The sequence below is a fragment of the Ruditapes philippinarum genome, unplaced genomic scaffold, assembly GCF_026571515.1.
Source record: "Ruditapes philippinarum isolate M1 unplaced genomic scaffold, ASM2657151v2 ctg4328_1_1_1_1, whole genome shotgun sequence".
Classification (NCBI taxonomy): Eukaryota; Metazoa; Mollusca; class Bivalvia; order Venerida; family Veneridae; genus Ruditapes; species Ruditapes philippinarum.
The window spans coordinates 61,883-133,971 of NW_026864443.1; the positions used below are offsets into that span (position 1 = coordinate 61,883).

A 72,089-nucleotide genomic window follows, 5' to 3' on the forward strand; every position below is an offset into this window, starting at 1 on the left:
CAGAGGCATGGTCTGGGGAACAGGATTATGTGTGATGATGGTAACATCTAAGTCGTTAAAAGATCGGTTACAATGTGTGTCTTACGAGCGGGTGCATAGCCATGAAAGGAGCTCCTCTGGGTTGAAAAAGTCTAAAACATAAAAATTTGAAATTCTTACACATATCAAGTAAAGTATTAAAAAAGGAAAAATATGCTAACTGGGGAAATGAAATCAGAATTAAATTGGATATGATTATTTGTGCGAATTATAGTCAGATTTGAGTGAAAAGGGCTGCAACGCTTTGGCAGAAATCATTTGAAATTTGTGTTACAAACAAAAGAAATTGTTTACGCCTTGCCGCCAACCCGATGATATTAACAAAATCTAATAAGAATTTTTCAGAAAACCTTGTGAAACATCTTTGGTTAGAAATGGCATATTTTTAACGAAATTTAGTAAGCTGTGTTTCATACATTGTATCCCAAATAGATAAAGTAATTAAGAACTGATGTCATGTAAAATATACCTATGATTTTCAAAAGTAGGAAATGTGACCTATTTTTAATCTCCGGGGCATCATTTGAGATAGAATATCATTTACTTAATAAGTTATACAATAATATGCAACACCATACACCGTAAATTGTAGATTAATTAACGTCTTAGTATCTTTTTGAATAATTGCACACAGCCCTTTTACTCGTGTAACCTTCAAATACCCTCGCTATTTCTTGTCTATCAAATTAAAACAAATAATGAAGTACGTGCCAGCCTCTGAAAAAATAAGTTTTGTTGCTGCAATTTGATTTATTTGATAACTGATAAAAAGAGTAACTGTTGCGTTTTCGTGTATCTGTACCTATTGTTGTTAAGTATACCACAATGCAAACCCTTAATATGGTTTTAAGAATTATCGTGTGGTTTGGATTTTTTTCTTTGTTCTTCAAAAACTCATTAAATTTAGTATACTTTTAATGAGAATTTAATTTTTTTCCCCTTTGATCCATAAAGGACAAAACTTATATATAACAGTTAATTTTTTGCACTGATATATATCAGTTAAGCATATTATGCGTTTTTAAACGTTTTAATCACTTTCCCTGTTATTTAATGCTATGGGGCACAGTCTGTATACATTTTTTTCTGTAAATCAATCGTTTACATTAGAATAAAATTCAAAACTATCTTTTGCCGTGTGATTAAAAATCTTAATCAAACAACTGTTAGGGAAATACTAGCGCATTCAAAACTTCTTTACAGCAACGTCTGTGGTCATTTAAGCAATCGAAGTCACGCTTTGGGTTTACAATAAGAAAAATCAAAATTCATTCATGTCCCTCAAAGAGTTACCGAGGCTCCAAGTGGGGTATTTTGTTTAAAGAATAAAAACTTATAATTATATTAAAATTTTATGTCTAATAAAAATTCTTATTTCTATACATCATGCCATAAAGCATTTATAGTATATCGAACTCGACTGTTATATGGAAATATCATGGCTTAAAGCTGCATTTTGGTTTCCTCTACAGGAAATGTTCTCGGCCTTACTGCCCGATCATTCTCTGTAGACAAAAACACCCTCGATGTCGCCCCAGGACATGATATATTTCACATAACAGTCTGGTCGCTATACTATAATAATATATCATAGCATTTTATCACGAAAAATATCACTTATTACTAACATTTGATACCATATAAAACAAGACAAATGATGAGTCTATCTATCAATATTTCTTTCAAAGATCACTTGCTTGAGGAACAAGGTGGCGTATGTTAAACGTCATAGCTTCATTACACTGTATAAAATCTTCGTAAAGGCTTTTTACAAGATCCTCCTGATACTTTGAAACATCAATTAGTTTAAGGGATGTGTAGTCAAAAATATTTCCTAAAACAATACAATAATGACCAAATAATCCGTAAATTTTTCTTTGCAAGTAAGCTTTATAAAGAGATGTTAGCAATGTTTAGTTAGGATTTGTATGCATTCTGTAAAAGGATTTTAATGCACTTGTTCGCAAGATTAATTCATGGAATATTAGTATGCACGGACCTGATTCTCAAAGGAACCTATTCGGGAAGGATTAAAATATCATAATTAATTAAGTAATAGATTCGTGTTGCAATAGTATTTCAATCATCTCAGATTGTAAATAACAGCTCTTCTGTCTTCCAAGACATGTAACACTGAACAAATAGATATGTTGAAGATAACGGTTAAAGAATAATGCCATTGGTTTGGTTTTCATGCCTCATTTTTCATATACAAACAAAAAGGATAACACAAAGTAAAATATTAAAATGTTAATTATGAGTTTGTATCTCAAGATTTCACGAATTGACCATTCTAGAATATTCAGGAAAACAAAGATCAACACGGAAGGGTGGCATACAACGAACGCATCCCCCAACACAACCAGGAACACAGGGCTATCGGCAAGGGGCTAAGAAGGACATGAAGCAAAAACAGTAGGAGGCACAGTGGCAAAGAACAGAAGGGTAAATATTATAATAAATACTTCAAAAAGGAAACCATAGAAACCTGCAAAGATATCGTAGACAACCAACCAAAAAAGACAACAGAAAGGGGAAAGGACCAGAGAAGGAGGAGGGGGATAAAAAGAGGTAAAGGGATGAAACTTACCGTTGACGACAAAAAGAAAAAGTGACAAAAAATATGTCACTACAATAAGCATGTAGCAATTACCAAGACATATGCCCAAAGAACATATGCGTTCGCACTGGAACGGCGTGCAGACATAAGCAATGCTGGGAAGCACTGTTGGGACTCGGTTTGATAAAGCTTGTTCATGGACGGTAGTGGTAATTGCAAGCTACAGTCCACACTTTTTAGCACCAGCTTAAGCAGAATTCAACATTTAACATAAACTGGTAAAATTTTGAAACATTCCTATTGTCAGTTCAGGTCCAATGGGTTTTAAGAAATGTCCATCATGGATGTTCCCACCACTTGGACCACTTGGTCAGATGTAATCAAAAGAGGAAAGCGTAGTGTTTTATTGTAAAATGGTTGATGGTATGTCCTAAAAATTAGGGTCATAAACTCTTAAACGTTTGATGATTCTGGAAAGGAAAGCAGAAGTATCATCCCAATATCTTACGAAGTCTGTAGATCACCATAGATCACATTTCTATTTAAATCAGGCTTGCTTATCCCTTGTTGCAGAAGAGTTTTCAAATCGCTGTTAAATTAAGACATTAAATTGAAATGACGATTATAAAATTTGGTAAAATATTTCCGTAATTTATGATAGCGGTAGGCCTGTTTGAGAGGCTATATTACTTTGGCTAGTAGCCCTATAGCTAATCTGATTTACTTAGATACATACATCCCGTAAGATCTTGAATGGGTTGTATCTGCAATCAACTTTACCAAAATCAAAGTAATCTCTTATATTAAAGATGTTCGTGTGAATGGTTTTGTTAAAAAAAAAGCTTACATATAATTATTCAATGAATCTCCGAAACAAAAACCAACCTGTTACATGTCATATGATAAGAAATATTCACCAGAAAACATATATATTTAATACAAAATGTTTCATAGTTTTACCTTCCACGATTAAAGTGTTTATATATGGAGATATATGAAAGAGACGAATATCAAACAAAAACTAAGATGAAGTCGGTGTTACCGATATGTAAGGTAACAGAGAGGCCATGCGTTCTGTTGTGTAAACAATATCTACAAAGATAACCATCCACATATTTATTTCTATTTGAAGAGATACATAGAAGGTTTGTGAAGAAATCTTTTATTTGAATGGGCTTTTTAATTAGTTAATGAATAAAGAAATAAGAGGGAAGCGCTTGCCTGTCGTTATTATTAAACAAATATTTTTTTTCGAGATTTGTCTTGTGAAAAAAAACTTATTTAAATTATGTTTTTCAAAAATAATTTTGTACAAAATAATCTAAAAACGAAAAGCGTTTAAAGCGTTTAAATCAGGCAAAAAATCGCACAAAAAAAGGGGGAAAATAAGATCTAATTTTGAGTGTAATGTTCTCTGTAAGAATTTTAAAGATTTGGGATATCAATAAAGTTTCTTTAAAAGTTAATAAACGCATTTACTTTGAGGTATATAACCGCTACAATTAACACTATAGTTTTGGTACAGATGACCTTCCATAATTATGTCGTATCTATTTATAGAGATATGCGATTTTTGGAAAATGAAAGTTTTAACGTTCTGTAATGAGTATTCAATACTGAATATCAATCACTTCATACCCTGAATTGTGATTTAAAACATAGACGAAATGCAATGAATGGTTTACCGATGAAATATCTTTAATTAAATTGAAACGAAAATAGAATTACGTCACAAACAAAATTTCTTCCTTAAGAATATGATACACCGATTTTGTTCCAGGACGCATCATTCATTTGTAACAAAGTTTTTACCATATCACGAAGCGAGGGGCGGTGATAAAATGAATTTTGGCTACAGTTTTATAGAGACAACAATATTGACGATACATTCACACAATATAGCTGAACAAGAGTACATCAGCCTCTAGTTTTAGTACAATTCTGTGTTTAAAAGGGCCAAACTTTCGGCCCTATTTTCCAATCTAAAAAGTATGATATACATCCACTATTACTATTTCTGACAGTATTTTGTCTTCTTTTGCGATTCTTTTAATAACAAAAATGGGACAGAGACATAGAGAGACATTGTAGTTTAACTTAATTTTGCATAATGGTATTAATACATGTAAATAATAACTGTAGTGCACAGGGTCCTTTCAATAATCACACATTCAAATTAGTTTACGTTGCACACATTATGTACAGTGGTCATTTATTTGTAGGACACATCCTCTACATAGAGCAGACTAAGTGGTTTGTACTTTTTGTTTAAATTCTATTTGTATTATTTTTACAGTTCATAGTCATGAACATGTATATTGATTTTAATTATATCTGTGTTAAAATTATCATATATATAATCATTTCTTCATTCAAATATCAAAGTATATACAATAATCGGAAGAAGATCTTGAATCGTTTAAAAGCGAAAGTAGAAAATATGACTGACGATAAGTTTGACCTAAAAACAGCAATTATAGTCTATGACAACTGACGTTCTACATGCGTTTAGCTCAAATTCAGTTATCTTAAAGGGACAATAATCCCTTTGGAGGATAATCACATTAGGAAAGTAGAACTGGATGTGTAATAATTTGTCATAAAAGTAGTCAAATGTTAATAAAGTGGTGTTTTGACTTCCATTCGCTAAAACTGTATTAAATAAAAAAAATAATACAAAAGATTGGTCAGCTATTTGGTCAATGAATACATTCTTTAAACTGTAACAGTACACGAAGAAAACAGATTGTTTAGAAATATATTTTTTTATATTTAGGGGTTAATAGCTTAAAGATCCTGTAACACATTTTTATGGTTTTATATAATAAATATGATGCTCAAATTAAGATTTATGAATACTTTTTGTTCCAAAAAGCATCATTTATAAAGATATTACCGAATTTAACATTTCATGTAAATAAAGGGAGGTAATTAGAAATGTTACCTTGTACCATTTTACAAGCCAAAACTATTAAATTCTGCTGTTATACGTTCTGAAACACTTTGGTTAAATCAAATTTGCTCTTTTGAAGATTATCGACTTCTGACTTAAAATAACAATGAAAATATAAATAGAGAAAGAGAGAGAGAGAGAGAGAGAGAGAATTCTTCGACTTAAAATGACTGTATCAATATCAGAAAACTAACAATTGTAAACAAATAAAGTAAAATGAAGAGGTAAATATGCGTCTAACTATATAACAATTTGAATTACGTTGATGTTGACATTGTTGTCATCTTTACACTTACTTAATGAATCAGAATGATTTCAAAAGTTTTCAAATCAAATTTTATATAAAAGTTAAACCGTTTTAGTAACAAAGGTTACTAAATATCCGGGTAAACAAAATTTGTGATAGAGCCCAAGGCATTGAATTCATAAACACAAAATTTTGAGAGGGAAAAAAAGGAAGGAAAGGAAAAGCAACAAAACAAAAAGAAATCTATATCATTATATGTAAAATAGATGTGTATATATTATATCAATCTCTCGACAAATGCAGTATTGAAAGAACATAATATGACATGCTTACTTAACAAACCAAATTTTTGATAATATAAAATAAATGACTTGTGGTAATTAATTAATTGTGGTAATTAATGAACAGAACGCTCATTTCAGTCTACACATTGTACCAAAATGGACGGGAAGTTAACAGATAATGATATGGACCAGCTGGAGCAATGGATAGGTACAGGTCCTAAAACATTTAAACTTCTCTACGCCATTACAAGAGATGGATGTATCCCGACAACGTTCCACCAGAAATGTGACAATCAGGGACCTACAGTCACAGTGTTGTATAACCCACAAGGATCAGTGTATGGTGGTTATGTACAAGTAAGCTGGAATAGTAATGAGCAATGGATGAACGACACTTCCGCTTTCCTTTATCAGTTACGATTTAATGGGAATGAAAAACCTAATAAATTTCCGATAAAATCTGGAAATTCTCAGAATGCTTTATTCTGTAATTCATCTTACGGCCCATTATTTGGTTATGGTAATGACCTCAGGACCTTCCAAAACACAGTTAACAGCTCAGGTATCTACTTTGCTCTCAATGGTCATATGAACATTGGGTATTCCTACGACAATAAAGGTGTTACTGCAGACCAAATTAATAATGGTCACATGAACGTCACCGAGTTAGAGGTTTATAAAGTCGAAGGTAAGCTGTGTTTTATCTATTTTAAACATGCAAATTGTTGATATCGTGCGAAACAGAAATTACAGGTTGCTTGGTATATTCAAATTTTAAACAATTTCGATTACTTATATGTTGTTCCTTTGCAAAACAATTATTCAAGCTGTCTATTTTTCATAAATGATATATAAACTGACAAACATCAAATACTAGACACTTTATTGATAATATTCCTAATTTACGGAAATTCGCCTAAACTCGATTAAAATTCATAATGAATAATAATAAAACATATATACTTAAGGTTAAGTATCTTTGTGGTAGTATTAGCATGCTAACGGTGATTTTGATGATGATTATATCGTGTGTCATTAATATAGTAAGTTTCAAATATTTCGTATGTTTCTCTCCGTTTAATTACATATCAAGATGGGAAGAGGTCAAAACCTATAAAGAAAGAGCATTTGAAACCATGGCGAAAGATAAAAAGCTGGAATGAACAGGTTATCTTAATATTTTATAAGTTTATTCTTATATTAAGCTTATTAATATATTAGGAACTTGTAAAGTCATGCGTGTTTTTTAAAATAAAATCAGTTTTGTATAACGATCTTGTATCAGGTATCATTGCGTATACTCGCTGTTTTCGTATTTGAAATGTATAAAGAAAGTGACGAGTTAAAATAAGCATAAAGTTTTGTTATATCTGATCATATTGAACAAAATAAACAAAGAAAATACATTTGGGTTATCCATGATTGATAAAAAGTATGAAGAATTGTACTTTATTCGAAAAAGAAAACCTACTAAACTCTATAATAGACATCATTTCATGTGACAAAATTGCTAATTTGCTAACAAACCAAATACTGTACAGCATGATTTGACATATCTCAAAACCGTTTCTTTATGAGTTTTTGTAGGTATAATAATATTTTCGACACCACAATTTTCTTTCAGTTTTTAAATGAGCTTACGGAGGATATTGTATCATTCAAACCAATCCCTGACTTGAAAGTGACAGATGCCCGGATTTTGATCATTGGGCCAGTTGGTGCAGGAAAGTCGAGTTTTTTCAACACTATCAATTCGATATTTCGAGGTCGAATTACTCAGAAGGCGCGGAGTGGTAGCGCAGAGCAAAGCCTTACGACTGCTGTGAGTATTAAAGATATTTGGACCACGAATTTGTTAACGCAATCGTTAGACAAATGAAATAATAAGTAGATTAAGTGCTTTAAAAACGAAGTATCATTCTTTCTTTTTATACCAATAAATAAGGTGAAAGTCTTGTACAACCGCTTACTTTACGAATTGCATAAAGGATGTTTAATTGAATCTGGTAAGAACATATAACAGTATCATCGGACTTGTACTTTTACATACATTATAACTTTTCATATCCAAACTTTTGACCCATTTCATCTTTAGTTTACTATTAAGAACATATGTACACTTTGTGAATATTATAAATGTACATTCTATCATTCTACTAAAATAATTATACCCTAAAATATTACTCCCTGGTCTAGCAAAAATGCATTTTCTTTTGCTCATGATGGTCACAATGTTGTTGTTTTCTGTTCAAATTTCAAGCGGTGTAAAATATGCAACTCCAACTCTCTTGAAAGGTTGGAGACCCATAACAAAGTCAAGGTTATAAGACCTTGAAGAGTTTCTCTCTGTTGTCTTAAGCTATTATTGTCTAATTTATTACACCAAACCGAACCGTTTCCGATCAATAACTTACGAACGCCTGGGACTAGGAACTTTGAATTTGGAATTAATATCGATCATGACCAGTAGAAACCTATTGTTTTTGTGGTGACTGGGTCAAGGTCAAATTGAGAATCCTATTGTTTTGGGGTCACCAGGTCAATGTAATATTGACGTTTATTTCAAAACCGTTTCCGACCAATAACTCGAAAAACGTAAGGGACCCTTAGCACGGATGCTTTGGTTTTGGCAAGTAGATGACCCCTTTTGGTTGTTTGGGTCAAGTGTTCAAAGGTCAACGTAACATTGATCGTTTATCTCTAAACGGTTTCCAACCAATAACTCTATTACCCATAAGCCCTTCGCCCTCAAACTAAATGACAGATCAATTAGTCTTGGCCATATATACCTTGTATATAAAAGCCGTTTCCGACATCTCATGTGCCCTTGGCCCTCAAACTGCACATGTGTATTGATAATGGCTAGAAGATGACCCTACTGATTTAAGGTGCAGGGAACCAAAGGTCAAGGTCGATTTCACATTGACCTTGAATCACATTTCACTAGAAATGACTGAGTGTTACCATTGTTGTAAACCTGCTAAAAGATAATTGTGTTTTCTATTCTTATTCATAAACACATACTACTGTATTAAATAATCAGTTTAACTGTGATTTTATGGTTACTTATTCTTACTACCAATTAAAGGTAATCTTGTGGGATGGGACAAATGTGTCATTTTGACATTTCTTGTTTAATTAAGACTTAATTAGTATACAGGATTCTGTTTTTCTCTATTTAAGGAAACAGTATGAATTAAAGGTTGTGTGCATTCGGAAATGTTTGATTGATCTGAAATTGTAGATCAAAGGCAAAATGATAAAGAATAACAATTTCCCCGTCTTTACATATTAATTTTTCTCTTCACGCTTCATCTTCCCGCCAGGCTATTAATAAGTAAAGTTCTTAAACACCACATTTATATATTAAAGTATATATTTGTTTAATTGCTTATTTAAAGTCCGATGAATATTTCAAAATAATTATGCTTCAGTACACACAATACAAGGTAAAGGTGAAGTCTGGGGCGCCACTGAACTTCCGGTTATGTGACACACGTGGTTTAGAAGAATCCCAGGGTCTGGATGTATTCGAGTGTAACTATTTGCTGGATGGGAACATACCAAATTATTATCAGGTATTTAAAAAATTGGATAAGATACTGTTCTTATTGATATTTTTACGAAAGCTCCTTCCATTATTCTGGCAAATGATAAAGCAATATTAAGTAATTTATTAAGTAAAAGCAGGACACTTAATTGGCGGTCAGATTATAAATTAGGGAGGAAGGTGTTTGAATTTGACTAGTTTTTAATCTGCAGCCATCGGTATGATTTCTTGACAATATTTAGTAGGAATCACTTCAAATGATCAAATATTCTAATAAAAATGAAGTATATGTAGCATGGTTTCAAAAATAGTATATGCATGTTGCGATTACTGACATATTTGGTGTTCTGTTTTAAGTTCAATCCAACCACTCAGATAACACCAAAAACGCCTGGTTTCATTGCATGTCCTACCGCGGATGACGTCATACACTGTGCAGTTTTTGTTTTGGACGCCAGCACATTGGAGATATTAACATCTAAAATCATAGAAAAAATGAAAGCATTTCAAAATATAATGAATCAGAAAGGTAATGTAATTTCTTGTTGGGTTTGAGGCTTTTTCCTGAAACAAATTAGACTATTGGAACTAGTTTTATGGTAAAATTCCGTGATATATCGATAGATAAAAAGTTTTTTAAACATGACCAGTTATAGTCTATAAGATATATAATAAAAATAGAAATAACCTTTTAGTCATAAATAAACTCGAACTGTGTCCAAAGGACACAGATGCCCCCGCTGTGCAGATGTGCTCGTCAACAAGAGCATGCATATCTGCATGTAAGATTGTTATGTGGAACTTTTTATTCTGGACAAAATCAATAAAGGGCCATAATTCTCTTAAATTTGGTCGCAGCCAAAATACCTTCCTTTACTACCATCTACACATTAAGGTTATTCATCCCTGGAAGTTTAAGCTAAATCTGCCATCCGGTTTAAGAGAAGTTGCGTTCACCAGAACGTACGGGACGTACGGACGGACAGACGTACGGACGGACGGACAAGCGCAACGCTATATGCTCCCCAGTTTGTGGGGGCATAAAAAACAGGTGATTAACAGCGAACTAGAAAGACAGTAATACTTTAACAAACCAAGAAGTCCTGAAGTTTTAATATCTTGAGTTTTTCTATGAAATGTAGGCCAAGCTGGAGCATATAAATCTAAAATGATATATTCGTGTCGAAAACAGTACTTTTTTTCCTACGTAAATTAAATCAGCAATCCTTTTTTTCATGATATCTACATACGTTATTCATGTTAACCGTCAGATATATGATTATTTTTTTCATATTTTGTTGTTTATCTATTTTATCATAATCAGCTTTTTTTCAGGAATACCACAAATTATTCTTCTTACGAAGGTAGATAAACTCAGTAAAGAAGTCGAACAAGATGTGTCTTTGGTCTTTAAGAGTCCGGAAGTGGAGGAACACGTGGGTAAAGCTTCACAACTTCTCGGACTTCCGCGCGCCAATGTTCTTCCGATAAAGAATTACGAGAACGAAGAAGAGCTCGATGAAAATATAAGCATCCTGGCTTTGTTGGCTTTGCGCAAAATTTTGAATTTTGCAGAAGATTTTATGGACCATATGATGGATAAAAAAGAAGAAGAACAAAGGGGAACGGAAAAACTTAAATCGGAAAATTGAGAGACGGTTGACATGTATAGCTAGCTAACATACATGTTTAAATCAAGAGAGATTGTGAGTACAATAATCTGGGAACTTAAAACACTCAAGCTGATACAATATACTCTCAGAGCATCTACTACTTAATCTACCATTCAGAGTTTTGTGAACAAATTGAACTGATATGAACCATTTTAAGGAGACAAAAATCTTGCATTGAATATGCCCTTTGCATGTTATTGTTATGAAATCTGTTAATAGTAACAAATTACTGATAAGAGATACAGGTAACTTTCGGATGGTTGGCAAAATATGGTGGCTGATAAAATGCAAAATATAGTAATTTCACGAGTATATTTATAATAACAAACTTATTTTTCATGAAACAGCTTAGTATTTTATATCATTAGAATGGTCATTTTACTCATATTTTATTATTTATACATTAAAAAATAAATTAACAAATAAATTTTCATTTTTTCTTGGTAAAGAAATAAACTTAGTGCTAGAAAACTATTGAAATAACAGTTGAAAAATAGCTGAGCTTTCCTTTTTTAAAGCAAAAAATGATAAACCGCTTTTATTTAAAAATATGAATGTAAAGAACTTTCAAATGGTATAAGAATCTAAAAAATCGATCCACAAATAAAAAAGTTATTAGAATTTAAAAATTCTGCTGCTATATAATGTTTATCAACATTGGTTCTTCTTGGCAACCGGTAAATCTGCTAAATTCTGGTAGCAGGTGCTTGTGATGTCATCGTGCAATGGGCCTATACGAACATTAAGATTTTTTAACCACTCCTAGCACATAATTAAGGTTCTTAATAAACGACCATAACTTATTTTTTTTAAGAACTTGCTTCATTTACTACTTTCATCATGATTTGTAATTTAATGGTACTCTATATAACATATTCATGTACAAGCTATTTACAGACATTGTGTAATAAGTACATGTATTTTAGCCTACTATATTCTTCTTTCTGACCTTGTATATCTAAAAATAGTTATATTAGTTTAATAGTATAATTAAATAGATGTCAGACCTTCCCATATGTATATTAAAGCTGTATTTCGTTTAATGCTGTTTTATTTTAAATCCTCAAATCTTGCTAAAGTTATGTCGTCGTCTTTCTTTGCATTGGGTTGTCAAGTTATTGGTTGGAAACCGTTTGGACAAACAAGGTGAATGGGTATCTTGGCCTCGGAATAAATAAGTCATCTACTGTCCCAGACCAATGTACCCGTGACATTTGAGAGCCATTAATTGGTCGGAAAATGTTTTGATATAAAATATCAATGTAACATTGACCTTGAACCCAAAAATCAATAGAGGTCAGGTACTGGAATGACCAATGCGCCCATGAAATTTGTCCAGTGAAAGCTCTATAAGCTGCGGAGTAATTGATTTGAAACAGTTTTGGTATAAAATGCCAATGTGACCTTGACCCAAAAGGGGTCATCTACTCAAAATAGAGGCCTTACCCTGCCCGCCATGTCATAGGTAAATTATTGCACTGCTAAAACTCAGCGTTAAATCACGATACAGAAATATCATTAGCAACTGCTTATTAATTCAGATATACTTAATTCTTTTATCGTTTATTGCCTTGTAGCATGTCCACAGAGGTCCAAAATAAGTTACCAATTTTTCAATAGAAACTTCATTTACCAAGTCTTTGAGAAAGGAATACTGCAAGATGTGTAGTTTTACATGATTTTATTTATAGGAATTCATACGTGCACTATAAATAACAAAAGATTCTGTCACATAAAAATTACTTTGATTCAATCACTCATCTATGTTATAATCTGAGCTGACAAACAGAAATTATTACATACATGTAACAAGTCAAAATGCTAGATATATTTGTAAAATGCAAGAGAAACTGGGCCAATGTTTAACATAAAGATCCAATGCTAGATACTTGACATATACATGTGTTGGTCCAATGCTAAATACATTGTCCAATGATTTCAATATTGGTCCAATAGCACGAGTATTGATTAAATGCTAGAAATATTGGTCCAATGCTTAATATACATGTAAAGAAAATATTGTCTTATCATATCAGACATATTGGTCCAATGCTAGAAATATTGGTCCAATACCATATTGGTTCAATGCTTGTCAAATATGTTCAATTCTCGAAAATTCTGTCCAATACTATAAATACTGGTCCTAAATGTACAGGATAAAATTACTATTATTCATTTCAGTTGCACCTGGTAATTAATTTCTAACAATTCCATTAATTTATAAATAGTGACTCAAATAAAGTGTTGAATAAATTTGTTGTGATTTTAATTTTAATATGTCCAGTAAAATTACAATGTTATTATTAAAATGCTAAACCAATACAACTAAGCAGGCCAACTGCAGAGGGTGACACAAGATTATAAAGCCATATGATAATCGTGTGACAGTCTAGTTAATAGTCTGAAAAGAATATAAGGGCAGTGTTGTTGTTTCTTACTGTTAGGGGAATGGTGGTAGAGGCGGGAAATATAATACCAATTTTTTATGTCCTACAAAAAAAAACCCTTTCTTTTTTTAAAACTTTTGGACCGGATTTTTTTTTAGAAACGGAAATTTTTATTTTCTATAAGGGCTGCCATAGATGGAAAATTTTGTATCAATATATCGAGAGACAAACTAACAGAAAGTTTGTTGTTTCTGATATTTTTGTCACTAACATTTGAAAATGGAGTTTGACATTCAAGTTAGCCAAGAAACTGTAAAAAAGTGACTTCTTTTATCAGGCAAATTATTAAGGTATATTCCCAAAGAGAAATAAATAAATTTAAGCTTGAATTGATACTTTTAAAGTGTGAATCGATAATGTAACCAATGATGAATATTGATGATATATCGATATTGCCATATTCAATGACAGCCCTACTTTCTATTGACCCTAAAAAATTAAAGAAGGCACAAAACATAAAAAAATATAATTTCAAACTATTCATAAAATAAGTAGGCTTTAAATATAACTCAAACATCTATTGACAAAGGCAAGTAATGAAATGCAAAAAAAAAATCATGCAAACAAACTAACTTCTTCCTAATTAATCCCTATTTGCAACAATAATTTGTATTACATATAAACAATGTTTAAATTATCATCTATTTTCATAAAGTTAAATCTTTTATTTTATCAAGTCAAAAATTTATAAATCAAAGTCATGTATGGTAAATTTTTAAAAATAATTTCACACAATACAATCTGTAACCAATTTTACAGAATTACAACAAATATCAAACAATTTAAGAATTCATAATACAAGAGCTGTCAGAAGGACAGCGCGCTCGACTTTTTTAGTGCTTGCCTATAAAACAAAACTTTGACAGTTAAGGGCACACAAGACTTTAACTAGGAATTTTTTCTAAGTACAAATCAAGAACTTTTCACGGAGTTATCTTCTCCTTGCTTACAGGATTATTGTTCATGTGGCACATAAGAACTCAACTTCAAAGTATTATCTCAAATGGTTAATGTCAACAACGTGGACAAGAATGAAAATTTTACTGGTTTCTAAGTCAAAAGGGCATAATTCAAATAAATCCTTTACGAATTACCTTCTCCTTTGCCTGTTCTGGGCCTATGATGGTAAAACAGTATTCCAACTTCAATTTAATATCTCACCAGTTCAGTCAAAAAGTTGACTGGTACAAAAAGTTACCCAGATTTTAAGTCCGATAAAATGGGCTCTTATTTTTTAAAACAAATCCTTAGACAGAGTTCCTTCTCTTGCGCTACAGATGGATGGGGTAATGATGTGAATGCAATTAAAGTTTCAAGCAATATTCTCAAAGGGTTAAGGCAATAAGTGGATTTTACCCATATTCAATGTATTTTTCTAAGTCAAAAAGGGGCATAATTCTGTCAAAAACCATTGACAGAGTTATGTCCTCTTGTCTGTTGATGAAGGTCGTGATGGTAAACAAGTATGGTCAGTTTCAAAAGCAATACCTCCAATGGTTTTGAAATAAAGTGAGGTGGCTACAAAAAACTTAACCAAGCTCAATACACTTTCTAAGTCAAAAAAGGGCCATAATTCTGTCAAAAACCTTGACAGAGTTATGTACTCTTGTCTGTAGATGGAGGTTATGATGGTGAACAAGTATGGTAAGTTTCAAAGCCATACTTGTAATACTTCTGAAATAAAGTGGGGTGGTACGAAAAACTTAACCAAGGTGTGACGCCAACGCTAACGCCGACGCCGGGGCGAGTAGGATAGCTCCCCTTTTCATAGAAAAGTCGAGCTAAAAACTCATGAATATTCAGAAATTTATCAAAGTGACCTAAATATATTGCATAATTTTAATAACACTTCTCAGTTACTGAACCAAACATAGTGCAAAAACAAATATCACAAGTTTTAAGTTCAAACTAAATACACAAGTGTTGAACACATGCAAGTAATGTCAACAATTTTGAGCAAAATGCCAAGTGTATCTTCCTTGTGTTAAAACACATACTTATAAGTATCATAGTTTACACAAAAATCCATCTTAGTAACATCTTAATCTTATTAACAAATATCAAACCAAAAAATGCAAAAAAAAAATAATTATAGATTACATTTTGTATCAATTTTCAAATTAGCACCTTCAAATATTTTTATAACAAAAGCCGCATATTTCCATGTAATTATCAGTATCTCCAAGGCCCTTATATCTCTTTGCAAAAAAAAAATTTCAAAAGATAGATCTCAGTTTAAAAAAAGAAGAAAAAAAAGATAAGAATTAGTTTTAGACAACAAATAATTCTATAAAAATGTTTCATATATGACATATACGTATACAATATTCAAACACTCTTATCACATAACACTGCCTAGCATTGGTAGCTCAACGATATCACTGTCCGCATCACTAAATTGAATATCAGTCTCTAACACACTTTCATCATTAACACTCGTTCAGTTCTGCGTTTAACTCACACCTAATATTCACCATAGATGTTTTATGGACATGTGAACTATTTATTGTGCTAAGTGACGTGAAAAGAGTTCTAATGACAGATCATTGGGACATGCTTCTTAGTTAACGCTGATTGTTTTTAACTCATTTATACAGTCTATTTCACAACATTGGTCACTGCGCATCATTTTTATTGGGAACACTTTTGTCAGGAAATGAAGTTTGTGACATAATTGGGTCCACACTCACTTCTTTATATTCCCCTAATGACACATTATTCTGCATGTGAGTGTTCTTGTATGCACTTGAGGACATTTTCTTCAAAGATCTTGGACTGCTTCTAAGCTTTGTAGCAGGATTGTTGGAGAACACAGAGTCCAAGCTTTCAGGCCTAGAACCTGACCGTATATGTTTTGTTAATAAAGTTTGTGGAGGATAATCTGCCACACTGTTCTGCTCATTGGAAGAATAGACCTTTGTAACAGACGTTGGAAGCTTATCACTGAGTTCATTCACTTTTTCTCCTAGAATATTCGAATAATCAAGACCTCTGCTTTGTGTCGATTTAATTGTGCCCTGAGCAGAGTTACCTCCCTTTGTAGCAGACTGAAGATTTGGACAAGTATTTTCACAGCCGAAATCGTGAGGCTTTGTGACAACATTCACTGATTCATTAATAAGCTGACGAGTTCCTTCAAGATGCCAAAGAACACTTGCATGTTGAGCTACATTGTCTTTTTGTTTGTTCACACACTTTGTAAATGTTTGACTCTCTTTTAAAGCATTATTTTTATTGTCAATTGCTGCTTGGTCAATACTTGCAAACGACTGACCTGTATCACTAAAGTTCATATAGTCAACTTTTGGCCGGTACTTTTTTAACCTTTCCAAATGATCAACACTGACAGATCGATCATTATCAGAATCTTCTTTCTGCACATTAATTTCTTTAGTACTATCAGCCTGATGACTCCTTTTCCTTAGATTTTTAGCTGGTGAATCAGATAAAGCAACTGGTTTATACATTTTCAACCTTTCCAAATTATCCTGACTGATCTTGGCTTCATCCACAGATTCATTAACTTTACGATCATAAGTGTCATTTATGAGAATCACTGATCCGAACTGTGAAGAATCTTTTACTTTAATTAAAGGTGAACCTCCATTGTAAGGCGACCCTTCCTCTTTCAAGCTTTTGTCTTTCTGTACTGCAAAATTAAAACAGTTTCCAGTTTGCAATGTAGGGGTGAGCTCATTTTCTTTTACATAATGTTCTGAAATGCTTCCAATTTCTTCTATTGAAATGTTTTTTCCCTTGTCTTTTTTATGACGAGGTCTCAAACTTTTAGCTGGCGAGTTTTTTATGTTAATCGGTGCTGAATTCTGATGCTTAAATTTTACAGATATCTTATCGTTAGCATGAACAGGAGTATCCATATGAATTTTACCCTGATCCTTAACCAATTTTGTCTTTGTTTTATCACCACCAGTCCGAACCCTCAAATTTTTGGCTGGGGAGTCCTCTCTTTTCATGTTCACCTGTGTATCGTGAATATCTACTCCTGAATCAGGTTTACTGCCAAAATCACGTTCATTTTTGACAGATTTCCCAAGTAATGCTTTTGTTTTAACATACATTTCAGTTTTTCTAGCTTCTCCTTCATCTTCTTCTTGTACCAATAAAGATCTTTTATCATTCGCATTTGACACTTTAGTTTCCATGCTTTCATTTCTTGCAACTTTTTTTACAGTACTACTCTTACCGCTGCTTTGTTTCCCTTTCTTTGCAGAAATTTTAGCAACTTCAATTTGATCAATATCAACCATAGTTCTTGTTACTCTCACATCACTTTCAATGTTGGAGAGAAGATCTATGTCATTCTTCCAGTCTACACTCCCCTTATCATCAGTCATATCTATTTCTAGACATTTCGGTTTCATTGTCACCACATTTCGACTTCTGCTTCTTCTCAATAAAACTCTTGGCGACCTTATCAACAACTGTTTTCCTTTCCATTCCATAATTACCGGCTTTTTACCTCCTTTAGTTGGTGTTCGATTTAAAGCTTGTTCTGTGTTTTCATCTTTTAAATTGTCTTTTGCTGCTGGAGGTTTTATTTTTGTCTCTGGTGTCTTGGGCTTTAACCAATTTGTCAACGTAGTCTGTCCCTTGTCATTTTCCAATGATTCCCTTTTCAATTTCCTTTTCTTATTTTTATCAATGCCGCTTACTGTTGATGTCCCAGCACATGGAGATATGCTATAACGTCCTTTAAACATTTTTTCTTCACTTTGTGTCCCTTTTTCTGACTTTGTAACAGCTAAAGACAAGCGTTTATTCATCATGTCTTTTCTCTGATCAGTTAGATTTGAAAAATCGCTTTTATCCCCATCGTTTGTCCAGCAATGTTCATTTTCTCCATTTTTCAGGTTTCTACCAGTATCCTCTAGCGTCAGAACCTTAGATGATTCACCCTGCCTTCTTTTTACTGCATCCGTTTTTCTTTTCCTTTCAGTTTTAATATTCTTATTCTTATCCCTTTTCTCTGCAATCTTCCTGTCTGACTCTAACTTTCTCCGTCGCATCACATCCCATGCATTCTCTAATTTCATCTTTTTCAATTTTGATTTCTTTAAACTTAATTGCAGATCATCATCACTGGACTCCTCGGATGATTGACTAGACATACTGCTGGACAATATCTCTGAATGTTTATCTTTTAAAGATGCTGATGTTACTGTTGCACTCGCTTTCGATAACCGCCGCGACTTCTTTGCTTGTGCCATACTGTGTCTCGCTTCACTGCCCGCATATCTTTTACCTTTCTTTGCGTTTGCAGTCGGGGACATTGGCAGACCTAACTTCTTCACTGCACTGGATGGTCCTGGATATGGACTAGCACCTTTTGAAGCCTCTGGCGATGAAGCGAGTTCAAGCTGCAGGAGTTCTAATGACTTTCTCTTGTTTGGTGGTGAATGTAACAGGTATTCTTCTTCCCGAGCTATATTACAGAAAAAATGTATAGGGTTTATTTTGTCCTATTGTTATGTAATTTGTAACCAAAATTTAATAATTTCAGCAATATTGCTGACAATAAACATTTTAGCCATATTGCTGATAATACACATTTTAGCCATATTGCTGATAATAAACATTTTAGCCATATTGCTGATTATACACATTTTAGCCATATTGCTGATATAAGCATTTTAGCCATATTGCTGATAATAAACATTTTAGCCATATTGCCCAAAAATGATACAAGCTTTTTGTTGAAAACATTCTTTTATTGTTTAGATTGTAGGTATTTGGTTTAATTTATGCAATAAGGAACAAACAATTGCTGTTAACATTTCTAATGACTATTGCTGATTTGTCTCAGGGGCTCAGAATTATACAAGAAAACGGTTACATTTACTTCTAAAATACAGCACTTACTTTTTTCATCAACATCCTTGCACCCTTTACATATATCATGCTTCCCAAGTTTCTCCAAATGGTTGCAAGCCACGTGCGCACCATGGGACCCACAAAATTCACACAGAATTATCTCCCATTTACTGAAATAAAGGAGAAATAGTGATTTAATAGTGAACCTGCTGGTGGCAACTGAATACCAATAATGTATATCCAAAATTCAAATCATTTCCTCTACCTTTTCTTTTCATATAATAGTCATTTTTATTGTGCATAATAACCTTAAAGTCTTTGAACTATTAACTAAAATAAGGCAAATAATTGTACTAAATATGTACAAACAAAGTTTTGTGCCATATAACATTACCTTTAACCAAGTTTTGTGCCATATTACAGATGGAATAAGACCAAGTTTTGTGCCATATAGCACATGACCTTTAACAAAGTTTTGTGCCATATTATACATGACATGAAATCAAGATTTGTGCCATAAAATACATGACATGAAATCAAGTTTTGTGCCATATTATACATCACATGAAATCAAGTTTTGTGCCATATAATACACAACCTTTAACAAAGTTTTGGGCCATATAACACATGACAATCAAAAAAGTTTTGTCTCATGTAATGCATGACATGAAATCAAGTTTTGTGCCATATAACACATGACCTTCAACCAAATTTTGTGCCATAAAATACATGACCTTCAACCAAATTTTGTGCCATAAAATACATGACCTTCAACCAAATTTTGTGCCATAAAATACATGACCTTCAACCAAATTTTGTGCCATAACATACATGACCTTCAACCAAATTTTGTGCCATAACATACATGACCTTCAACCAAATTTTGTGCCATAAAATACATGACCTTCAACAAAGTTTTGTGCCATATAACAAGGTATTAACCAAAGTTTTACGCCATATAATACATGACCTTAACAAAGTTTTAGGCCAACATACATTTGAGAATATCACATTATTCTTCAACTAAGTAAAAATAAATAGAGCTTAAATAAGCAGGGTAATAATTTTGATTTATACCTCCCATCTTTATCATATTTTCTTCCTTCTGCACATTTACAAACCGGAGCATCGCAATGTCCGTAACGTTCTAACAGTTCATGGAAAGCATGAGGTTCCTTTTCCCATGATGCATCCCTGTAAATGTCATTAATATGTTTATATACAGTATTAACCTAAATGTCAGCAAACATTTTAGCTTTGTCTGAATTTTTCTCTCCATTGTCAATCCCCCGACTATCTCCATTTAACTCATCCATCATATTATGCAATTGTACAGTCCAGGCAATTCACTTTGCAAACACTTACAAAATGGACACAATTTTTTCACTTTAAAACTAAAATTGTTTACACTTGCCATTAAGCACATGCACACAAAATACAGTCACTACAAAAATGAAAGGCTGTAATTCTTTTAACCAGTTTTTTACATATTCAGTTATTCAATGTATGATTATTTTTTAAGACTGACAAGTAACCTTCTAAGCCACTTTCCTCCTATTTTTCAATATTTCTGGCAAAAAGTTGTTAACTTACAGAAATGTAAAAATAAAAGAATTGGTGCCTATCCTTGGCACATTTTAATGGTATAAACAAGAGCATGCCCCATAACTATTCTCAGTGTTGGATATTTGAATCAAGGACCTTGCAGAAATGTTCTATTCATAAAATTGCTTCAAAATCCACTCTAGACTTGACCCACAATCATAACAAAGAAGTAATGTCTGAACTTATAAATGAACACCTTAAAATACGCAAGAGTATTTTAGTACTTCAGAGATTTTTATGCAAATGCTTAGAGTACCTTCCACTATAATCAGAAGGTAAGTGGTACTTACTGGTCAGGAATGTATATACCCATTGTAAGCATTTCATTCTGGAACTCATCCTTGTTGTTGCATAATGGACACTTGAAGAAATACAACCCAGCTGAAGTCGCATACCTCTGTAAAATAACAATTTTAAATTTGTAATTTTTTTAATCCAAACAATTATTAGTAAGATTGCATGGTTTTCATTTTTATCTGAGGCAACAGATATGGTAAGGGTCAAGGAGGATATTTTAATCTACAGGATAAAAATGCAACAGATTTTAACAGCATTTTAACCAATAATATTGATCCCTTATCAATAATGATAAACCTGGAATGAAAGAATTATCAAGCACAGTACACTTCAAATCCATAACTTTTTTATGTGTATGTTTAACGTCGTACCAACAAGTCATGCGGTGACTTTCGAGTATAAGTGGTAGAGGAAGATCTTTTTTTTGTTTTTGGGTTTTACATCACATCGACACAGTATAGGTCATATCGCGACGTTCCAGCTTTACTGGTGGAGGAAGACCTAAGGTGCCCTTCCGTGCATTATTTCAGGCATGAAAGGTCACCTGAGTAGAACCACCGTCGTTCCGTAAGCTAGCTGACTCACATGAAAGAATCCAAAGTCCCTGTCGGTATTCGAACCCACAGCGGTGAGGGGCAAGTGGTTTGAAGTCAACTACCTTAACCACTCGGCCATGGACGCTCCTAGAGGAAGACCTCAGGTACCCCTCAGTGCATTATTTCGGGCATAATATCAGGGGGTCGAACGTATAGCGGTGCGGTACTCCTTTAAGCGAGGTGAATTCATGCGATACGCCCTAATGGCGGACGGGAGCGAAAACGAAAGTGGGTATGAGCATGTTTTTTTCCAATTATTTAGTGTCTATTGTAATTTTTTTCAGAATAGCATTGTGCATGCTGATCAGAACTTATAATTGTGCATGATTGTCAAAATAAAATACTAAATTTTATAGAATTGAGGAAGTTATTGAGGTATTTGTTGCTGCAAATTCAAACTGTCAACCTGATATGCACATGCAAACGAATAATGTAACAGTCGTTTTAAAACGAGATATTCGATTAGTTTAAGTCCCAACATGTTTAATTTTGAAAACAAAACGATATACAAGAGTAGTTTTCCATATCTATCCGAAAATATATAAAATATTTCCAGTTTTCTTACTGTACGCCTAATATTTGGTCTGATAAACCAACTGTACGCACAAATGTTGGTATGTTTTTCTGTAGCAACTTCCTCATTACACTACAGTCTTATTCAAATTTTGATGAAATATCAAGTTTTGAGTTTGTATGTTAATCATATGAAAACCACAGTGTCAATTAAAACAACAGTGTCAATTAATGTATTATACTATGATATAGTTAATTTAAATGTTTTTTTCTCACAGAGGTTAATCATTAAAATGAGATAAGTTATGCACAGAAATTTGAAATTCTATCAAGTAATCAATAGTCACGATAATATTCGTTTTGTTTTTTCCATTTTTTTTTTTTTTTGCAATGGAACTTGAAATTTATATATAAAAAAAAACTGGTTTGATTTCCTCTATGGATTGGATGTTATATATTATATACAGAGCACATCATTGTATTTCAGTTATTCTGATGTTTATTAGCTCTGTCGCTTTGAATATATAACTATACTACTCCATAACCAGTGTTACCAAACAGCTTTGTGTATTTGCTTATGAAAGCATTCATACTTTTAGTGATTTAACCTATCTGCCAGTAGTTTTACTTTTAAAACTAGGCTTTCTCTGCAACATTTAATGTATAGCATCACCCCTCACTTTTTTGTAAATATTCATTTCCACTAGGAGTTACTCTTATTGTTAAAGCAAGTGTACCAAGAGATTTGTACTGTTACAGGCCAGCAGCACTTTTTAACAGTATAAAAATCTGGGCAAGTGTTTTTTATGTAAATAAAAGTATTATAGATTACAGTATCTGTTCGGGAAATAAAATAAATAACACACAAGCGTTTGTGAGAAACAGAAAAAAAATATCAACCCTCCTAAAAATACTGTTTCCCTCGGCTAACACCTTGGCTAACAGTATTTTCCTTGGGATGATATTTTAACTGTAACCCACAAACCCATGTGTTATTTATATACTACTCCATAAGCAGTGTGACTCAATCTAGTATTATATACTCAAAAGCTTTTTGTTTATTTGCACATGTGTCAGCATTTGTACTTGTGGTACTTTACCTATCTGGCAGTAGTTTTGTTTGTTAATCAATTTGTAATGTTTTAATTGCTCTGCAACATTTACAACTGTGTATTTGCACATGTGAGCATCAGCTGCTCCTAAGAAAGACACTGAGCTGTTTGGTGTCCAATGACTGACTGAATTTTGAAATTGTAGTTTTTTGTTTTTTCCTGACAGGCCACAATTATGTATACTACAAAAAATAGCCTGTTCTAAGCAACATTTTAGAAAAGAATTTTACCACCTAAAGATTTTTACCACCTGGTTCTCAGTCTCTATCTCTAGAACAGCAGTGAAATGTACTTTCACTGTATTTTATAGGTTGTTTCAAATGTTCAATTCTATTTATAATATGAAAAAATATCAGTTTGACAGCAGCATGTACAAACGATCTTAGAACCTCATGAAGTAAAACAGCCCTTATATAACATACATGTATTAACTGCTATTTTTCTGAAATGTTCTGCTTTGAAAGTGAGTTAATTTATACAAGATTTCTTAATAGGTTTCTAAAATTCATTCTTACATATTTTGGTCAAATTCCTTCTCATATAGATGGTTATACAAAACTTTAATTTCAAGTAAATCTTTAAGGAAAGAAGAAGATTTCAGAATTCCGGATACGGGCAAATATATGGTAGACATCTTAGTATAATCATAGGAAAACATGTACAGCAGATGTGATAATGAAAAATATCGAACCTTTAACAGCGTACAGTTATTTTATCGCACCAAAATCCAGCGTACACATAAATATTTTGACCAGTAAGCGTCTATGTATATCGGAGCACAAAAGTACTTGCTATGCAACTCAATTATGATTACTCTTATAGAATAAAGAAGAAAAAGAAATTAACTATATTAATATAAGCTTGCATTAAGCGATTTTATTCACCGACCCAAAATTAGTTGCCGTCAGTTTACCTTCAATAACTTTTTTAGTTATGAATTTAGGCCTCTGTAATTTTGATGAAATGTGTGTCGGTCCTATCTTCACATCCTCAATACAAAATATGCAATTGTAATCGAAGATTTATGAAATACTTAAAAAAAAAACACTCACTCTGACGTGTGTTTACACGGGTAAATCCGCCATTAGGGCGTATCGCATGAAATCACCTCGCTTAAAGGAGTATCGCACCGCTATACGTTCGACCCCCTGAATATAGCCATCTCAGTCCAGAGGCTAATATAATAGATGCTATTCTGCAAGTTGTTACTATGTGATTTTTTTCATATTTTATTGAATATATTAATTAATTTAGTTTTCTGTTAATCAATTATTCAGTGTTAGAAAAGGATCTATTGTATTTCTATAAATCTATTCTTGTTTGACAAAACACTATAAAAGAGTCCATGTTAGTATCAACATTCAAATTTTCATTCATAAAATAAACAGAAAAAAACCTGATATATTATTTCAGACGTCAAGGGGAACCCGAGTGGAACCACCAACATTCTGTAAACTAGCTGGACATCATGCTGTCTTACCTGAACACAATCCCTATGATACCAGTACTTGCTACAACAGGGAGCTCGTATTGTATCATTACTTGGCTTTGCAGTGACTGTATTCATGCATATAGAGCAGACAATATTCGGGTCATCATCGGAGGGTACATCCTGTTGGTTTCTATGAGCTGGACAAAATGAGCTGAAACGATAAGCAAGATTACATTTCTCAAATGCGGGGCACTGATTAAAGTACAAACTTGAAATGTGCCAAAAGGACACTGATGCCCTCTATCCAAAATTTCACTGAATTATCAGTCTATCAATGGCAGGACAGTGTATCAGTAGGCCTGACAATGGCAAACAGGGCATTTTTTGTCAAAATTGTGAAGGGGCCTGGGTCTGTTCATTTTGTGAAAAAAAGCGCGATGCGTCATGAAATTGTGAAAAACCTGTAAATTGAAAACAGTAATTGCATTTTTTCAGACTTGAATTGACTTCTATTTTGTTTGATTGACATGCTTTTTCAAAGTTTAATGTGTCTTTCTTTTGCATGTTTGAAAATTTCAATGATTTGATTATAGTCCTGTTCAGAGACTGAGAGTATGTATCCTTTCTACACCTTTTTATCCTATTTTATCACCATGATCTGATTCGGTCATTTGTTCCGATAGTGGCGATCCCGTTTCATGGGACGGAGGTACAGGACAAGGTTTCTCAACTGCTCTTACCATTATTTTACCATGATCGGATTCGATCATTTGTATCATGGCGGTCGAAGGTACAGGACATGATTCTGTAATAACCGAATCTGGTGGTAGCACTTCTGCCCGGTTGTCTAGTTTTTGTTTTTTATGCCGAAATTTTGTTCTTGCGTTTTCTGTTTTGCATTTTATTTCCCATTTCGTGACATATTCAGGGTTTTCATTAAGAGGCGGCCGGCGGCCAAATTGGCCGCCTAGAACACGTTTTGGGCCGGCTAGAAATCCCGTAGATACCATAAATGAATACTTGGAAACTGCTTTGGGGGCTCGAAAATTTACGATTCGCTCCTTTCGGTAATTTTATGCATTTCCGCTAATTGCGGTTCACTTCCTTGGCGGCACGTAAACATCCAATATGGCGACCAAAAAACGAAAAATAGATCGCAAAATCGACGATTTTTTTTAATTTTCAACCAAAATCAAGTAAGTTTTCTAAAGAATTATATCGATTTGTTTTTCATGTTAAAATATCTTTCGCAGTTTCAATTGTTTACCGTTGACAAATGTTTATTCTTTAGTAAAATTACATTTCGTAAAGCGTTAACTCGGCCCTGTATAAACTCGGCCCTCTAATAACAACATATCAATAATACGACGGATCCTTGTATAAAATTACAAACAAAATTATTCCCTTAAAATTTAAGTGAAGGCAACAAATATTATCATAGCATTTACCATTATCTTTATCTTAAATTGCAAGTATAATGAACCTACATCAGCAAATGTCACAAGTTTAGTTTCTTAAAATATCTCAACTGCCCATTTCAACGGAATGAATAAAAGTTAATTATAGCTGGCTAAGTCGTATTATTTTAAAAAATATTTTTCATTTTGGGTATTTCGTGCTGCCACAAGAAAAAAATTGTAAAAACCTATCTGAAATAAACAAAACGTACGTTCAGCCTTTCTGTGCCAATTCACATACTTTCATCAATAACTCAAGGCTGTGTTAGTTTGAGGGCCCAGTTGACATATTTTTTTTTGTATTTTGTATATGTTGAATTTTATTTATAAAAAAATGTTTAAACAGTTTTTTTGTTCACAATTGTTGTTAACTTTATATATTTCCATGTTACAGTTCAATCTCAACACGCATTTATATGATAGCTGGATTAAAAAGGGTGGAGTCAAAGTAGTGTAATTTTCCCTGCCGTTATAAAGTTTATTAGAGGATTATGAAAGTATACATTAACAGAACAAACATTTTACATGCAAGGCGCCTTGTGAATAAAGCATTGAATCAAACATAAATGATTGGTCATTGTATAGTCATGATATTTCAGAAATAAAAAAAACAATCCGATTCATTCTGGTAGAAGTTTTGGCAACCAAAGTAGTGACAAACTGTGAATAAGATAAGAAAATGACTTAGTATTCCTGGGTGATAAACTGCATTAAACATTTTTAGACTGTGTAATTCTAACATTAATATAAAAAAATTAAAGTCTTGTCCGTCTGCTTGCAAAAAAAAAATACCCAAACTGATTATTTTCTGCACTTGTTATATCAATTTAACATAGTCATTATACTAAATGTAAGTATATATGCTATAATATTTAAAAAAAAAAAAACTTTAAAAACTGCATACAGTTTGAATGAAATATGACAAACTGAACAAATACAAAAATTCAACACAAAGTTTATTGTTTCAAAATATATTTTTAGATTCCACTCAAGATGTTCCGCCTAGCAACCAGCTGCACTCCCAGTCAGGAAAAAGTTACAGTCCAGCCCTCTGTTGGTGATATGGCCCAAAGAAAACCTTGCAGGTATCAACTGACCAAACTGAAGCTAACTCAGGGATTTCAACCACCATTTGCTTCAGTAAAGGTACTGGTATTTTAAAACATCAATAAACTGAATTTATGGTGTCCAGCATAAAAATTTAGGTAAAAAATTCTGAAAGTCTTTTCTTGCATATCAGACTGGCGTTTCCGTTAGTTTTACCCATGCCGGAAATTTCATCTGGCATGGGGGGTTCCAGATGAGTCGCGTGCTGTACAATGGCACGATAAAGATGACGTCATTTTACCGTTATGAATGATTTTTGTAATTCATACACTGTTGAATGAAAGTAGTTACGGTTGAAATGATATAAATTTCATTGAAAATGAAGATAAAGAATTTAAAATATAATGGAATATGGTAGAATATGCAAAAAAAATATCTGACATATGTTTGCGGTTCGGATTGGAATATCCGTCCCCTCGGTCACCCGCCCATGGGCGGGTCACCTCGGGACGGATATTCCGATCCGAACCGCAAAATATGACAGATATTATTAGTCTATCTGCTTGCAAAATAATACCAAACAAATTATTTCTGCACTTGTTATACCAAAAACACATAGTCATTATACTAAATGTTAAGCTTATAATGCTATAGTATTAAAAATCTTTAAAAAATGCCCGACATTTGAAAGAAATTTTGACAAACTGAACAAAAACAAAAATTAACAAAAAGTTTCCCTTGTTTTTAAAAAAAATAATTTTTTTGATTCCACTCAAAGATGGTTTCCCCCCTAAAACAACCACTGCCAAAAAACCCAAATCAGCCCAAAAATTACAGTTTAAAATTTGTCAAGAAGTCTGCCCGGTTATGATGTCGACCCTTTGAATTGATGAAATTTTTTCCCATGAAAAATTTTAAATTTATGTTTCAAATAAAAGAAATTTTAAAAGATGTGTTGACTATGAAAAATGATGATGTTTTGTTTTTATTTAAATTGATGATGTCTTGCTGTGAAATTTGATAATGTTTTACTATGAAATTTGATGATTTTTGACTATGAAATTTGATGATGTATTACTATGAAATTTGATTAAGTTTGACTATGAAAATTGATGATGTTTTGTTAAATTGATAATGTTTTCCTATGAAATTTGATGAAGTTTGGCTATGAAATTGGATATGTTTTACTATGAAAAATGATGATGTTTTGCTTTGAAAATTGATGATGTTTAACTATGTGAAAGTTGTAGTGATGAAGTTTTGCTATGAAAATTGATGATACTTTGCTTTAAAGATTTATGATAAAAAATTATGATGCATACTATTTGAAGTGATGATGCTTTACTATTTGAAGTGATGATGTTTGACTATGAAATTTGATGATATTTAACAATATGAAGTTTGAAATGATGCTGCTTGACTTTGAATAATGTTAAAATGTGATCATGTGAGAGTATGTAAAATGATGATTGTTGGCTATGAAAAGTGTTTATGTTTGGCTTTGAAAATTGATGATGTTGATTATAAATAATGATGATCAAGTATATCTTGGCTTGTTGTTTATTAACTTTCTACAGTTATAATTTGCAAATAGGTGTGACGGTTTAGCTCAAATGAAAAACATTATTGTTAAAAGCTGTGTATAGTGAGTGACACAACTAACAATTATGAAGTGCATATTTCAGTGCACCTGTTTTAAGCTTTTCCAGAAGTTTCCATAGTGTTTTTTTCAAAAAATGATGCTAAACCAGAGTGGCTAAAGTAGCCCTGAAAGTGCTCAGAATGCAGGATTTTGCTTCCTGGATTTCAAAATTTTCCGGACCCCCCTATCAGGCCTCCTTCAATCACATTCTGGCCTCTTACACAAAATCTTAATGAAAACCCTGATATTGAAACCGGAAATGTCACGCAATGAACGCTTGATTATATTTTCTGACTAGTCTAAAATCTGCTTTGAGCCGGTATTTTCAACCCGGTAAACATGCGCAAATACATTTAACTCGATTAAAACGTGTTTGCAATTGGCAAAAATCAAGTGTTACCGAAAGTAAACAATGAATTGAGAAGGAGTACAGATTCGAAGTCGAAGTCCTGATATTTTGTGAAATCTCTTTTGAGATTGTGAATTTTTTCCCGCCGCATTGTGAAAAAAAGTGCAATTTCGAATTGTGAAGGGGCCGAACATCGGCCCCTGTTATAGAAGGAAAAAATGCCATGGCAAATGTATATGCCTCTTGCCTCCCCTAAGTAGTAGGGCATAATTAAGTTAAACATCATTAAAATGAAACAAACATTTACTGTTTTTGTGGTGGTTTTTTTCGCCATTGGCTTATATATGGTGGAAGCACCAGCTGTGAAATGTGTGCTCATTTGGCTAGATTTATAATAAAGTGCTATAGTTCTGGTATCTAAGAGTTTCCATTGAATATATGTTAAGCTTATACAAAGTTACAGAAGCAATCAATTGAAAACTTTTGCAAAACAATTCATATCTAAAAGGCATCTTTCTTTGCTATTTATTGCTTGTAGATAGATTTTCAATTTCGCTAATAATAAAACGTACACATGTAGCCTCAATTGATTAGTTTCCCTTTTATAATCAATGCATATCGTTCTCAGCACATAAACCAGACGCAAAAGTGCCGTCTTTGATTTTGGGACCAACTTACTGTTTGTCTCTTCCAAATGTTGACAGACAGTTGTCTCCGAATTTTTGACACTGCTGTGTTGAAGACCATCGATAATTTCTATTTATTAAGTTCTGTTTATATTGAACTAGAAATGTGTCATCATGCCACGGATGCCCCCGCATGCAGCCAAAATATCAGATGGTGCATTAATTATTTTTTTCATTTTAAGTTCAAAGCCCTTAAAACTTTTCAATGTTAACACAAACCATTTCCATACAATGTTCAAGGCACTGAAATTATTCAGTCTTAACCTTTTAGAAATAGCATATTGCCTATTTGTAGCCAAAATAATGGCTAAAAGAATGAGTGCTGAAACTGAAAGTTCAAAATTTTTCCAACATTCAGGAAAGATAAGTTTGTCTAAAATCATTGAACCATGACCAAATCCAAAATTAAACTGCTTATTCCTAAGATGTATCTATATTATTGAAAGTGAAAGGGACATAACTCTGCCAAAAAATCATCAAACCATGACCAAATTCCAACTTGACCTGCCCATTCCTTTGACATATCCATATGTCAAATTAAAGTTGAATATGTAACACTGTTGGGTAGATAATGAACAGAAACTGTAAATTTCATATTATTTTCAAAGTGAAAGGGGCATTACTCTGCCAAAAATCATTGAACCATGACCAAATTCGAACTTGGCCTGGGCATTCCAAAAACATATCCATATGTCAAATTTGAGTTGAATGTGTTGTACCGTTGGGGAGATAATAAACGGAAACTGAAAATTTCATATTACTTTCAAAGTGAAAGGGGCATAACTCTGCCAAAAATCATTGAACCATGACCAAATTTGAACTTGACCTGCGCATTCCTTTGACGCATCCATATGTCACGTTTGAGTTGAATGTGTTGTACCTTGAGGGAGATAATGAACGGAAACTGAAAATTTCATAATATTTTCAAAGTAAAAGGGGCATAACTCTGCCAAAAATCATCGAACCATGACCAAATTCGAACTTGACCTGTATTTTCTCATGACATATCCATATATCAAGTTTGAGTTGAATGTGTTGTACCGTTGGGGAGATAATGAACGGAAACTGAAAATTTCATATTATTTTCAAAGTAAAAGGGGCATAACTCTGCCAAAAATCATCGAACCATAACCAAATTCGAACTTGACCTGTATTTTCTCATGACATATCCATATGTTAAGTTTGAGTTGAATGTGTCGTACCGTTGGGGAGATAATTGAACGGAAACTGAAATTTCATATTATTTTCAAAGTAAAAGGGGCATAACTCTGCCAAAAATCATCGAACTATGACCAAATTCGAACTTGACCTGTATTTTCTCATGACATATCCATATGTCAAATTTGAGTTGAATGTGTCCAACCGTTCTTAAGATAATGAACGGAAACTGATGATGACGGAATGACAGGACGGAAGGACGGAACAGGGTAACACTATATGCCCCGGCCATTACATGGCGGGGGCATAATAATAGTAAATAATAAGTTAATTATATTAACAAGAGCCTTCATTTGACAAGAGACTGTCGAAGACCTAGGACAGTCCTTAATTTGATCCAGTAACAGGAGCATAACAAGATGAGCTAAATTTGCTACAGCTGCCAAATGCACATATTCGATTATCATACAGTTATGTATGCATCAACAATTCTGTCATTGAAGACTCCACCCATCTGAATTGAGACTTAGTGAAATTAGGAAATACTGCTAACATTACTCGATATTAATATTTCATTTCATAAAAAGACAAACATGTAGTGAGAATCATACCTAAATGTACCAAAATACTGATGCAGGGTGTTATTATCTCTTCCACATCCTAGATGAAACATCTTTTTACAGTTGCGTAAAACACAACCAATGGTGGCTCCAACCTTTTTGCAATAACTGCATTTCTACAAAATATAAAGTCATATACAGTCAAACGTGTATTAAGCGACCAGGCAAGGGAAACACCAAAAACGGTCGCTTAATGAAATGGTCTCTTAAGACAGTCAGCATGATATAAAAGTCAAAATTTATAAATGACATCTTTTTTATTCGATAGGATTGTTTTTCAACTTCATTTTTATATAAATATTGAATAATAAGTACGCTCCGATAATCTAAACGGATGCAAATGTAAAAATAACCTTCTGATATTTATTGACAAAATCAGTTTTGATCCATTACGTACATGTTTGACATTTTTTCCAGAATTTTTAACTTCTCCATTGTTTTTCCTTGTCTCCAACACGAAAACCCTATTAGTGAAGATGTTTTCTGTTGTGCATTTTTTCATTTGAAATAAACAAACTACATCTATTTGTTACGATTAATTTAATGGCTGATCAAGTTCAAGGCCAATTCAATGCAGTCTAAATGTCAACAAGTGAAGCGTATACACCATCTCAGTATGGGCGGAGCTTTGCATTGTTTATCCGATATTATTGGATAATACACGTCACGCGTATACTTAACTTCATTTGCATACGCTAAAACGGTATGGGAAATAGAGTTTTTCACACGTTTATTGTTGTGTTTTGATTACATAACGAGGTGGCGTTCTCTAAAAACACAATTACTTGACAGGTAAAAGTGGTCGTTTAATGAAAAGATTGATGTCAATTAGGTGACTAATTAGCGGTCGCTGGTCGCGTTGAGGAAAAGTCGCTTAATACATTAAAGATATAGAGAGAAAATGATCGGGGGGAATTTAAAGTGGTCGTTTAAGACAAAAGTCGCTTAATACACGTGGTCGCATGGGCAAGTTAGACTGTAATATGTTATTATGATAATAGTATGTTCTTATAAATGTGCCAACTGCAATAAAGCTTTAATGTTGCTTTCCTTTTTTCCAAACAAAGCAGTATTTAGATTATAAGAGAAAGAGAACAAATTTAGTACAATAAGAAATTTTGATCTATGTTATTCTTTTGAACATAGCAATTTATTTGAAATACCATATATTCCCTAGTTAACACCATGTGGCATTAAATTTTCCAAAAGGGGAGGGGATGGGGGAAGGGGCATTATATAAATATATATATTATAGTTAGTGATTATTCTAAGTTTTGCGAAATTGACTCTAAAGATAAAGGACCATAATTATGGGGTTCTAAAACCATGGATTTTTTTCACTCATAAGAGAATTGTTACATTGTCCGTGGAAAGGGGAAATTACATCATCGAGGGGAAATAGGGAGAAATCAAGAAACAGAGACAACAGCTCATTCTATTTTAAATTTAGACACAACAACATCTTTGTATCATATCATCATTTCAAACTACAAAAAATACTGATCCACTTAAGATCTTTCTTTACTTGTGGCATTTTTTTCAGAAATAGTAGGAAATATATATACTTCCTGAAGAGGGGTATAAGTGCAAACTTTTGGCTGCAATTTGCTGATCATCTAAATGCAAAGCAACATGTTATAAACATTAGACCGAAGTTCCATGAACAATCTGACCTTCAAATGAGATCTAGATGATGCTGCATAGCTGTTGCAAATTGTCTTAAATTGGTTAAAAAAGGACCCAATTTACATGAAAATTCTGTTTACAGAATATAAGAGACATGAAAAAGGCAGATAGATGGACAGAAATACCACGGTGATTTCTTTAATTTAAAATTTCCCAGCAGGGTCTATTTTAAAGAAAATTACAACAAACCTAAAATGCTCTTCATACTCAACACTTTATTCATGTTTTAAAAGGAATATTAATTACTTATACTAACGTAAAATATAACATGCATTTACAATGTTTTGGCTAATTATTAACAAATTACACTACAATTAAAATTAATATAAAACATACCAGTCTAGCACCACGTTTTACTTCTTTCATGATATCATTTGGAAGAAAGCCCAGAATTCCCTGCTTCTCTGATTTCCCATTCTGACTAAGTCCGCTAGAAAACAGCTGAAATATATTTGACACTAAAAATCCACATTATAAAGATGATGAATGTTTACATTCCGCATTAAAAAAATTTCACAAATATTAAATTATTTTTCAACTTGGTGTTTAAAGGGAAGTCACTTTAACCATATATATGTTACAGAGGACAATCACATTGCAGATTCTTGAAATGGGAAATAGGTTAACAATCAAGATGCAAGACATGTGGCAACACAACATTGAATGAATAAAAGTAAATTTCAATGAAAACATCTGGTAAGATGTGAGAGATGAGGGCAAGTTTTAGTCAAAATAATGTTTCATGTGTGGTATATTTATGTATATATTATATTAAGATTGAAACTTTCAGCTGGAAATTAGGCAAAAACACCACATTATTTTTGCAAAAAGGAAAGAAACACCACATTATTTTTGCAAAAAGGAAAGAAATAAACTTGATGTAAAATAAATTTTCGGGGAAAAATACACAATTTCAAGAACTTTCCTGAGGGGAAGCAGCCATTGATTAAACAGCCACTACTTTACAAGAAATGTATATAAAAACAGCTGAGGATAAAGATGGGTAAATCATGATCTTGTTGTCAACGTGTCTTTACCTCAGCTTCAAACCCTACTATTTAACTAACCCCTTTATATTTTAACTAAACAGGCAAGACTAAAGACAGATTCAGTAAGATTTAGTAAATTCTCCCATAAATTAATGTACTACTGAACCTTTTACCTCATAAAGGATAGTTTAGATGGCATTTCACTCCCCACCCCCTTTCAGAAGCCTAATATAGTGAAAAAATACCCTATTTAGGCCCCACTGTTTTTCATTTGGGAAATGTTGTTAAAAAAAGTGAACACTTTTCTGGCACCACCCCCCTATCAAAAAGGTAAAACAAGGGGTTGCCGGAACGGGAATTTGCCACCTTCTGTTTCCGGGTTTGAAGGCGGTGGTAGCCCCCATCATCTCCAAGAAATTTTTGAACAAGTGACAGGCTAAAAATGATCTAAGGCAGACCTTAAGGTAACATGTAACCAACGCTGAAAAGCCTTTTATGCACTCTCAATCCATTGAAAAGTTGCAGCACTTTGAAATCATTTTTAATGGAAATAGTGATTTTTTGGCAATTTTGAGATGTCCCCCCATTGCCATGGTAACAAGAAATGTAAGATTGAGCATGCTGTTACAAAGGCTATTGTCCAGTCAACATTTGTGCAAGTTTCATCAGTATTGGAACCTTTTTTCATAGTTTCATCGCAGTTTGTACTTGTATCAGGAGGCTTTTCAATGAAAATGGTCATTTTTCACTATATGCTCATGCAGTAAAAGGTTTACTTGAGAGTTATTGTTCATTGAAATATATTTTCTTAGTATCTATAAATTGTGTTGCTTTAAATTTAATGTTGCCTTTTGTGAATTCAATTTGGTAATACAAAATATTGCATAAAAATATCAATTATAATATTTCTATCCTAAAGGAGGTATCCCATACTACACAATCTATTCTTAAATAAGGAACAAGGGTTGGAGATCTTGTCAAAAGTTAGTATGGACCGATAAGATTATACATATATATTGATTATATATAACATAACTAGGGCAAAGTTATCTATCTTATCCCAATACTTTGTTTAAAAAGCTGGTTTAAACTGAACGTTAATTTCTAATACAATAGTGAAAAATTTTGCTTCTGGATGAAGTTATGATAACATGACACTGTCTATACTTATTATTATAAACCATACTCATGCATGTAGGTTAAAAAACATCTTAATGTACATAAACATTAATCAGAAATCTGCAGGCGGACAGGACAGCCCTTAATATATTTTATACAAGTAATAGTCAAACTTTTAAAAGTCCTGAAAAACATATGTCTCCACCATACCATGCAGAAATAATGAGCTGTGACGCCAGCTTTAGAAATCAGTTTTCCATATGTTTCTTCAGATATGTTGCCTTGCTCGCAAAATACACACACACGTTCCTTGCCTGAAATATATGATACTATGTTTTTGTACTGTGTTTTCCTATTGTGTTTTAGAGTTTAAAATGTTGCATATCTTCTCTGGGTGTACTCAAAAGATATTTAATTTACATTTTAAAGGAGACTGGTAGTAACGGTATAGGCTAGCAATTATCAGTATTTTCAAAATTAAAATTTGAACCTGATAAACTATTTAGTGCTGAATCTTGTTAATCTTTACCTACAGACTATTGTTTAATTTACCTTTAGGCTTTGGAGATTTTGATGGTGTACTCATCTTAAAGAAATAGCCTCACCTGAAAGAACAAAAAAAAATATTAAAACTACAGAAAAGGATGACATTCCAAAACAGCCTGTTAAAAAGAATAGGAATGTAGAAAAAGATCTTTCCAAATGCCTGGACTAAATGAATTTACCTGTATAATTCCCAGATAATAAGAGAAAGTTCAGGACAAGTTCACCAGGAGGTGGTTGCAGGTCAGTACATGTAAAATGATGTATAATTGTATTTACAATAAAAAAATCTGTGTACTGTTTATTGTTAGGCCTAAAAAAAACAAGAACCGGTTGAACCGGGTGATGCTCCCCGAGAAGGTTCTGGACACAGGAAAGTATAAAAAAAATGAACAAAGGGCAATAACTCCAAAATTAGACCAGGCTTTGTTTAGGTTCTTGAAGCGTTGCAGTTCTATCCAATTACATCTAGCTACCTACAAAGTTTCATGTTGATATCTCTAATAGTTTTAAAGTAATGTCCAGGACAAAAGTCAAAAAGTAAAAATAAACAAAGGGCAATTACTTCAAAATAAGGCAAGGCAGAGTAATGATTCTTAAGCACTGCACTTCCACCCAATGAGACCTATCTATCTACAAAGTTTCATGTTAATATCTCTTATAATTTTAGAGTAATGTCCCAGACAAAGTTCAAAGTGTCAAAATGAACAAAGGGCAATAACTCCAAAAGTAGGCAAGACATTTTTACAGTTCTTGTGCACTGCAAACTTACTCAATGAGATCTATCTACCTACAAAGTTTCATGTTGATATCTCTTATACATTAAGAAATATGTCCCGGACAAAGTTCAAAGTGTAAAAATAAACAAAGGGGATAATTCAAAAATTAGGCAAGGCAGAGTTAAGGTTCTTGTTCACTGCACACCTACTCAATGAGATCTATCTACCTACAAAGTTTCATGTTGATACCTCTTATACTTTTAGAGTTATGTCCCGGACAAAGTTCAAAGTGTAAAATAAACAAAGGGGGATAATTCAAAAATTAGACAAGGCAGAGTTACGGTTCTTGTGCACTGCACACCTACTCAATGAGATCTATCTACCTACAAAGTTTCATGTTGATACCTCTTATACTTTAGAGTTATGTCCCGGACAAATTTCAAAGTGTAAAATAAACAAAGGGGGATAATTCAAAAAATTAGGCAAGGCAGAGTTACGGTTCTTGTGCACTGCACACCTACTCAATGAGATCTATCTACCTACAAAGTTTCATGTTGATATCTCTTATACTTTTAGAGTTATGTCCCGGACAAAGTTCAAAGTGTAAAATAAACAAAGGGGGATAATTAAAAAAATAGGCAAGGCAGAGTTACGGTTCTTGTGCACTGCACTTCTACTCAATGAGATCTATCTACCTACAAAGTTTCATGTTAATACCTCTTATACTTTTAGAGTTATGTCCCGGACAAATTTCAAAGTGTAAAATAAACAAAGGGGGTAATTCAAAAATTAGGCAAGGCAGAGTTACGGTTCTTGTGCACTGCACTTCTACTCAATGAGATCTATCTACCTACAAAGTTTCATGTTGATACCTCTTATACTTTTAGAGTAATGTCCCGGACAAAGTTCAAAGTGTAAAATAAACAAAGGGGAATAATTCAAAAATTAGGCAAGGCAGAGTTACGGTTCTTGTGCACTGCACTTCTACTCAATGAGATCTATCTACCTACAAAGTTTCATGTTGATACCTCTTATACTTTTAGAGTTATGTCCCGGACAAAGTTCAAAGTGTAAAAATAAACAAAGGGGAATAATTCAAAAATTAGGCAAGGCAGAGTTACGGTTCTTGTGCACTGCACACCTACTTAATGAGATCTATCTACCTACAAAGTTTCATGTTGATACCTCTTGTTGTTTCAAAGTTATGTCCCGGACAAGAAAAGGGGACGGACGGACGGACGGACGGAAAGACGGACGGACGGCCGGACGGACAAGGCGGCGACTATATGCTCCCCCGAAATTTTTTCGGGGAGCATAAAAACTGTTTTGTTAGGGTAACATGCTCTCAAGGAATAGGTAGGGTAGGTCGGATTTTTTTTTTTTTTTTTTTATTATTCACCAGTATATTGAAATGAAGATATGGAAATTTCTGACATCCCTCCCGGGTGGCACAAATACATCCCTTCTATGTTTTCAAAAGACATTTCAGGTGTAACAATCTTAAACTCTCGGTGTTCTTCTGGTGAAGATCACACGCCGTTTTACAAATATTGACGATGTGATCCACCATTTTGTAACTAAGAGCGGCGATAAAACCTGTACCGTACCCAGGGCTCATCCTGGGGGGAATTTTAGGGAGAAGTGACTTCCTCGTGAAAAATCGGCAGAAGGGAAACATCCCAATGCGTATGCATTAACATGCATGGCTATACATCCTTTAACTAGAATAGAAACACAATCTATTTATCAGCTATTTATAAGCTTTCTCTAAATATTTGTTTATATATTTTCATGTAGATTTATTGATAATAATGTGTAAGAAAAAATATGATGAATAAATTAACTTTATATTTTTACTTTCCTCACTTTTAACAGTAGATAAAGTTACATTGGATAATGATTAATAAAAACTGTCTATTATCCTGTTCTGTTTACAGAAATTTCTTTTAAGACCTTCTATGTTGTAATGTCACATTTATGTGCATATAATTATGCTTATAAAACAATTTTCAAATATCGAAGACTTTGTACTGCAAACATTTGTGCACATTAAATTTGATAACTAAAATTATATTCATTCATTTCTTATTGAAAAATTCAACTGAGAAATTAAAGAAAATAAATTTCTAATTACCTCCCTTTATTTATATGAAATGTTAAACTCGGCAATATCTTTATAAATAAGGCTTTTTGAAATTTACAATATTAATAAATCTTAATCTGAGCGTCATATTTATGACATTAAAACAAATATATATATTGAAACAATAAGAACACTTCTTTCCTGACAAATTTTTTTGTTATATACATGAGCACATGATATACGCGATATGTCGCATGCCGATCATGATTCGTAGTTTTAGGATGTCGTGCCCACGTGCGTAAAAGCTGTGTCAAATTTGGCATTTCTACAAAGATAACAATGCAAAACACCCTCACTGTCTACACAGGGCACTAGACAACTTTTGGCAACAGGTACCCATACCCTCAGGAAGGGGAATTTTGCGTCATTTTAAGACAAAAAGGGGAATTTTAAGCCATATATGAGTTCTTTAAATTAAGGTTTTACACTAACTCTTAGCACAATTTCCTACCCAACTTACAATAGCTAGTATATTTATTACTATAGACCTAACAAATAAAACATATCACATGAAGTTTTTCTTGAAATAGGCTATCTCATTATTTTCTTTATTGCATTGTTATTGCACTTGACTGACTCAGACATCAATCAGAGCTCCAGATATATGTTTTGGCCAAGGGTTTTTACCCCTCAAATTCTAAAGTGAGAGGTGAAGTGCAAATTCTGAAAAACGTTAGGGTTATATTAAAATCTATAACAAGCATAAAGCATTCTTGTTTATGATAAAAAATTAAAACTGACAGTTGTTTTTGTTGTTGTTGTTTTTTTAAAAAAACTTGTACAACAAAAATTGAATCAGTGCAACAAGCTCTGGAAAGGCAGACTTTCCTAGGCAAGGGTATGTTGTACCCAAGTGATGGAAACACAGCAAAATAATTTCCTATTATAGTCATTTATTGTTTCTTTATTTTTAAAGTTAAAAATGTATCACACTATTTTGCAATCTACACTGGTCAGTTCTTAATCTATTTTCTAAATATTTCTGCCTGTTCTTTAGATTGAAACAATTATAACAATGAGAATTGAAATAAGAATTAAATAAAAATAAACAAGAAAGTTTTATGCCTTTTCTAAAAAAGGGTTTGGTTTCAGAGAAAATTGTCTGTAACTGTAAAACTGGGTACGAAAATATTTGAGTACAAAACTGCAAGAGAAATACGTTTTTTCCAACAACAACTGACAGAAATTAAAATAGTTTTGTTTATTAAATAGCAGAATATGACAATGTATGTCTATTCTCTAAACAAATTGAATATAAGGTAAACTCCTACGATGATTATCTGCCACATTAATTTTGTCAATAATTTTACGAGAGTTACCTCCCTTTTACATTTCTCACTTCCTGCTACTTTCGGTTTTAACATACAGCGTTATTGACAACTGTAATTTAGTTTTCAATCCATTGAAAGTTAAACAGAAATATATTTTATTTTTATGAAATGAAAACATCACTTTTTTTGTTGAATATCAAACATTTATACTACAATTTTTTTTTGAGGGGAATTTTCTGCTGAAATAGGGGAAAAAAGCATATGATTTTGAGAGGGGAATGGGGCCGATATTCGGCCCCAAAAATGGCCAAACGAGTGCCCTGCTACAACATACCAATCATAAGATTTTTGCGAATTGGCTTTCTTAAATTTTCGCGTGTTTTAGGTGTATCAGAATCAGTAACTTTTTTTTACTGCTAGGTTTGGGCATTTCTGATTTCACCCTAAGCCATGACGTGAGCGACATTACAATTTCTAATTGATGTTAACGGACTGAAATCATCCAAATGAAATTAATTATTTTTAATTGACTAACAGTTTTGTGATAGCCGTGAAAAACACATTGCACAGGTTAAACACCGCGTGTATATCAATTAGGGAAGATTTGCACGTGTTTAGATGATCGGAAAAAATTAATCTATAATTATCGCCAAATCCCGTATTAAACTCGCAAAATATACCCGTTTCGGGCCGATGATCTCATTATTTACTGTTTAGGGTAGGCGGTCTATCGCTTTGCATACAGGTAGAAGAGTAGTATATAGCGACGCTCTGATTGGATAATGATAATTAGCAGTAGTCATATGGGCGGATACAATCTCTGCTCTTTACATCGGCAAGTAATTACTCTTTGGGAATTAAGATTTTATCGGCGATGTTGACGTCTCTTTGATCAATTGATAGAGCGAAATGGAAATATACACAGCGAAATTTTCGCCTGAATTGCCCTTCCGGGTGAGCACTGCCGTACCGTACCTCAATAATACGGTATTTTCATAGATTTTTTTTTTTTTTTTTTTTTTTGGGACACGAAAAAAACGGTAGGGTCGGCGCATATTATTAGGTAGGGTCGGGTGACCCGAACAAAACAATTTTTTTTTTAGGCCTTATGTTTTCTTTGTTCAGTATCTCTAAAAGGGATGTTTTTTCTGCAAGCCCACTCAATTTCAAATTAAAGGGTACATGTACCACTTGTCATTGAAAACTGCCAGGGGTACTCGGTACACTTTAAAATTTGGGGTACACAGAAGTTCAAACGTGTCTTTGAAAAAAGTTTTTTTTTGTCCAATTAAAAAAAATTCAAGATTCTAATACTTAGTATTACTACCCACTAACGCAGGCACAGACTCATCACTTGATGCTATAATCTAGCAATATAGCAGACACAGCAATCGCTGATCTTCTGTTCAGTTTGTATGCTTATTATCCATAACCTAAATTGTGAATATATCAGAAATTATATACATAAACTACATATATTCACTTCAAAAGGTAAATTGTTTAATCATATTTTCATTTCAAATTATGGTTAATTGATATGAAATACAGTGATTAACTTTTTGATAATCATTAAAGAAACTAAATATACTTTTTGGCAATTGTTGCAAATATCCGAATTTTTTTCCTACAATAGTACATGTTATGCCCAGACAATTAAAATTAAATATTTACAAATGATTTCTGGCAGCAGACAATGCCAGACATGCAATCGCAGCGATTATTTTCCTTATATGAGTGGTACCGAATAACGGACCCATTCACAATCACGAACGGTCTTCCACAATGAGTCCAAAGGAGCCATACACAAGTCTGCAAAAAATTCACAATCTACATATATTTAGCTTACAATTTCCTGATTTTTTCTAATATAAGTGATCAAAATTTCAATTTGTCTTTGCCTTGATGTATTGCAGGGGTTTACTTAAGGTTTTGACTTTAACTTGCCCGAAGGGCAAGTAACTTTGAAAATCTACTTGCCCCTAGGAAAAACAGGTTGCCCGATCTTAAATGTGAAGATTGTTAATAATCTAAGCAGAAATTATGGGTAAAAATAAGATTTATTGCAGATCCTATCAACTAATGCCTCAGATAGTAAAATAGTCCTAAATTCCCTTCTGTATATGTTTTTTTTGCTAATTCACAATAGTCTAGATGTCGACACAACTGTCTTTGCCAGGGATCCAAAAGAAATCCCTGAGATTTAATTTAGAAAAACTCCTAAATGTCAGGGATTCCTCACATCAAAATAGTAAAATGAAAATGAAGATTAACAATAGTCATGATCTGTTATGGCTTATAAAAATTACAGGTAATAATTAGGCCCTATTCCAGGTGACTTTTAAAATATAGTAACATTCAGATGCTATCACCTTAAAAATAATTATTCCCTATTACAACTTTAAAAAGGAAACAGTACATCGATTGTTGAAAATTGTGATAGGATTTAAATGTTTATTGTTGATTTCAAACAATGTAAAATATCAAAAATATGTTTGCTTTGTTTGCATTACCAAACTAGCTATGTACCTTTCAAATTTATTTCATTTTTAAAAACAACAAGTTGCTCCAAGTCCATGACAGGATGTGTTATACTCAATTTAAATTGATCTGTCTGATTCCTATCCTCTCTGTTTGTATTGAAATTTTATTGAAGTTTTAACCTATGTCACATCAAAGGGACTCTCCGCATGCAGTAATCATACAGTTCAGAGCACTGACTGGTTCAAAGAACTGTCAGACGAAATAAACGTCATTTGCTGTATGTTTCACCTAAGGAGGTTTTTTTCTGTTTTGGTCGTAAATTAGGCATGACCTAGATTGACCTCAGATAACTTATAGTTACACAATATGCTGTGATTTACCAAAAAGGATTTTAAACATTTTATGGATTATTTTATTCTGTTTATTAATAGATCTAGAATATTTGTAAACATTGCTGTAGGGGAGAAAGGAAAATAAATTAACAACAGTTCAAGACTATTATGATTTTTCGTCAAGATTTGTGTAAAAAAGATTACTGGTGACGAATTAAAAAAAAATTCTATAGGCCTATTGCAAATGAGTTGACGCCAGTTAGTTAAAGAATGACCGTACGAAGAAAAAAATAGCGTACAGGATTCAAAGGAGTAGATTTTTACGGCCCGATTTTTCTTGAACCTTGCAGTTGTGCCAGTCTTTATTGACATAACTCATCTTGAATTTTTGTGATTTAATGCTATTTATTCAGAAAATCAGATGTTTTCTTTGCCGTGGCTTTTTCTTTAATTGCTGTAGACTTTTTTTCTTTTAAAAATGGAAAAACTTTCGGCGCCGCCCGCCATTTTGAAAGGAAAGCAAAATGGAAAAAGTATTTTTTACGTAATTTGATTGGAGTCCAACTACAATCAGAAACAGTAAAAAAAAATACACTTGTTTGACTGTAATATGAACGGAAAGAAAAGTATTATCGGCAAAGGATATCAAAGCTAAAAGAAGGCATAATGAAAATTCACTTGCCCGCCGGGCAATTTGCTTTCAAATTTCACTTGCCCGCAGCGATTTCTACCCGACACGGGCAAGCGGGCGTCCGCTTAAATAAACCCCTGTATTGTTTAAAATCAAAACGTCATCTTACTGCTGATATTCAAACGGAAAGTTGAAATGCTTCCAGTTTGATTCAAAGATATTTTTTATTACAGTTCAATTAAACAATTATCCAAAATGGCAAATTGAAACTACAAGTTAAACCAGATTCTTTCAAAACTTTATGTTAAACCAGGGTCTTTCAATTAAATTAAAGGCCAAATTAATGGGACTTCCGCAGCATTTTTTTGATAATCTAAACTTCATGGCAAAAGATTTTTCAAGCTGAATGAATTTAGAGAAGTCTTTCAGTCGTACGGTTACCTAATAATGAAGCACATTTTACAGCCAACTGGTCAAATCTTTAGAACATATTCTGATCAACTTGTACATTGCAAACATGTAAATACAGTGTTGCATCTAGAATTTCAAAATTATGGGGATTGTCCCCTACTCAACTGAAAAATGTGGGGGATTTGGAAAAAATTTGGGGGACATGCATTTACCTAACAATATGGCATGTACCGAAAATAATTCATTTATCTTAAATTTAGGCATTTTTGACAGCTATCATACGCTCAACAACGGAAATTAATAATAATATATTGACAAATTCTACAATACACATGCGAGATGACCCAAGCCGGCTGCTACAAGTGATTTAGTACGTATTTTAGTTCAGAGCAACAGATAAGGTGCGTATTTGCGTATTTACGCAATTAATTTTATAAAATACGCAATTGATTTTTTAAGAATGCGTATCAAAACCCATTGAAAAAAATAAAATACTCAATTGTCTTAAAAACCCGTGCGTATTGTCATTTTCACCACCGCAAAATTAATCTGTCGTTCGCTCGTAGTTTTGGACAAATTATATCGATATGCATGCTATCTGAATATTTCCGAATCAATGCTAACTAATCAACGGTCTCCGGTCTTCGACGGTCCCGGTCTCCAAAGACCGTAAGCCATATCAATTAAGCTAAGACCGTCAATTTGTCTACTCAGGTCGACGGTCTTAACAGACCGGCAGAGACCGTTGATTTTGCGGAGACCGTCATTAAGTAGGTCCCAGCTGTATCAATAGACGCTTTGAAGGCAATATGGCGTCGTACAAAAGGGAAAATGATTTGAAACAAAACAGTCGTAAATAACCAAAAATCAGTCAGAAAACGAACATGTTAAAAATATTATGAAATATAACATGAGCATTTTATATAAAAAAATAAAACAATTGTGAAAAGTTCTAGTAAATTGTTCTATTCTATTTTCTTTATAAACCATAAAATTCATATCTTCATAATTGAATACCCAATTGATCTTGAAATCATAGGGTATCGAGTTTTGGAATACCCAATTAAATGGAGCCAATACCCAATTCCAAAGGAAATGATGGAGTAATACCCAATTCACTTTTAAAGCTTATCTGTTGCTCTGTTTAGTTGTTACCGCAAGTGAAAACAAACATGACTGAAGCATTCAAGCAGCTCGTTCAAGATACAATGAAGATAAAAAAGATCGTCAGATGGGCAACTTGGCACGCATTGACTTCATTAAAATGCGCGATCTGCAAAAAGTATGCACAAATCGTGCAATAGCGCGGCCTAGATGCAAAACTGAAATACGAGGTAAACAGCCGGTTATAGAGTAACAGATGAAAAATGCCCTTAAAGAGTGGTAAATTCTTTGTGAAATATCTAAAAAAGGGTCACTTGGAAATTTTCATTTTAAGAAAAAAAAATTTACAATTGATACAGTACCGGACCTTTCACAATTTAACAGGTCTAGGATTTCATGATATTTATGGACTGTCAGTAAATTTATGGATAGTCTATAAATTTAAAGATTTTTCAGTCCATAAATTTACAGATCCTCAATGTTAAATTTGCTGTTTTTAGTTAAAGACTAAAATCCGCAGCTTAAAACAAGTTGTTATATTGATTGTTTCTATTAACAAAGGTAATGAGATAAGTTTCATCTTTGTATGATGACTTTGAAATTTTTGTTAAAAGTGAAAATTGAAAGTCATCAAATTGTTCTGAATCTTATCATACTGTTACATTTAATCATATAATCAGTAAATTTATTCTTATTAACCTGCGGTTTTTAATTTTAATACAACTTATACTATTTTCGCATTTAATGTCTATAAATTTACAGATAGAAAAATCTGTAAAATTATAGATGGTCCATAAATTTACAGACTGTCCGTAAATATCATGAAATCCCAGACCTGTTTAAAGGGAAAAAATCGCCGAATCAAATTGAGATAGCGTTTACACCTGTGTAGTGTCGTATGTGAATGGGTATGCTATGTGTAGTGAGAAAATTACTATAAAGAAATATTATGTTAAGTTCTTCCACACCAGTTTGGTCCCTCGCACAGAAAGCATAAGTCGGAAGCACCATCATTTTCTTTCTGTCTGATTGCTAGTCAATACTCGCACATAAAGCACTTTCATTTCTATGTATTTTATTCTTGTTGTCATTATTGTAAACCTAAAAAATTCTCAGAAATTTACCTGGGTTTGAACCTGGACCTCTCAATAATTTACAACAAAATTGCTGCATGAAGTGATAAACAAAACTGCAAGGCTGCTAAAAATGGCTTACAACTGTTGCTAATATAGGTTTATCTGATCTATGACAACAATTAATGACATTTTCATAACTTTACCATCAAAATGGATAAATTAGCCACTAAAATAAAAGGTACGAAAATATTATGGACGAATAATTTCAACATAATTTCCGACTTACAGAAAATAAGCAGCGTTCATTCAAACAGTCAGTATTTCTTTCAAAATGTATAACATGAACGCATAACTTGGACATGTGATTCTATACGAATGCACATGCATAGAAAAAGTTCAGTACTTTTAACTGTTTTCATATTTTCATTTCCCGGTTTGAAAGGCGCGGAAGTAAGGCACACGTGACTTTTTATATTTAATTTTAGAAAGGATGCATTTTCGCGGAAAGGTGTTTTCGCGGAATTTTTACGAACGGAAAGTGCCAGCGTGTTTTCGGAGTATAATGAAGTAGACATAATTATGGACGTTTTAAAGTTGCTTTTTTATTTCGTTTGTTAAAATTAACATTTTTTTTATGACATTCTTGTTAGAAACCGCGGACCTTAATTACTTAAGGTCCGTTTTAGACTGACTGTAGACTCTACTGTACAGCAGAGAACCAGTCTCAAGATGGATGCGCCCACAAAGGTAAGAAATTAGACTGCTAAACATATGAAGTTTATTTCTTCATGTTTGTCTTATTTCCAAAATATCTCAGATAATGATTGCGTACGTGGGGATTTTAACGGGCTAGATAACAGCAGGACAAACCCGACCCCTCCAAAAATAAATGATTAAAAAATTTTGCTATCAAAATCAAATACAAATTATTTTAACAAGATACTTCATCCCAACCCCACCCCAGACACTTCACCCCAGGGCCCACCCCAGACACTTCACTTCCCCACCACAGACACTTCACTCCCCCACACCTCCAAGACACTTTACTCCAGACACTACCCCTCTACCCCTTAGGACACTTCGTGATACTCCGAAATTGTACATGTAGCTAAAGAGACTTCAGCAAACAGGTTTTATAGTACTGCAATTACAACGTTAAAATAAAAGCGACATATAAAGTTATGGAAGCCAGAACTACCAAAATTGGTAAGACATTTCACCCCTTAACATTTCATCCCTTAACCCTTATTATTTCTGGAGTAAATATTTCAATAACAAATACACCTTTTACTTCAATATTGATTTCATTATTTCTGGTATTTTTTGATAAAATATCTAACTCCAGGCATTTTAAGCATATTTGTATCATGAAAGACAATTTACAGTTACCATACAACATGAAACTTTAAATGCATAGGCCTAACAGCAATTGAATAGTTTACATTTAACATACAATTGAAAGTGATAATAATATTCAATTTCAAACACACAAATTTATGCAATTTTAAAGACAATTTAAAGATGAAATAAACAAAGGAAAAAAATTAATGAACATGCAGAGCTAATTGCTGACAAATAAATATGTGTGACTTTCAACATAAACAGTATTGAACTCAGTCAAGGTACTACATCATAACATGTCAAATAATTAAGGATAAATGGAGTGTGAAAGGGATTGTTATATATCATAACATTTTTATGAAAAAAATCACACCTTTTAAAAGAGTGATACAAAATCTAGATTTATAACATAGTCAAATATATACTGTATGTTGAAACAATGCATATTTCAATCACTATAGACAATGATTTTTCTCACTTCATTGGGGAAGAGGCCTTAGCCACTTGATTTTGGGAAAATTTATCACTAAAATTGTTGATTTGGGAAGTAAAAAAGCAGGTTTAAGTTTAGATTTTTGGGAAAACTGCATGATTTTAAAGAAATTTTCAATTGGGAAGAGGCCTTTTTTCGGAGTCTGTTATATAAGCAGGAAAATCACTGATAGATTACATTGTACATCTCACAAATTTCACCTTCATATATCTGAAACACAAAAAATAAAATATTCCAAAAAAAGAGTGGTGGGTGTTCTCAATGAAGAATTCACCAAGGATTGGTTTGAACCGGTGAACAGTGTCTGCAAAAAAGACTTAGGAGATCAGTAGTTGGAGGGAGAATCGTTTTTTTTAAAATTCCCTGGAAATGAACCCATTGACTCTTTATCCAAAGAATTCAATATAATATGGTTATATTCAGTATATTATGGAGTCTGTAAACCAAAAATTTTCCCCAAGCAATTAAAAGAATTAGACCCCCTCTATATTTCAGTAGTAAATTTGTAATTTTTCCAATTAATGAAAAACTGAATGAAAGGAAACCCAAATGAATCTTATATAACTCTTGATTTAGACCCTTCGGTCTTATTCCATATTATAGCCCATTTTCCCTTTTCCCTGGATGCTTTGAACCAACGCTTTGCCCTATCCCAATATCCAATTTCAACTTTTAAAACAACCTCTGGCTTTCTGAATGGGAAAATATAGCACAATAAATCAGAAAAGGGAGAAAACCTGAAGTCAAAAATGTGAAATTCCAACAACTGAAAATGGAATTTACTCAATTATTTTATGAAATTTTAGATTTCAAATCAATTTCACATGCATAGCACATAGCAGAGGCTATCTATATGGACAGCTTTCAGTCAATCAAATTCATTATCTAGCTGATATAAGTCAATTGCTGTTCAGTCATAGTTCTGGTGAAGAAACCAATAAAGATAGCAATAAAATATTTTTGGCCCAGTTTTGATAAGAGTACATGCAGTCCGAGTACATGTAATTTTGATATATTTATTTTAGCTTGAGTTTGATGTTGAGATGACATGTGAAGGGTGTGCAAAGTCAATCAAGAAGGCATTTGAAGGTGTTACAGGTATAATAACAAACTTCGGTTTCTTTAATATTGATATTGACAATATATAATAGTCATCCTTCACTGGGCCTTAGAAAAAGTATGGTCATTCAATGACTTCAAACCACCTGCCCCTCACTACTGTGGGTTTTGATACCCTCAGGGACTTTTGATTCTTTCATGTGAGGAAGCTATCGAACTTAGGTGGTTCTACTCGCTTACATATGTACCTGAAATAATGCCTGGAAGGGCACCTGAGGTCTCCCTCCACCAGTTAAGCTGGAACATCGCCATATGACTTACACTGTGTTGGTGTGATGTAAAACCCAATCAAACAAACAAACCTGTATCTTAATCTATAAGTTGTTTTATGTTACAGGGATTGACAAAGTGAATGTAGATCTTCAGAAAGGTCAAGTACTGGTTGAAGGTCGCCTTGGGACAGATCAGGTGAAAAACATGATTGAAGGAACAGGGAGGAGGGCTGTACTAAAGGGAATGGGAGGGATACAAACTGAAGGTTAATTTCTTGTTTCTTCATTTTCCTAATTCTTTTATTTACCCACTGATTTTGTGTAATGAACTTGTCCTGCATTGAATTTTGAACTGTCCATTAATTAATTTAGGGATCAGAAGATAAAATTATTGAAACTGAGAAGCCAGAATGACATGCGTGTAACCAGCATAGTAATATGGCTGCCATTTAAAATAAGCATCCATTCTAAGGATATAATAGGAGTCTCAACAATGTTATGCTAATAACTTAGTAATAAGAAAATACGAGGTACATGTATTAAAAGAAAACCAACAGAATTAGGTACAGTGTCTTATATTGATTAAAAGGCAACTTTCTATTACATGGTTACTGAACTTAGTTATGTATTTCAATGACAAAAATGAATATATGTTTATGTCATAGAATAGTGTTATTTTACATGTATTTGAAACTTTTAACTATGCATCTTACAGTCTTTTTGATATACTTGTTTTAAAGTAAAGTAGTTTCACATGTAATGATGTCCTGACTGTTATTAAGTTTTAAATATACATTTCAGCACATCTTGGTGCAGGTGTCTCGATCTTGGAGGCAGGTAGCAAAATGGTGAAAGGGTTGATCAGGTTTGTGCAGGTAGACAAAGATAAGATGGTTATAGATGGTACGATAGATGGTCTAACTCCTGGGAAACACGCTTTGTGTATGCATGAATGTGGTGACATTTCTGATGGCTGTGACAGGTTAATATATACAATTTTGATATTTGTTTGTTTGTTGATCTGGTTTTTACGCCAGTTCTTACACATTTTTAGCTCGACTATTCGAAGAATATGAGAGCTATTGTAGTCGCCCCGGCGTCGGCGTCAGCGTCCGCGTCGGCGTCTGCGTTGGTTAAAGTTTTTTGTAAAGTCAAATATCTCAATTATTACTTGAGATATTCAATTGAAACTTACAATACTTATTTATAGTAACAAGGTACATCAGATTGACAAGTTGGATAACTCTGCCTACAATATTGACAGAATTATGCCCCTTTTTAACTTAGAAATTTTGGTTAAAGTTTTTTGTAAAGTCAAATATCTCAATTATTGCTTGAGATATTCAATTGAAACTTACAAAACTTATTTATAGTAACAAGGTACATCAGATTGACAAGTTGGATAACTCTACCTACAATTTTGACAGAATTATGCCCCTTTGGAACTTAGAAATTTTGGTTAAAGTTTTTTTGTAAAGTCAAATATCTCAATTATTGCTTGAGATATTCAATTGAAACTTACAATACTTATTTATAGTAACAAGGTGCATCAGATTGACAAGTTGGATAACTCTACCTACAATTTTGACAGAATTATGCCCCTTTGGAACTTAGAAATTTTGGTTAAAGTTTTTTTGTAAAGTCAAATATCTTAATTATTGCTTGAGATATTCAATTGAAACTTACAATACTTATTTATAGTAACAAGGTACATCAGATTGACAAGTTGGATAACTCTACCTACAATTTTGACAGAATTATGCCCCTTTGTGAACCTAAAAAATTTAACATTATCAAGGCCCTTTTACTATCAAGCACTTAGAATAGTGGAGCGTGCTGTCCTACCGACAGCTCTTGTTAGTCATATCCTGACATCCAGTCCACTGAACAAACTTTCCAGTTATTACCAATTTCTCTGCTATGACCTATTACTATTCCCAAATGATTTTTGAATCATTAGTTACAGACAACTGACCATTGGACTCATTGTCATAGAACCAGTGACCCTGGATTACAAATTTTATGCTCTCGCTATTGAGCTAAGAAGAAGCACTGTATCCAAATCGCATTGATGTAACAGTCTTGCAACAGCTTTATGTATTAATACTATATGTTTAAATTTTGAAGAACTGATGTAAGAAAGGACTTGAGTATTGTGTGTAATAGAACATTTAGAAAAATGTTGACAAGAAACTGGTAATTGTAACATTGAGCAAATTCAATTTGTACTTTTCTTTAAGGGGTTTCAGTTAAAATAAAAGTCATGCAAGAAACACACTTGTATTAAGCAACCAGTAGGTTAAGATAATATCTTGTCCACCAGGATATTCAAACTTGGGGGTGGGCTGCCAAATGTTCAAGGATACATTTTTAGACTTTTTAGCTCACCTGTCACAAAGTGACAGGGTGAGCTTTTGTGATCGCTTTTCGTCCGGCGTCCGTCCGTCCGTCGGTCGTCCGGCGTCCGTCATCCGTCCGTAAACTTTTGCTTTAAATGACATCTCCTCATAAACCACTGAGCCAATTTCATCCAAACTTCACAGGAATGTTCCTTTGGTGGTCACCTTTAAAAATTGTTCAAAGAATTTAATTCCATGCAGAACTCTGGTTGCCATGGCAACCGAAAGAAAAATCTTTAAATATCTTCTTTTAAACAACCCTAAAAGCTAGAGCTTAGATATTTGGCATGAAACATCTTCTAGTGAGTGTCTACCAAGTTTGTTCAAATAAAAGCCCTGGGGTCAAATTGGCCCCGCCCCAGGGGGTCATTGATTTTCCCTATATGCATATAGTAAAAACTTAAAAAATCTTTTTTTTAAAGAACCGAAAGAGCTAGAGCTAAGATATTTGGCATGAAACATCTTCTAGTGAGTGTCTACCAAGTTTGTTCAAATAAAAGCCGTGGGGTCAAAATTGGCCCCGCCCCGGGGGGTCATTGATTTTCCCTATATGCATATAGTAAAAACTTAAAAAAAATCTTCTTTTAAAGAACCCAAAGAGCTAGAGCTAAGATATTAAGCATGAAACATCTTCTAGTAAGTGTCTACCAAGTTTGTTCAAATTAAAGCCCTGTGGTCAAAATTGGCCCCACCCCGGGGGGTCATTGATTTTCCCTATATGCATATAGTAAAAAACTTAAAAAATCTTCTTTTAAAGAACCATAAGAGCTAGAGCTTAGATATTTGGCATGAAAACATCTTCTAGTGAATGTCTACCAAGTTCGTTCAAATAAAAGCCCTGGGGTCAAAATTGACCCGGCCCCAGGGGGTCATAGATTTCCCTATATGCATATAGTAAAACTTAAAAAATCTTCTTTTAAAGAACCCAAAGAGCTAGAGCTAAGATATTTAGCATGATACATCTTCTAATGAGTGTCTACCAAGTTTGTTCAAATAAAAGCCCTGGGTCAAAATTGGCCCCGCCCCAGGGGGTCATTGATTTTCCCTATATGCATATAGTAAAAACTTAAAAAAATCTTCTTTTAAAGAACTCAAAAAGAGCTAGAGCTAAGATATTTAGCATGAAACATGTTCTAATGAGTGTCTACCAAGTATGTTCAAATAAAAGCCCTGGGGTCAAAACTGGCCCCGCCCGGGGGGGGGGGGGGGTCATTGATTTTCCTTATATGTGTATAGCAAAAACTTAAAAATCTTCTTTGAAAAAACCCAAATAGCTAGAGTTTAGATATTTTAAGCATGAAACATTTTTAAGTAAATATCTACAAAGTTTGTTCAAATAAAAGCCCGGGGGTCAAAACTGGCCCTGCCCCAGGGGTGTCATTGTGTATAGTAAAAACTTTAAAAATCTTCGTTTAAAAAACCCAATGAGCTAGAACTTAGATGTTTAGCATGAAACATCTTTTTATGGGTGTCTACCAAGTCTGTTCAAATAAACAAATAAAAGCCCTTGGGTAAAAATTGGCCCGGGGGTGGGGGGGGGGGCCTATCTACAGGTGAGCGACCTCAGGGCCATCATGGCCCTCTTGTTTAAGTTTCTTGGTAGGAAATGTCCCACAGACTGAACATACTTTTATTCTTGTGGTGTAGGCTAGTAATAAGTAGTATTGTCTTGGTAATCCAAAATGTTACTAGTTTAAAAATTGTTTTTGTTAAAGTACTTCTAAGTTTTCAAATATCTAAAAAAAAACACATCATTAGGGAATTTTTATTGGTAGAAGATAAAAAGAAATAAATGACTGTTATACATGTTTTTTTCAGTTGTGGAGATATTTTTGGTTTGACAGAGTCTGATAATGAGGTAAGATAGGAAAAAAGTTTTGTTTTTTAGCATCAGTCTTAATTGTAAAATATCAAATGTTTTACATTATTTTCATAAAAGTTATAAAAGGAAATCCAAGAAATTTTTCAGTGCATGATATTTTGCTTTGTTAATCAATTAACTGTTTGGTTGTAATATCTTACTTTCTTTGTTGTAGTTTGCAGCAGGTGATTTTGGAGATATAGAGGCGGGGCCAGATGGAAGGGCGGAGTTCAGATTTGTAAATGACAGGTTAAAGATTTGGGAGATGATTGGACGATCAATGATGATACATAATTGTCCCAGTACAGTTGCTCACCTCAGAAACCAAGAGAAAGATGAAAGGTGTGGTTTTCTTTTTATTCATATGATATAGAAAAGGCAAACGCCATTTTTTCTTACACTTATATATGTAATCTGTTGTCAATGTATACATTAATTCCTCAGCTAACATTTAAGTTAATTTCTCTCTTGTAGTTATTACAATTAACTGTCTTAAAGCTGCATGCCTCCAGATGAACCAAAATATTTCAAGAAAATCAAACTTGAGAAAAAACAACTGAGATTTTAAGAAAAATGAAAGAGATTCAAGATAAAAGTAATAATTCCCATGTTATTTGTGATTTATGACCGATTTTGCGGTATTTATCACCATGTTTCGACTGTGTTCCTAGTACAGTAAGGGCTTTTTTTGGGTTGTTAGGGCTGTTTGCAATGTGAAAATTATATTCTTTGTTCACTTCTCAATATTTTACTTTTTAATATGTTTTCATAATTTTCATGAAATTTAAAATTAATCTGGAGGCATAAGTGGAGGCACAGAATCATAAGGGGAGGAAGATTGCTCTTCACTTTGATGTAATCTTAATTTGCTGATTATGGAATTAAACTGGTAATTTATCCGCAGCCCAAGTTCCACCATGATGCATTTAAACATAATTGCAAAATAACATTTAATAAGTAAGATGACTTAAAAAAAGTATTACATACTTTCTAGACATGTGAAAACTAGTTCCTTGAAAATTTCCAAACAAAGTTACTATCATAATTTACCACTTCTCAACTTTTATTTTTTGTCAGAATTATCTCCCCTTTTTATAGGGCCTGTATTATGTCATTCTAGGGTTGCATGTGGAATTATTGCGCGTTCAGCAGGATTGTTCCAGAACTCAAAAAAGTTTTGTGCCTGTGATGGGGTACCGCAATGGGATGAACGGGACAAGCCAGTGGCTGGGCCTGGGAGACAATCTAATTTATGACCAATCTAACTTACGGCCAGAAGAAGTCATAAAATTAATTCCACTTAATTGTGATATAAACTGAAGTAATTTAAAATACAATTTCTTATTAAGTATTATTTAACTGTTATGATAGTTTTAATTATGTTGTATTTATCAAGAGACAAACACGCGTAAATTTTCAGGTTGTTGTGCAAGGGAAGTAACTGTAAATTGTTTATACATGTAGTACCTAAATGTATTAGTGACAATTTTGTTTCTTATTAAAATTTTTATACCCCCGCACAACAAAGTTGTAAGGGGGGTATACTGGAATCAGCTTGTCCGTCCGTCCGTCCGGCTGTCCGTCCGGCCGTCCGTCGGTTTTTTCTTGTCCGCCCAATAACTTAAGATTCCTTTGACCCTTAGTCTTCATATTTGGCATGGAGGTTAGTCATGATTAGTAGATGACCCCTATTGATTTTGAGGTCACTAGGTCAAAGGTCAAGGTCACAGGGGCCTTGACTTCAAAAAGCTTGTCCACCCAATAACTTAAGATTCCTTTGACCTACAGTCGTCATATTTGGCATGGAGGTTAGTCATGATAAGTAGATGACCCCTATTGATTTTGAGGTCACCAGGTCAAAGGTCAAGGTCACAGGGGCCTTGACTTTAAAAAGCTTGTCCGCCTAATAACTTAAGATTCCTTTGACCCACAGTCTTCATATTTGGCATGGAGGTTAGTCATGATTAGTAGATGACCCCTATTGATTTTGAGGTCACTAGGTCAAAGGTCAAGGTCACAGGGCCTTGACTTCAAAAAGCTTGTCCGCCCAAAACTTAAGATTCCTTTGACCTACAGTAGTCATATTTGGCATGGAGGTTAGTCATGATTAGTAGATGACCCCTATTGATTTTGAGGTCACTAGGTCAAAGGTCAAGGTCACAGGGGCCTTGACTTCAAAAAGCTTGTCCGCCCAATAACTTAAGATTCCTTTGACCTACAGTCGTCATATTTGGCATGGAGGTTAGTCATGATTAGTAGATGACCCCTATTGATTTTGAGGTCACTAGGTCAAAGGTCAAGGTCACAGGGGCCTTGACTTCAAAAAGCTTGTCCGCCCAATAACTTAAGATTCCTTTGACCCACAGTCGTCATATTTGGCATGGAGGTTAGTCATGATTAGTAGATGACCCCTATTGACTTTGAGGTCACAAGGTCAAAGGTCAAGGTCACAGGGGTCTTGACTTCAAAAAGCTTGTCCGCCCTATAACTTAAGATTCCTTTGACCCACAGTCTTCATATTTGGCATTGAGGTTAGTCGTGATTAGTAGATGACCCCTATTGACTTTGAGGTCACCAGGTCAAAGGTCAAGGTCACAGGGGCCTTTACTTCAAAATGCTTGTCCGCCCTATAACTTAAGATTCCTATGACCCACAGTCTTCATATTTGGAATGGAGGTTAGTCATGATTAGTAGATGACCCCTATTGATTTTGTGGTCACCAGGTCAAAGGTCAAGGTCACAGGGGCCTTGCATTCAAAAAGCTTGTCCGCCCAATAACTTAAGATTCCTATGACCCACAGTCTTCATATTTGGAATGGAGGTTAGTCATGATTAGTAGATGACCCCTTTTGAATTTTGAGGTCACTGGATCAAAGGTCAAGGTCATAGGGACTTTGACTTCAAAAAGTTTGTCCACCCATTAACTTAAGATTCCTTTGACCCACAGTCTTCAAATTTGGCATGGATGTTGATCATGACTATAAGGTGACCCCTATTGATTTTGAGGTCACTGGGTCAAAGTTCAAGGTCACAGGGACCTTGACAAAAAAAAAAGCTTTTCTTCTCAATTGCTAAAGAATGTCCTGTCTGCAATGTATTGATTTTGACATTTTCACATTTGAAGCATGTAGAATACATAACTTAGCAATGCACTGGCTTAGTAACCTCAGATTTGGCAGGGAGGTTGTCCTTGCGCTCTAAATGGCCACTGTTGATTCTGACAAAGTGGTATGCGGGGGTATTCACGCCAAGATAGTGGCAGTTCTAGTTTACTTATAAGTGCTATTGTTTACTAGTATAAATCTTTGGCATAAGTGATTGATTCATTATATATTACATTGCATTTTTAGCTCGACTATTCGAAGAATATGAGAGCTATTGTAGTCGCCCCGGCGTCGGCGTCAGCGTCCGCGTCGGCGTCTGCGTTGGTTAAAGTTTTTTGTAAAGTCAAATATCTCAATTATTACTTGAGATATTCCATTGAAACTTACAATACTTATTTATAGTAACAAGGTACATCAGATAGACAAGTTTGATAACTCTGCCTACAATATTGACAGAATTATGCCCCTTTTTAACTTAGAAATTTTGGTTAAAGTTTTTTGTAAAGTCAAATATCTCAATTATTGCTTGAGATATTCAATTGAAACTTACAATACTTATTTATAGTAACAAGGTACATCAGATTGACAAGTTGGATAACTCTGCCTACAATATTGACAGAATTATGCCCCTTTTTAACTTAGAAATTTTGGTTAAAGTTTTTTGTAAAGTCAAATATCTCAATTATTTCTTGAGATATTCAATTGAAACTTACAATACTTATTTATAGTAACAAGGTACATCAGATTGACAAGTTTGATAACTCTGCCTACAATATTGACAGAATTTTGCCCCTTTGGAACTTAGAAATTTTGGTTAAAGTTTTTTTGTAAAGTCAAATGACAAATATCTCAATTATTGCTTGAGATATTCAATTGAAAATTAAAATGCTTTTTTATAGTAACAATGTACATCAGTTTGCAAAATTGCATAACTCTGCCTGCAATATTTGCAGAATTATTTGCCCCTTTGAAACTTAGAAATTTTGGTTAAAGGTTAAAGGTCTTCAAAGATATTTACTTGAAACTTTACACATGCACTTAGGGTCATAATTGGAGGGTCATAATTGTATGTCACTGACCAAGTTCCATAACTCTATCTTGCATTAAGGCTGATTCATATACCCTTTTCTACTTAGTCTCTTGGTTAATGTTTACATGCAAGTTTTACATATCTCCATAACTATTAAAGATATTTATTTAAAACTTCACATATGCATTTAGGGTCATAATTGTAGGTCACTGACAAAGATCCATAGTTCTATCTTGCATTTAGGCTGATTTTTCTCCCCTTTTTCAACTTAGAAATTCATTTGTAAGCTGTTATCTCAATAACTACTGAAGGGTTTGTGCCTTTTTTGGGACAATTTTATGCATTCATAATAATAAAGCAGTGATTTACTTGATAAAACATCTTAATAACAAGCCTTTGTACCTTTTCTGTCAAATTTATGTATTCATAGGTAATTAGTATTATTATACTCAATAAAACACCCTTGTGACATTACCTTCCGAATAGTCAAGCCAATACTGTTTAATTAGACTCTCTCTAAGGCCTATAACAAGAATTTATAAAAAAAAATAGCCCTTTTGTAAACTTAAAAATTTTAACAATATCAAGGCTCTTTTACTATCAAGCACTTAGAATAGTCGAGCGTGCTGTCCTACAGACAGCTCTTGTATTGTTTATCATTGTTTTGTATTTTTAGTTGGTTTTTTTTTGTATTTTTACTGTACAGGGTAATAGATTATATATTTTTATCCATCATTGCAAGAAAATACATTTGTATGATGATTATGTGAGAATGGTTTGCTCAGACATTTCCAAATTTGACTGATTAATGTGTATTTTATTTTAATCAAACCATTTATTTTAGTCACAATAATTTCTTTTTTCATGTTATGATTCATGGTGAAGGGGAACATTAGGGGAGGGACCTATAGTCACAGGTTAGAATTAGGATTATCATGTCCTCTGGCCTGTTTTGTTCACGAATGTCATATTCTATGACCTTAAACTTGCGACAGTTGATGATCCTGCCTTTACTTTTAATTTTATTAAGAAAATTGGTTACTTGATATATATATAATGAACACCTCATTTAATAATTGTGTCAAATTGATTGCAATATACATGTATATAATGATGTTTGATGTGTTTGTTTTCTTGTGATGATTCGCATGGGCGCATAAACAGAAAATAGAAAATAAAGTCATATAAAAATGAAATAAATTTTACAAAAGTCTTCATGTTTTCATTTCTAAAGAAGAAAAATTCCAAACAAGATTACCTACAGTGATCAATGCATAGATCCCTGACCTATCTAATTCTTATTATCAGATTAGTGGATACAATAACAATTTCGCCACAACCTATTTGTTAACAAAAGAGCACATGTCAATGTTTGTGGTTAAATCTATTGTTATTCAAATAGTAAGGATCTATCAATAGTAGGAGATCTTGTCTGTGTTTCTGTAAACATTTTTAGCTCCACTTATGAAAAAAATGTAAAGGTATTGTTACAGTCCTGGCGGCGTTGCCGGTGCAGTCCGCAAATTTGTACCTGGATCATAACTTTTTTAGTTCTTGGTGTATTGTCTTCATACTTGGCCACAACAACCCTTGGGACAAGACCTTTCAGGAGACCACACTAACCTTGACCTTCATCCATAAATGACCTTGATCTTCAAGGTCAAAAGTCCAAATTTTGCTTGTTCTTGCTATTATTGGCTGTAACTTTGTTATTTTTGAATGGATTGTCTTCAAACTTGAACATAATAATCTTCAAGGATAGCCTTTAAAAATAACCAGACATACCTTGACCTTCACTCATAAATGACCTTGACTGAAGGTCAAATTATTGAAATTTTCATATATTTTTTTTATTGGCTATTATTGGCTGTAACTTTGTTATATTCGAATGGATTGTCTTCAAACTTGAACACAATAATCTTCAAGCATAACCCTTAAAAATAACCAGACAGACCTTGACCATCACTCATAAATGACCTTGACTTTGAAGGTCAAATTATTGAAATTTTCAATTTTTTTTGGCTGTAACTGGCTGTAACTTTGCTAAACCACTTGGCAACAGATGCCCAAACTAAGGATCTGAGTCCTATGATCATGTTTCCAGCTATATTGTATATACATGTACCTGTAACATATGATACCAATATTGGCAAGTTCCACAAAATAAACTCGAATGGTTCAAACGAGCAATCTTATTTCGAAATCCTAAAAGAAAATTATATTCAAAACTAAAATTTAACCAAAAAGAAATAACAACAACACTAAATTTTCTTTTTTGTTTTATTATTAACTTTATTTCTAACCAAGTGTGCAAACAATAACATATTATGCAAAAATTTAGGTCCTTTTACTTTACGAAATGATATAAATTTGGGCTGTATTACTCAATTACATATAAACAAAACATGAGTTCAAACAGCTGACAATAGTTATCATGAGGAAATAAGTTTGTGAAATAAGGAATGTTTACAGGTTATTACGACATCCTCATATCACATCCCGTAGAAAATTGCTAAAATAGAACTTTTCAAACTATCCTAATGTTTTCTGTATGATTAACCATTACTAACAACTTCTTAATAGAGGATGCATGGTAAAAAGCTGTACTCCTAAAATATCCATTTTGCAGCATATGATTAAATTTATGATAATCATAAAATTCTTATGGTGTAAGTGTAGTCATCCTTAAAGATCAGCAAACTGAAAAATATACCTTACACTCTTTGTATTTATAATATGCAAAATCAAAATATACATAAACAAAGAACTATTTTTTAACAAGTGTCGCTACTGGCCACACTATAGCATGCTTGCAAATTATGTATGACAGATTACACAAGTGAATCTGACTCCAGGCAGTTTTATTGAGAAGTGAAATATACATGTCCGACTTTTTCATACAGATTTTTGTGCGACTAGGATTTTGCTTTTAAATTTCCGTCCAAATTTTCGCCCAACTTCACCCAAAACGCAATCCCTAGGTTGATATGAATAATCGGAATTAAAGATCAAACAATATGATAGTTTGGCATCCTTTAAGTTCTACTGAATATAATACATTATATACATTTTCTACCAGCATAATCATTTATATTTCAGTAATTTTATCTTGTAAAAATGCATCATATCACTGTTAAGCTTTTTTCAAAATAGCCCCAAGAGTTTTTTGTAACGAATCAGTGTTGTCATTTCTAAAAATAAAATAAAATGGACTTTTCTAATTCAAATATAGAGAGTGGAACCGTAGATTAGAGGTATTGAGGGGTTTCCTTATTGTTTATGCATTTTATCGTCAGCAAAGTTCATTTTCCACTTTTGATTTGACAATTATATTAAAAGATTTATTAAAGAAAATAACATATCTAACATTTAGAAAAGCTGAAGGCTGCTTTAAATCCCTACTGGTGTAACTGCAAAACATGCTACATGTACATCTCCTACATTGTGATTTAGCACTTTCTGGCTTTGTAACAGCATGTGAAAAAACAAAAACATTTATCATCACTTCAATTGGACTTAAACTTGTACCATAACTGTAATTAAGTTCATAGATGTCATAATTTGCTTGTTAAATATCAGTACAGTAGACATGACAACTCTGTAAGAACCTCTATCTTTTGTCTGAATTACATCAAATTCTAAAGCTTTAAGTAATGGATTTGAGCACTACATAAAGGTTATATAGCATTAAGTAACGAATACAAGCATTAACATAAAATGTTAAAGCAGTAAAGAAGCATGCCTCCAGATTCATAAAAAATTTGAAAATGTATATAAAAGAAAAATTTTGTTAAGTGAACAAAGAAAGTAATTTACACATTTCAAATGAAACTTACAATCCACTTCAATTACCAAGATAATGGTAAAAATTTGCAAACAACTCCTTTGTCAAACAAAAAGTAAAAATAAGGAGATAAATGTTACAAATTTAGTCGTTAATTGCTCATCCCTTGAATATCTTTTTATTTTTCTTGAAATCTTAGTTCATAAGCTAAGTTTGATTTTTTGAAAAATTTTGATGTAGGGACAAATAATATTTTTAATGCTTGTAGATACAAGTCATGTATGCTTTACATGATAGTAAAATGCAAATTATTACCATTTTTTAATGGTTTATTATCATTACAAATGATTGGTGGGGACACCATATTTTTAACCATTTCTATCGAAGTGTTCACTATTTTGAAAACAATTAACACATTTTATGTTATCTTTTGTGGACCTAAAATGATTACTGAAATCCTTCTATTTGTTTATGTGAGAATATTTCTACTACTGTATAAATTTTACATAAATTTAGCATGAATCTGGAAGTACGCTGCTTTAAAACATTTTATAGATCATGCTGTTTTAGGAATCAGGCAAGAGATTATCAACAAGGCAAGACAAATAAACATTAATTACATGTATAAATACAAAAATAATCGATAATAAGCATCATAGAATATGAACACAAGAAACATGGCAATGCCATGAAACCAGGTTTTCAATTATCACCATTGTAGATAAATATGTTGTATTTGAAATACAAATACAAGCAACAAACAATGTAACTATGTGCAATGTAAAACATGAATAATGTAGGAGGAATTGCCACTGAAGAAGTGTTCACTATAATATTATGTATAAGGAAAAAAACAAAGGGCCATAATTAGGTCAAAAACTATCCAATCACAAAACCCCGACAATATGTGCCAGGGTGCTTGATGACAAAGCTTCTGTGAAAGTTTGAACAAAATCCGTTGAGAAATGTAGGACGAGTTCAGCACAGAAGAATTTGTTCACTATAATTATATTGATAATTCTGTATAATGAAAAACAAGTTACAAAGTAGACATGAAATAATATATCATATCTTTTTTAAATTACCTCCAAAGATGATATGACCTTTGACTGCCAAATCAAGTTAAAATCATGTAAACAGGATTTTCAATGTTAATGTCACTGTGACCTTGACCTTGGAGCCAGCCATGCGGAACATGCGTTCTGCACGTCATCTTGATGTGGTAAACATTTGTCTGAAGTTTCATCAAAATTCTTCAAAGGGTTGAAGAGTTACAGAGCGGACAGGATTTTCAATGTTAATGTCACTGTGACCTTGACCTTGGAGCCAGCCATGCGGAACATGCGTTCTGCACGTCATCTTGATGTGGTAAACATTTGTCTGAAGTTTCATCAAAATTCTTCAAAGGGTTGAAGAGTTACAGAGCGGACACAATTTCGTTTGACGCCCGCCCGCCCATCCGCCCATCCGCCCATCCGCCCGCCATACCCCAATCTAATAACCAGGATTTTCAAAATTGAAAACCTGGTTAACAAGTAATATACTTAAAATCATATAATCTGTTATCCATACTGCACCAAATATTTTTAAAACTAATACATGTTCCCTTTATCAGTCCTATTTTTTACCAATTTTTGAAGACAACAATAGTTAGTATCTAACAAGGGAAGTAACTCAAACAATACATTTTTGTCCATAACATTTTTAAAATAAAATATTTTTCGTTGATTTATTTTTTTGGAAGTCAATTTCAGTTTATTTAAAAATCTTTATTTGTAGATTCTAAAAGTTATTTAGTTGACAAAAATAGAAAATATTTTCACAACCACAGTGTGAATTGTCTATTTCATCTTTTCTTTACACAAATGTGTAAAAATCTATGAGAGTGTATGTAAAATTACTGAGTTTTTGAATCTGAAGTTAAATGCTTAAATCAAATGGTTAACTGTACTGCTACCATTCTTTAAATAAGAAAATTATCTTGGTAATGAACTGCACCATTACTTTCTTATGTCTTTTCTCTAACAAAATCCGAACTAAAAAATACCTGCAGTAAACAGTTCTATGCACCAGTCATTTGTTACCTAGTCCCTTCATGCCCATAGGACTGTAGGGGTAAAATGAGCCTTGTTTTAATGTACATTATTTATTTGCTTTCCCTCCTACTGTTAGCATTGTTTCCATGCCAAAGAAGTGGGGGATAAAGCCTATATAACTTCTCATGTCATTTGACCAAAATATTTCTATCTGAGTGTTCCACTCACAGCCTACGTATTACCAGGGACTTACTAGATTTGTCCGACAATGGGGAGAACAGGGCTACAAATGACAGGTGCTTTATCATTTTGATCTGATGCTTCCATATCATGTTGGAAGTTGTCCCTGTTTTTTTTATATTTTGTTTTTAACAACATCAACACTACTTGGAATGACAAGACCTTAAATATATTGCATTGAAAAAAAGGTAAATGTGGACAACAAATTCACAGTATGCTGCAATTCTTTCAAGTCTGACAAGCAATATAACTTTAAATGCAATTAACACACCTGATAACTAGCAACTGGTTTATTTATTCATTAAAAAGAAAAAAGAAAAATTATCAGTCTGGCATAAAAATATCTATATTACAAACTGTTTTGTTCTAAATTGTGAGATTCAATATTCAATTTAAAAATCTTATAACACAAACAAATGATATCCATAATCCTGTTCAAATGACAAAACATGGCTGTAAATTATCAATAAATTATACTGCACATTGTGTAATTTTTTTCATAATAATCTAAACATGATATGTCTTATTCTAGGCTATAAAAAGATTTGTTTAATGAAAAATCATTATTGACAGGGGCAGAGACTCCATAAATTAATAGGAGATACATGTATTACAATAAAAGGCACTACTAAAATGTATATAAGCAGTAAATTTAACAAGTCTTTTTTTCAATTTAGTTCTTACGCAATGTATCTTTTCTTAAATACTTTCTTTCACTGCATGAAAAGTCTCGTCAAAAAGCAACAAATTGCAAAACAAAACAAGAGGGCCATGATGGCCCTGAAGTCGCTCACCTGTATATAGGCCCCCGGAGCGGGGCCAGTTTAAACCCCAGGGCTTTTATTTGAACAAACTTGGTAGACACCCATTAGAAGATATTTCATGCTTAACATCTAAGGTCTAGCTGGTCAAGTTTTTTTCTTTACACATATAGTTAAAAACAATGACATACCTGGGGCAGGGCCAGTTTTGACCCAAGGGCTTTTATTTGAACAATCTTTGTAGACACTTACTAGAAAATGTTTCATGCTTAATATCTAAACTCTAGCTATTCGGGTTTTTTCAAAGAAGACTTTTTAGTTTTTGCTATACACATATAAGGAAAATCAATGTCAGCCCGGGCGGGCCCAATTTTGACCCCAGGGCTTTTATTTGGACAAACTTGGTAAACATCCATTAGAACATGTTTCATGCCAAATATCTAAGCTCTAGCTCTTTGGGTTTTTTAGAAGAAGATTTTTTAAGTTTTTACTATATGCATATAGGGAAAATCAATGACCCCCTGGGGCGGGGCCAATTTTGACCCCAGGGCTTTTATTTGAACAATCTTGGTAGACACTCATTAGAAGATGTTTCATGCTTAATATCTTAGCTCTTGCTCTTTGGGTTCTTTAAAAGAAGCTTTTTTTTAAGTTTTTATTATATGCATATAGGGAAAATCAATGACCCCCTGGGGCGGAGCTAATTTTGACCCAAAGGCTTTTATTTGAACAAACTTAGTAGACACCCATTAGAAGATGTTTCATGCTAAATATCTTAGCTCTAGCTCTTTCGGTTCTTTAAAAGAATTTTTTTTAAGTTTTTACTATATGCATATAGGAAAAATCAATGACCCCCTGGGGCGGGGCCAATTTTGACCCCGGGGCTTTTATTTGAACAAACTTGGTAGATATCTATTAGAACATGTTTCATGCTAAATATCTTAGCTCTACCTCTTTGGGTTTTTTAAAAGAAGATTTTTTAAGTTTTTACTATATGCATATAGGGAAAATCAATGTCCCCCTAGGGCGGGGCCAATTTTGACCCCAGGGCTTTTATTTGAACAATCTTGGTAAACACCGATTAGAAGATATTTCATGCTAAATATCTTAGCTCTAGCTTTTTGGGTTCTTTAAAAGAAATTTTTTTAAGTTTTTACTATATGTATATAGGGAAAATCAATGACCCCCAGGGGCGGGGCCAATTTTGACCCCAGGGCTTTTATTTGAACAAACTTGGTAGACATCCATTAGAACATGTTTCATGCCAAATATCTAAGCTCTAGCTCTTTGGGTTTTTTAGAAGAAGATTTTTTAAGTTTTTACTATATGCATTTAGGGAAAATCAATGACCCCCTGGGGCGGGGCCAATTTTGATCCCAGGGCTTTTACTTGAACAATCTTGGTAGACACTCATTAGAAGATGTTTCATGCTTAATATCTTAGCTCTAGCTCTTTGGGTTCTTTAAAAGAAGATTTTTTTAAGTTTTTACTATATGCATATAGGGAAAATCAATGACCCCCTGGGGCGGGGCCAATTTTGACCCTATGGATTTTATTTGAACAATCTTGGTAGACAGTCACTAGAAGATGTTTCATGCCAAATATCTAAGCTCTAGCTCTTTGGGTTTTCTAGAAGAAGATGTTTAAAGTTTTTTCTTTTGGTTGCCATGGCAACCAGAGTTCTGCATGGAATGGAATTCTTTGAACAACTTTGTTAAGGCTTCACACAAGGAACATCCCTGTGAAGTTTCATTAAGATCTGCCTTATGGTTTCAGAGGAGATGTCATTTGATAAGTGTGAACGGACAACGTACGACGGACGACGGACGAAGAGTGATCCTAATAGCTCACCCTGAGCATATGCTCAGGTGAGCTAAAAACAAAAAAAACAAAGGGACACAACTCTATCAATATATTGACCTAAATAAGTGATTCTTTAACAGAGCAAAATGGTGTGTACTGAAATGGTAAAAAGTTTTTGGGTTTTTTTTTTCATTTTAAATAACTTAGACAAAAAATCTTTGTAAACTTTGTATTTTTGAACAGCACATGTTTCTTCAAATTTATCTGTAAATTTAGAAAGATCAAGGAAAATGTTAATTAACAAATTCAATATTTCCCTACTCAGTGTTCAAGAGAATGACTAAAATTATGTGGTTTAAATGTTTAACATGAGAAAAAATCTAATACTTAAGCTAGTTTTGATTAAATGCCAAATAAAGAAGCAACAAAGTTTTTTTTATTCATATCCTAAAAATATGACAGGAACAAAAAAGTAAATGCTTAAATAATATCAATATTGCACACAAAATAACCAATGGCACAGACATATATACAATTCTATATATTAATCTCCATGCCAATGGTAGATTTAACATATATGACAAAACAAATTATCTAGCAAACACAGGCTTTGTTCAGCTATATTTAACACAAAATTGTTACAAATCTTTGTTATACATACAGCAACTTTGTAAAACTATGACAAAAGTAAGAATAAAATCAGTCACCTTATCTGTAATACGGTAAGTTGTGAGACTAAGTCTAATTTGTGAACTTCCTTTATTACCGGTATTTATATAACAACTAAAACTCCGCAAGTCGGATGTATCGCCTTGTGAACAATATACATGTAGTTTAGAAGAAATGGCCAGGACAAAAATAAATTATGAAAATTAACAAAGGGCGATAACTCAAAAAATAAGAAATGCAGAGCAGCAGTTTCTGTGCACTGCCCTTCTTATCAATAAGATCTATCATCCTATGAAGTTTCAAGTCCATAGTTTTTATAATTTATGAGAAATGGCCTAGACAAAAATAAAGTACGAAAATTAATAAAGGGTAAATACTCAAAAATAAGAAGTGCAGAGTACCTGTTCTTGTACACTGCACTTATTCTTAATGAGATATATCATCATATGAAGTTTCATGTCCATAGCTTTTTTACTTTAGGAGAAATGGCCCGGACTAAAATAAAGTAGGAAAATTAACAAAAGGCAATAACCCAAAAAATAAGAAATGCAGAGTACCGGATCTTGTGCACTGCACTTCTTCTTAATGAGATCTATCATCCTATGAAGTTTCAAGTCCATAGCTTTTAAACATTAGAAGAAATGGCCTAGACAAAAATAAAATATGAAAATTAACAAAGGGCAATAACTCAAAAATTAAGAAGTGCAGAGTACCAGTTCTTGTGCACTGCACTTCGGATCATTATAAGAAGCATGCATACCAAGTTTGAAGTCAATCCCACTTATAATGACTGACTTATGCTCCGGACAAGCTTAAGGGGACGCCGACACGGACGCCGACAAAAGTAACCCCTATATGTCGCCTTTTTCAAGGCGACACAAAAATTACTACATATACATGTTATAATCTATTTCTATAAATTACAGTGTATTATACATTGTTCATTTAATCAATATGTCTCTGTATTTCATAGGAACGAAGAGTCTTTGTACAAGTTAAATTAAAAGGGTATAAAGCTATTTTAGGCAGACATTAATTAGACCTTTCCATTGTTTAAAGTTTCAGAGCCGGCAAAGCCTGATTTTAAGTTACTTGCCCATTTTTTACCCTAAGCATTTCTTAACTTGTCTGTATGATATTTATATAGTAAATTCTTGAAAATTTCCATTTGTCCTTACAGGCTGTGGGACAACCTGGGCAATACAGAAAATTAATTATGCGAGCCCCTGGAAAAGTTCTATTCAAAATGGCTGACTGGCAATCCAATTTCTACAATGGAATATTACAAACTCACTGCTTGACCTGTTTTTACAAAGAACACATGATTTTGTTTGTGGTACTGTTTTTGACTATTGACTTAGCAATGACAAAAAAAGGCGGGGCTAAATTTTTCTCTGCTAAAAAATGGAAAAGTCTATTGGCAAGAATAAATGTAATTTATTGAAAAAAAATTACACCAAAATAAAATAATTGAAATAATTATATTTTAAAGAAAAGGAGAGATTTAAATCTGCCATTCTTTGCAAAATCTACCTAAAAATAGCAGTTGAATAGTTTGCTAGGGAATATTATATCCAATTAACTTAAAACTAAATTACAAAGACAATCGCTATTAAAACTTTTTTTGGAAATAATGAAAGGCTAATAAAGGCTATTTTAACAATTTTATAGTAGTTTATGAAATGTACATAGTGTTATTATTCAACAATAATAGCTTTAAACCCTTTACAAAACGTGGATATGTTATTAAATACATAAAACTTCTATTACATAAGGATTATATGATGAAAGACATTTACTTGATCAGAATACAGATTGTGCAACAATTACACTGTACATGCAATATTACTTGTAACACATGGCAACATTGAGTATATCTTGATGTAACATAATCAATGAAATAAATATCACGATAATCTACCCTCTTTACATTGGGATACAGTCAATATGACAATTTAAAGGCCCATTATGCCCCAGCAGGGATTTTTTTGGCTTATTTTATAGCCGTTATTGGGTCATATTCCCAATTGAAAATAGTATATTATTTTCCCAATCCACAGAAAAATATTCCCAATTGAAAGTTACAAAATAAAAATATTGAATAAGAATTCTAAAATATTTGCAAATAAGGAATTCTTCACTGTAATAGTGCTTAGATGTTTGAAAATGCCATCATAGACAGTAATTTAATCACTGCAAAATTTCAGTCATGCATTTTTTCCCAATTTTTAACAAAACACCGCTGATATTCCCAATTCCATTGGTATGGGTTGTGTTCCCAAAATTCTGGAAAAAAATCCCTGCTCAGAAATGCTATCATCTTTACCTCTTAAAAACTGTTTATTTTTGGTAACTTGTTGTTTCAACAAAAATATTCATTTGCCACATAGATGAACTATCTTTTGCGTTCTTTGCTCTATTGACAATTGGTATAGTTATAGTGCATTAGTATTTTGTATGGAAGTCAAAATACTATTTTGTTAAAAAATTTGATACCCTTATAACACATTACCACTCATTCTGCACTGCTTTCTTCTGTAGTTAAACATCTAACACACTCTAAAATTCATTATTAAAACTTTAATATAAACACAGGTTTGACATTTCTAAACAATTGAAAATATGGATTTTTGAGGCATAATGTGCCTTTCAAGACCTTTACATTGGTAACAAGCAGTCTATGTAAACTTAAAAGCTTTAGTTTATATGGTATCTTATATCCTGTAGATTTTAAGAGTTTAATAACATTTAATCATCTGATATTTTATCACAAACTGCAAAATATGTTGCAGAACTGTTCACCTGCCTAACACCTGGTTGCAAAATAAACACCTTTTTTAACCAATATGGTAAACACTTAAAGATTCAGTCAGACCCTTTTCTTCAAGAAGAGAAATTGCACTTTTACTTTGAAAAACTATATTTATGTAGCAGTTTGGTTTTGTTGTTACATACAAGTATGTGGATCAATACAGTTTATTCTCAGTATCATTTACAAATTATCAGGAGGCATGAAGTAAAAATAATCCTGCCAAGAATTCTAATGCACATGCTAGACTGGCAAACATTGATGCCCACTTCATCTCTGGATATTTGTCAACCTCTCTGGGAAAGTCATTTATGATATAATAGAATAAATAAAGTCCTCCAGACATGGCAAAGGCTGAAATGAAATAAAATAAAGTTCAAAACACAAGCATTCTGTTTTACTTGACAAGTAGTTCTTTCTTAAACAAGCTATTGTCAGACAGTCAACCGAAAAAGAAAAAAAAAGAAATAAATAAATAAAAAAAATTTGAAAGATCAACATTTTCAAAACAAATACTTCGACTCTAAGCATCCAGTGTTCTCAAGTACTCTCATATTGAGTATTTTACCTACATATGATATATGTCCTCATCACTCCTGGTTTCAATTTTTTTTTCTTATATATCACTTACCAAGATGGTAAAAACTCATGAAAACATTTTTAACCCTTTTTTCAAAGAGAAAGTTTTGTTTATTTGTTTTGTTTTGTTGGGTTTTAATTCACACCAACAATTTAAAGGTCAAATGGTAGCTTTCCACCTTTACTGATGGAGGAAGACCTGAGAGGTGCACCTCCATTATTTCAGGCGCATTGAAAGATTATCATTGACAAGCTGGCATCAAAGTGGAATTTACAATGTTTCATCAGTTAGCTGGATAGTTTCCTCATATGAAATAATCCAGAATCCATGACAGGATTCAAACACAAACGTGAAGGACAAGTGGTTCGAAGTCAACAACCTAAACCACTCAGCCTCAAAAATGTAGAGAGAACAGTGAAGTATCTTATCTCTTTGGTTTCAAATCGGCATAATGTCAAAACATGGAAAAAATATCATAACTGAAACTCAAAATTACTCCCCCCCCCCCCCCCATTTCATATTTTTTTCATAAAAACAGAAAATTCATTTAAATTGTATACTTTCTACTTACCAGAGGCAAAACAAATAAATGCAATAGCATTATTTCTATTTTTTCTGAGTATTCTTGGAATTCTGGAGTCCATGCTATCCGATATAAGCATGTAGATTGACAAAGCAAGACAGGCCCAAGCAAAAACACATACAAGCTGCAGAAGATGATAAAAACCTGAAATATGAAAATATTAAGTAAAAAACTTGTAAAAATCTACATATTTGACTACCCATCTAGACATGTATACTTTATGTTTATCTTTTTGAAATTTAATATTTTTAGTGTTTTACTAATAACTGTTACACCTGCTGAATTTCTTAAATGGACTTGGTCCATATTTGGAACTGACCATTATCATTTTTTGGGGTATTAAGATGAAAGTTTAATTAGTCAGCCAACAGTACAGAGCTGTCCATTATCATTTTTTGGGGCATTAAGATGGAAGCTTGATTTGTTAGCCAAGAGTACAGAGCTTGACTGCACAGGAGTCAAGGATTTTCTGTGGTCTCTACTAGTGACATTTGAATGATTTTATTTCAAATATGAGTGAATGTTGAACAAACATTTGTAAATTGTCAAACATTTGTAAATTGTCAAATCATTTGTTAAAGTATACAAATAAACAAGAGCCGATGGTAAACAGTGCACTTGACTATTCTCTTGTTTGCTAGTAAAACAAGAGCCTGAAATT

General features: G+C 33.1%; 4 protein-coding genes and 1 long non-coding RNA gene across 5 annotated transcripts in view; 3 read left to right on the forward strand and 2 right to left on the reverse strand.

The window, feature by feature from the left end:
• Positions 1 to 4,829: 4,829 nt before the first annotated feature.
• On the forward strand, positions 4,830 to 12,349 carry LOC132725562 (interferon-induced protein 44-like). Its single transcript, XM_060710697.1, has 7 exons — positions 4,830 to 4,852; positions 6,222 to 6,771; positions 7,177 to 7,250; positions 7,708 to 7,905; positions 9,518 to 9,661; positions 9,991 to 10,162; positions 10,969 to 12,349. The coding sequence occupies exons 2-7, from the start codon at positions 6,240 to 6,242 to the stop codon at positions 11,283 to 11,285; spliced, it is 1,437 nt and encodes a 478-aa protein (XP_060566680.1). The 5' UTR covers positions 4,830 to 4,852; positions 6,222 to 6,239; the 3' UTR covers positions 11,286 to 12,349.
• A 4,019-nt stretch (positions 12,350 to 16,368) lies between these two features.
• Positions 16,369 to 47,075, reverse strand: LOC132725559 (uncharacterized). Its single transcript, XM_060710695.1, has 10 exons — positions 47,008 to 47,075; positions 36,446 to 36,498; positions 36,104 to 36,207; positions 34,122 to 34,226; positions 32,091 to 32,215; positions 25,189 to 25,351; positions 21,481 to 21,587; positions 20,663 to 20,779; positions 19,634 to 19,755; positions 16,369 to 19,196 (listed from the first exon to the last, which is right to left on the reverse strand). Exons 2-10 carry the CDS (start codon positions 36,477 to 36,479, stop codon positions 16,369 to 16,371), a joined length of 3,705 nt encoding a protein of 1,234 aa, XP_060566678.1. The 5' UTR covers positions 36,480 to 36,498; positions 47,008 to 47,075.
• Positions 25,942 to 27,672, forward strand: LOC132725565 (uncharacterized). Its single transcript, XR_009625077.1, has 3 exons — positions 25,942 to 26,336; positions 26,992 to 27,034; positions 27,579 to 27,672. It is a non-coding gene; the product is annotated as an uncharacterized LOC132725565 (long non-coding RNA).
• Positions 47,076 to 47,267: 192 nt separating the features above from the next.
• Positions 47,268 to 55,558, forward strand: LOC132725564 (copper chaperone for superoxide dismutase-like). The gene is made up of 7 exons (XM_060710699.1): positions 47,268 to 47,351; positions 49,464 to 49,536; positions 49,895 to 50,035; positions 50,571 to 50,751; positions 53,987 to 54,026; positions 54,205 to 54,371; positions 55,150 to 55,558. The coding sequence occupies exons 1-7, from the start codon at positions 47,334 to 47,336 to the stop codon at positions 55,283 to 55,285; spliced, it is 756 nt and encodes a 251-aa protein (XP_060566682.1). The 5' UTR covers positions 47,268 to 47,333; the 3' UTR covers positions 55,286 to 55,558.
• Positions 55,559 to 67,544: 11,986 nt separating this feature from the next.
• The window catches only part of LOC132725566 (uncharacterized), a 5,635-nt gene continuing 1,090 nt past the window's right edge, over positions 67,545 to 72,089 (reverse strand). The window contains exons 2-3 of the mRNA XM_060710701.1: positions 71,417 to 71,572; positions 67,545 to 70,619 (exon numbers count right to left, since the gene is read on the reverse strand). Coding sequence (XP_060566684.1) covers positions 70,459 to 70,619; positions 71,417 to 71,572 — 317 coding nt within the window. The 3' untranslated portion in view covers positions 67,545 to 70,458. The remainder of the gene's footprint in view (positions 70,620 to 71,416; positions 71,573 to 72,089) is intronic.

What these genes read in the sequence shown, in the direction of transcription:
- LOC132725562 (XM_060710697.1), top strand. Translation starts at nt 6,240, where the DNA reads ATGGACGGGAAGTTAACAGATAATGATATGGACCAGCTGGAGCAATGG. An exon ending in TAAAAAGCTGGAATGAACAG is followed by an intron (nt 7,251 to 7,707) that starts GTTATCTTAATA and finishes ATTTTCTTTCAG; the next exon opens with TTTTTAAATGAGCTTACGGA. An exon ending in ACATACCAAATTATTATCAG is followed by an intron (nt 9,662 to 9,990) that starts GTATTTAAAAAA and finishes TTCTGTTTTAAG; the next exon opens with TTCAATCCAACCACTCAGAT.
- LOC132725559 (XM_060710695.1), bottom strand. Translation starts at nt 36,479, where the DNA reads ATGAGTACACCATCAAAATCTCCAAAGCCTAAAG. An exon ending in GGTATATACATTCCTGACCA is followed by an intron (nt 20,780 to 21,480) that starts GTAAGTACCACT and finishes TGACATTTACAG; the next exon opens with GGATGCATCATGGGAAAAGG. An exon ending in CAAGGATGTTGATGAAAAAA is followed by an intron (nt 19,197 to 19,633) that starts GTAAGTGCTGTA and finishes TCTGTAATATAG; the next exon opens with CTCGGGAAGAAGAATACCTG.
- LOC132725564 (XM_060710699.1), top strand. An exon ending in GGGAGGGATACAAACTGAAG is followed by an intron (nt 50,036 to 50,570) that starts GTTAATTTCTTG and finishes TATACATTTCAG; the next exon opens with CACATCTTGGTGCAGGTGTC. An exon ending in AACCAAGAGAAAGATGAAAG is followed by an intron (nt 54,372 to 55,149) that starts GTGTGGTTTTCT and finishes ATGTCATTCTAG; the next exon opens with GGTTGCATGTGGAATTATTG.